The 72,089-nt window shown below is 42.1% G+C and overlaps 1 long non-coding RNA gene across 1 annotated transcript; it reads right to left on the minus strand.

The window, feature by feature from the left end:
- Positions 1-10,222: 10,222 nt before the first annotated feature.
- LOC136794204 (uncharacterized) lies at positions 10,223-42,835 on the minus strand. Its single transcript, XR_010840628.1, has 3 exons — positions 42,783-42,835; positions 19,288-19,376; positions 10,223-10,789 (listed from the first exon to the last, which is right to left on the minus strand). It is a non-coding gene; the product is annotated as an uncharacterized lncRNA (long non-coding RNA).
- Positions 42,836-72,089: the final 29,254 nt, after the last annotated feature.

The raw sequence follows: 72,089 nt of genomic DNA on the forward strand, positions 1-72,089 counted from the left end.
GGAGGTCTCTGGTGGGCCAATGTCCTGAACTCGGCCTTCCCACCTCAGAGGCTCAGGCCTGACACTTGGCTGGAGCACCAAGACCCTGTCAGCCACACGACTCAGAAGAAAAGGGAGTGAAAGAAAGAAAGAAAGAAAGAAAGAAGGAAGGAAGGGAGGGAGGGAGGGAGGGAGGGAGGGGGGAAAGGGAAACAAAACAAAGTAATTAAAATAAAAAATTATTAAAAATATAAAAAATAGAAAGGTAATAAAAAAGAAAGAAAGAAGAGAGTAACCAAACCAAAAAACAGATCCACCAATGATAACAACCACTAATACTATACTTAAAAAGAAAACAACAGAAAAGTGGACAGACAGAACCCTAAGACAAATGGTAAAAGCAAAGCTATACAGACAAAATCACACAAAGAAGCATACACATACACACTAATAAAATGAGGAAAAAGAAAAAATGTATCTGTAAAAAGAAGGAAGAGAGTAATGAAAGCAATAAACAAATCCACCAGTGATAATAAGCTCTAAATACTAAACTAAAATATACATAAAATCAGAAACAAATTAGATGCAGAAAGCAAACCCCAAGTCTACAGTTGCTCCCAAAGTCCACCGCCTCAATTTTGGGATGTTTCATTGTCTATTCAGGTATTCCACAGATGCAGGGTACATCAAGTTGATTTTGGAGATTTCATCCGCTGCTCTTGAGGGTGCTGGGAGAAATTTCCCTTTTGCTTCTTTGTTTGCACAGCTCCTGGGGTTCAGCTTTGGATTTAGCCCTGCCTCTGCATGTCGGTCACCTGAGGGCTTCTGTTCTTCACCCAGACAGGATGGGGTTAAAGCAGCGGCTGATTAGGGGGCTCTGGCTCACTCAGTCTGGGGGGAGGGAAGGGTACAGAATGCATGGTGAGCCTACAGCCACAGAGGCTGATGTGACGTTGCAACAGCCTGAGGCTCACCGTGTGTTCTGAGGAAGTTGTCCCTGGATCACGGGACCCTGGCAGTGGTGGGCTGCAGAGGCTCCCTGGAGGGGAGGTGTGGATAGTGACCTGTGCTTGTACACAGGCTTCTTGGTGGCTGCAGCAGTAGCCTTAGTGTCTCATGCCCATCTCTGGCGTCCATGCTGATAGCCGTGGCTTGTGCCCATCTCTGGAGCTTGTTTAGGTGGTGCTCTGAATCCCCTCTCCTTGTGCACCCCGAAACAATGCTTTCTTGCCTTTTAGACATTTCCAGGCTTTTTCCTGGACTCCCTCCGGGCTAGCTGTGGTGCACTAGCACCCTTCAGTCTGTGTTCACACAGCCAAACCCAGTCCTCTCTCTGGCATCTCCAGTCTTACATTTAGGTCTTTAATCCATTTTGAGTTTATTTTTGTGTATGGTGTTAGGGACAGAGTCCCAATCTTTTTTTTTTAAAAAAAATAATTAATTAATCAATTTTTGGCTGCGTTGGGTCTTTGTTGCTGCGTGCGGGCGTTCTGTAGTTGTGGCGAGCAGGGGCTACTCTTTGTTGTGATGTGCAGGGTTCTCATTGTGGTGGCTTCTATTGTTGCTGAGCCTGGGGTTTAGGCACGTGGGCCTCAGTAGTTGTGGTGCGCAGGCTCAATAGCTGTGCCTTGTGGGCTCTAGAGCGCAGGCTCAGTAGTTGTGCCGCACGGGCTTAGTTGTTACATGACATGTGGTATCTTCCCGGAGCAGGGCTTGAACCCATGTCCCCTGCCTTGGCAGGCAGATTCGTATCCACTGTGCCACCAGGGAAGTCCCTGAGTCCCAATCTTTTGATGCACAGTTTATTATTTGTTCTACTAGCCTAGGCATCCTCTATTTTACAAGTCCTATGCAAGAGTGCTTGATCTTAAAAGCAGTCTTAATGTATTATAAAGTGCAAATGTCATATGTGTGTGTGTTTATTTATTTATTCTTTAATGACTCTTTTAAAACCGAATTGCAATTTCTCAACCAATCTTCTGCCCCTCCAGGTTAGTTCTCTTTTGCTTTCCCATGCTCAGATTTTTTTTTTTTTTTTTTTTTTTTGTATAAGTACAGGTTTTTCCCTGCTTGATTGCTAGGCATCTGGAGACCAAGTTCTGCATCTTATTATTTGCTTTTTATAGCACTTAGCATAATGAGGCAGGCTGATAAGTGCTAATAAGTGGTGTTGGTGATCGCATCATTTCCCTGTGCATAGGGTTAAGTGACCTCAACTACAGCTATTTGTTAACCTGTAGGTCAATGGTAGTGAACTAATTGGATGGTGGTAGGATAAGGGGTGGAGGGAGGTAGGAAGTTTTGCCTTAGGACAAGACATATTACATAAAGGAGTATGGTAGAAAATGATTGGGAACACAGTAGTGAATTTCCTGCTGTATTCAAATACACATTGTGGCAAATTTCTGAAAATTTCTTTCTGTCAAATCTAACTTTGGTGCATTACGACATATCAAGAACACCAAAGACACCTTGAAAGGTAATCAAGTTGGCAAGCAGCAGAGCTTTTTAAAAGCAAATAACTTTAGGTGAAATTTATGGCTGTTTTGGTAAGAAATGGCATTTGTGTTAGATGAAGAGAAGCCAGTGTTCTGAGGATTTAGGAAATGGATTAATGGCATTCCTAGCTTTTTTCCAGAATGATTCTGAGCTAAGTTTACTAAATGCTGTCACATCAAGTTAATTGCTTTTGACTATCTGCCTGAAAGTGTTTGATTAATAATTTTACAATAAGGTGAATGGTGTCGTGAAACATCCCATGTTATATTTTGTCTTATAGGTGATGTTGTAAATACTCATTTTGTTCTTTTCTGAGACTTTTCTTTCCATCTTAGTTTTTTAAAAGTCATAAAATACCTTTTCACACTTAATTCGGACATGTAACGTTAAGGTAAGCTTATGAGCTGTACGAGTATGATAATAATCACCTTTTAAAATTTTATAATGTTTTGAAATATTGTATTAAGAGGTTGCAAGAGGAAAACTGGAACATCAGTGCAACAGTTTATTTTGTAGAGTCATTTGTAGGTCTATGTATGACATTGGCCTTCTTCCCCTGGTTTTTCAACCACCTTTGGTATATTAGTCTTTGGCATAGGTTGTCTGAACATAGCCTTTTCCAATTCAAAATACCTTGCCTCAGTGAATCTTAATCATTTTTTTTTTTTTTTTTTTTTTAGCACGTCCTAGATCTGAATTCTTTGAGGAGCTCATGAAAGCCACACACTTTCCCCAGAAAAGGGCTGCATGTAATTTCAGGAGTTTCCAGGTATGGACAACAAGCTAAAAACCCTGACATATTTCATCTTAAGAACTTAAACTGCCAGCCACACTCTCCTTCTTCCTTCTCCAGAATCCCTTCATTTCTCTCCTAAACCAGCAACCGCATGGACTGGGGAATAAGGACACAGCTGAGAGGAGCATATCATCCCAGAGTGAGGCTGGTTTCCCTTGACTCTGCTCCTAGAACAGTGTGCTAACGAGGGCATGAGCCTAAATTTGACCCAGGCCCAGTTAAATCAAGTATTCATTTAACAAATAGCACTTGCGCACACACTATACACTGGGCTTTGTGACAGATCTGAAAGTGACAGTGGCTAAGACGTGGTCCTTGCCCTCAAGGGACTCAAATGTAGTGGTGGAGACTGGCTTCGAAACAAATGATAATATATCAGGTGTTAGCTCCTTTACAATGTCAGATGACATCTTAAAGCCTGACAAGCCACCTCACAGGTGCATAGTGTTTCTCATTAGGACATGAGTGACAAATTTCCATAAGAAAAGCAACTAAAAATGCACGTCTTATCAACAGTGAATATCTTTGTACAGATTTCTCGATAAGTTTCTGAGAGTGGGAGTATTTCTGTTGAGTAAGTTCCTACAAGTGGACTTGTGAGATCAAAGTACTTGACTATTCAGATATTTAATAGAGAGACCCAATTGCCTTCCAGAAAAGGTTGTGTCCATTTCCTACATCAGGAAAATTCCTGTCATTTATGAAAGATGATACCTGTTTAGTGATGAATTTTGCAAGAAATATTGCGATTCCCTTACATAGACCTCTGTGTAAGTTCTTGTTTCTTTCTGTTGGAGCTTTACTTGTTGTCTCCCCTGGGAGGACCCCACTGTAAGAACGACTTCACCCACAGTTGCCTCTCCAAAGCGTTGTTTTTAGAATTCCACTTGTCCTTGTCCTCCCAGTAGCCAGTCCCCAAAGCCTCTCTCTCATTGGTTGCTCTGGGCCTAGGTCTCCTCTGCTGCCACCTGCTTTGTCCTCCTTCTGTTTTTTTAGCAAACACATCAGGATCCTTGGGGCTGAAATCTAAAATGGCTTTTGCTCCAACCCCCTGCAACAAAGTGCATTCGGGTCTTTTCCCTTGCAAGCAGGGGCATGGATCTGACTAAACATGGACCAGATTCTGAGTTGGGGAGGAGAAGATGGCTAGGAAGGGAGGAGTGAGACAGCAAATTTTTCTTTTAGTGATGGAAGCAAGCCTTCCAGTTTTATTTTGTTATCAGATTCTTGTTTCTTTGAATGTGACTTCCTGCTGAGAATGGTTTGACGGTAAGAACTTTGAGGCCTGGTGTGAAAAAGATCTCAGGGGTCAGAGCCACCACTAGCCCACTGCCTTTATGCCAGGCACACGCGGTGCCACCACAGGTGCAAGGTTAGTCAAGGATGGCACCTTTGCACACGTTTAAAAAGAGGTGCCATGGGCTTCCCTGGTGGTGCAGTGGTTGGGGGTCCACCTGCCGATGCAGGGGACACGGGATCGTGCCCCGGTCTGGGAGGATCCCACATGCCGCGGAGCAGGTGGGCCCGTGAGCCATGGACGCTGAGCCTGCGCGTCCGGAGCCTGTGCTCTGCAACGGGAGAGGCCACAACAGTGAGAGGCCCACGTACCGCAAAAAAAAAAAAAAAAAAAAAAAAAAAGGTGCCAGGTGCCTTTCCTCCAGGTGAACTCAGCTCTGAGCCACAATGCCTGATGTAGTCAGAAAAGGGCTGGTTGCATTTCAGTCCCCACTCACAGCCTTGGCCGTGTGCCTTTGTGCATCACCTGCCCACAGCTGTCCTGATGGTGGTTTCCACGCCTAGCTGCTGCTCTAGCGTATCTGTGTCAGCGGTATGCGGTGTGGCTCAGAGAGACACAGACATGGCTCCAGGCTGAGCTGAGGCCTTGGCTCCCACAGACTCCTCTTCCTTCCCACTTCCCTGCCTCTGCCTCCTCCCTATGCTTGCTTGTTGCCCCATGATCTCTCCTGTGTCCTGGACAAAAACAGCCCTACGGAGGGATTTTGCTGTAGCATGTCTTACTTCAGTTAGGGAAACTTTCGTGTTTTGCTTTGGTTGGTGGCTTTGCATTCTGGACACAGCTGTGCTGGCCCCTCAGAACCAAGAGCCCTGGCTCAAGGCATCGTCTCATTGACTTGACCTTATTGGTGATAACGCTGTTATGTTAAGGTGTTAATTCTAGCTGCTCTAACAGAGAAACTCAGAAAGCCCAGCCCCCTAACCCAAGAGATTTTTATTTCTGACTCACAAAGCAGTCCAATGACTATGTTCAATGGGTGAGTTAGGGACCCGCTCTCCTTCTACTCTCCTGTTCTGCCATTTTAACCTTGAGCCAGGAGAAGGGGCAAGAGAGAGTGGAGATGGTCTCAGGTGACCTGTGAATGACCCGGGTCACTTTTGCTCCCCTTCTATTGGTAGGAACTGGTCACGTGAGGCTTAGATGCAGGCTTCCCTGGGAAATATATCCTTGGCTGGGTAGCCATTCCTCCAGACAGCTTTTCCCCATGGAAGAGGAGCGCTGCACTTTGGTGGGCAGTAAGCCACGTGTGCCCAGGGTCAGAGCTGAGAATGGCATCCTCTCCCCTGCCCAGTGGTTACCCTTTTACTCTGTGGGGAGAAGTCCTTGTACTTTACTGAGCAACAGGGGAGGGGGGTTCTACTCAGAGGTGACGTTAATGTTAATGGAGGCTCCAGGTGAGCACAGGTGGGGAGAAAAATACTTAACCTTTCTTTGATTAGATTTACCCTCTGTTCCAGCTCTGCTAAGTTCCCTAGCCTCTCTCTGCTATGCATTTCCTCCTTCTCCAATTTGAAAGCAAAGTCACAGATAGATTTGCCAGGGAACTATTGAGGAGCCCCCTCCATGATTCCCTCTGCTGTTTTTTGTTTTGTTTTGTTTTTCAGATGCTTTTGGCCAGAGGGTGACTAGGGAGACAAAGAACTTTTAATAAAGGCAGTTTCTTCTCTTTTTGTGTTTGCTGAGGTGGGGAGGGGTGGGAGAATAGCTCTTATAGCTCTAGAGAAGCTTGGGGAATGAATAAAATCTGACAAAGCCCAGCACAGCGCTGATCCAGAAGGCGAGGGCTGCTTTCCTGCGGAGGTGTCTTCCCTCGGTGATGTCACAAGCGGCTGCCGTTGCCTTGGCAAATTCACCGGAGAAGCATTGGGCACAAATGCTGATTTCAGGGCTCTCTTCTTGATGACGAGGAGTTAAAAATGAATCTCACTATTCCTCAAAATCCAGTGCTCATGCAAATCGTGGGTGAAAACAGCTCAAGGGAGCGGATAATGTTGGAATAATATGAAGGATACCTGGGGGACCAAAAACTCTTTCTTTTCATACAAAACCTTTATGTTTCAGAAAAAAGGAAACTGTTGATCCGCCCTCTAACACTCCTCTTCACCTCCACCTGCTTCACATGAAAAGTCTCATTGAATCATGTGGTCCATTAGCCAGGGGTCCCACTGTAGGACTGGAGGGTTCTGGAAATATTGCAGAGGTGGACAACATTATGTGCCAGTGTGGTAGAGAAGGGGAAAATGCCCACTCAAAGCCTAAAAGTTCTCAGCTACCCACCTTCCACAAATATATTCTTTTTCTTTCCATTTTCTGAGTGGCTGAGAAGTTTAAATATGCCAGTCACAAGAAGTCGTGAATGAAGGTGAGGCAGAATTTCGAGGTGGCCAAACAGGGGCATTTGCATCACACTGACTCAGTGGCTCTGCCACTTCCTCACTGTGTGATCCGGACCCAATTAGTTGACGTCACTGAGCTTCAGTATCTTTGTCTGTAAAATGATAACAATGGCATTTCAAGGGATAAATAACATAACACATGTAAAGTGCCTAGCACAGTCTCTGGCACATAATAGGTACTCATATAAACGATGGGTATTTCTCCTATTTAGAATATTTCTTAAAACGTTACCAGTCCAGAGCTGACAATAGCACGTATTAAGTCTTTGTACAAAATTTTTAAAAGTGCCTCTGATGGCTGACAGGTTGAAACAAGGTGCTTCCTTTTCCGGCCTGTGGCAGCCCTGTGCAGGCTCAGAGGTTGATGTTTCGGCCAAAGGATGTAACCTTCATATCTGCATCCAGCAGCCCTGGCTCCCACCCACCCACCCTCTCCCCCCTTCTTCCCTGTCTTAGCAAGTTTCCTGGAAGGGATTTTGGAAGGGTCAGGTCTCGTAGAAACGTTAAAAAAAATTCAAAATAAATAAGAGCTAGAGGGGATTGAAGTTCTGACTAATACAACCACAGGAAATCAGGTGTGATACTGATCTGATCTCTGCTCTCACCAGGAGTGAGCTCTCTGCCCACTCACAATGACCCTTCTGTCTGTTATGAGTTGCTTGGTTTTCTTTTTTCCTCCTTGTTATTATTTTTATTATTATTTTAACAGATGGTTTGTTGTAAGCTGGTCCTGGAGGAGCTGTGACCTTCTTGTGGGTGCTACAGGATTTAGGAGCATTTCATGTTGGCTTTGAAGCCCCCTGCTCAGTGCCAGCTGTTTTCTTTTAAGCTATGTTCTCCACTGACATGCAACCGTGATGGGCATTAGAGTCAGTCACTCACTATGTGTTTGCAGAGCACCTATCATACACAACAGCCTGGGATGAGGTCAGGGCTACCACATATAGGACGTAGTCCCTGTTTTCAAGTTGTTTGCATTCTGGTGGGGGAAGCAGAAAGAAACCAAGTGCTTATGGTCTTGTATATTGATCTGTTTTGTAATCTTGAATGCTGGACATCTTATATGAGAAGTTATAAAAGCTCTGGATGATGTTAACTTTCTCTAGAGAGAATCTGTTTTGACTCTGGCAGGCTGTTACACTGGGGGCACATCACCTTAATCATGTTTGGGATTGAGATGATTCAGAGCTGTGTTTCAGTTTTGTGAGGACTGTTTATTTTGTATTTACATTTACTTCTTGGAGATAGCCCTTCGAGGGTGGGTTGGCAAAATAATGCCCCTCCCCACAGAAGATGTCCACTTCCTAGTGCCTGGAACCGGTGAATATATGAGATTACATGACAGAGGGTAATGAAAGTTGCAGGTGGAATTAAAATTGCTAATCAGTTGACCTTCATATAGGATGACTGTCCTCAATTTTCTGGGTGGTCCCAAAGTAATCACAAGGGTCCTTCAAAGTGGAAGGGGGAGGCAGAAGAGGAGGTCAAAGTGACGTTTGATGAGAAGTACTTGACCTGCTATTGCTGGCATTGAAGATGGAGGAAAGGGCCACAAGCCAAGGAATAAGAGCAGCTTCTAGAAGCTGGAAAAAGGAAGGGTACAGATTCTCTCCTAGAGTCTCCAGAAGGAATGCAGCCCTGCTAACACCTTGATTTGAGCCTAGTAAGACCCATATCAGACTTCTAGCCCTCAGAACTATCAGATAATAAATTTGTTGTTTTAAGCCATTATATTTGTGGTAATTTGTTGCAGTAGGAAACTAATACAAAGGGTCCCAGCTAATATCTTGAGTGTTTCCCAGAGCACCTGTTTGGTGGGTCCTGAACTCCACGTTTTGACTTCATAGCACTGTGAGGCTGCTAAAATCTTTACCTTGTATATCAGCCCCTTGCACAATGGTTTCTGTGTATTGCTTACAAATCAGCAGCTCCCTGGAGAGCAAGAGGTCCAGAATTCAGAATCACTTCTCTGCACTTCTTTTCTCTTAAGGATCTGCTCCCCTAGACTTGGGCTGCTTTGGTAGCACTGAACTTGAATTTATGTCTCCCTAGCCTTGTAATACAGGTCAGCTTCGTAGCATTTGGCCCCGTGATGCTTACAGATCAGCAGATATATATGGCAATAAACAAATGGTAGCTACTATGTTGCTGTTATCATGAACTGAGTTTAGAAAACTTGGGTGCTGGTCTCAGCTCAGTCTCATGTCCTTGGGCATGTCATTGCCCTTCTCTGGCTCTCTTTTCCTTCCTCTGTATAATGTGGGTTTCAGATAAGATGATCTCTAGATTCTTTACCACCTCTTGCTGTTTCTAATTCTGGAGTCACCTCTGTGTGTGGGAGAAGCACCGTGCTGGTTGGTTTTGTAGGGGTCAAAGAGGTGGAATCTTTGCCCAGAAGGTGTTTCCAGTGTCATCATCATACTGGTTAAATGAGGTCTACTTATATAGAAAAAAAATTAGAGAACTGAGTATCGTATTATCGTATTAACAAACAAGACAATTCAGAGAGACAAAGAGCAAAGATTGCAATTTGGATCAAATGAAATGACATGGCCCAATGTTATGAGCTCTTGTCTCTAGAGAAATAACTACCTTAAGCCTCAGTACTTTCTTGTCACCATAGTTTGGTGAATTGATCCATGATTAATCAGAAAGGTTAATTGAATTCATAGAACTTAACGAACTAATATCATGATGGATTTAGGATCCCAGTAGAGTTGCAAGCTATCTGACTTGGTTATTTGCACAAACTGTGATTCAGACCTGACAGCTGAGTTTTTTGCAAGCAGTGTGGCAGTTAATGTATGGCAGCGGTGTCTAGATTAAATAGGATGGAATTAGGTGGTATTCTGCAGCCTCTGCAATTTAATTTGTTTTCTGGGAAGGGAGTCAAGAAAAAAACAATAAAACCTCTTGGTTATATAAGCACTGGACCAAAGCTGGGGCTCCCCTGGGAGTTCTTGCTTTTATTCATCTTTGCCTCCCCAGTGCCCTAGCGTAGTGCCTGGTGCATTGTCAATGAGAAACTAACTACCTAGGTAACCAAATGAATAAATAAATGATTCCTCCATCCATCTGTGTAATAGATGTTCAGTAAACTACCCTGCAGTAGGCCCTGTGGCAGGTACTGGGAAATCAGCCACAGTCCTTACCCTGGGAAGGCACCCAGCCTCCTCAGGGTGGCTTTCCCCCAACAAGCAATTACACACAATTTGATGCAGTAAAAGATTAGTGAAAAGACTGGGAAGGGATGGGAGACTCTATCCCAGGGACAGAATAAAGGATCTGAGGGAGTTTGGCAGGATTACCCAGGGGATGTGACATTTGAGCTGGGTCTTCAAATATGAATAGACATTTTCCAGGCAGAAGATGGGGAAAGCCACATTCTGCAGAGGAGGGTGGTGTGCGTGGAGGATGGAGGGGTGAAAGCAGAGAGCCTTTGATGAATGGCCTGTGGCTTCCTGTGGCCGGTGCCTGTGGAAGGGAGATGGAGATGGGACTGGAAGGGTGTATTGGAATAAGGTTGGGAAGAGTCTAGAATGCCAGTTTAGGGAGTCTTGACTCTATTTGGGCCTAACAGGGAGGCTTTGAAGGACTTTCAGTGTATGAGTGACATGGTCAGATTTATGATTTAGGAAGGAATTCTTAGAAGTGGACGGCAGACAGGTGGAGGAGGGAGGGACTCATGGCAGAGATGTTGGTCAGAAGTGGGTGGCAATGGGCATGCGGAGAGGGCAGCAGGGAAGGAGGCCGCAGGCTGGGGATACGAAGGCAAAAGTGCTGGTCAAGTTCATTTCTCTGGACAGCTTCATTTTCTTTTATCTGCAAAATAGGAGCAATAATTTCTGTTTCATGGGGTTATTTTGACGTTTCAATGAGAAATTGCATGCAAACTCTGCAGTATATATTGCCTGGCACATAGTAAGCACTTAGTCGATATGAGTTGTTTATTATTTACCTGGGGAGAGATGACAAGAGCCCTGGCTAAGGCAGCAGCTGTAGGGATGGAGAGGCGTAGGATGAAAATGAGAGACATTTAGGAGGTAGGCTGGAATTCTGAGTCCTGTTGGCTTTTGCCCTGACTCTTGTGGCAGCAGTCTGATCTTCTGGCCTCATTATAAAATCACAGATGAGGCCCTGGAGCGTTTCACCGAGGCTATTCTGGACTGTCAGGCAGAGCCAGCAAAACTAAGAGTTAGTTGCCAGCAAGAGAAGCCCTTCTCTGCTTGAAGGCAGATGCTCTTGATTATCTGCTTTATTGCTCTGATCCCTGCGGGAACACAGGCACGTCCTGTCTCTGCCCTGTAGTGCGTGATGTTCAGCTTCGTGTTCCTGAACAGCAGAGCCTGGGAGCCCTCAGTGTAGAGAAGCGGATGCAGTCAGCATCAGGGAGGAGGCCCAGCTATGGAGAGTAGCTTTGGGGAGCCCCAAGTGGGTGCTACTTACAGGGAGAGATTGAGGGTCCTGTGAAGGACCCCTGCTCACTATTCTTCTCTTGGTCTGAAGCCCCACCATTAGGAACTCCATTGCTTGGTTTTAAAGGCTCTTTATCTCTAACTGAACACAAATATTCCAAGGAAAAGTAGTACCATTAAGGGAAGGGATAATAGTCATACCAGAAAACAACAATAGTAATGGTAACGACCAATATTTACAGAGAACTGTTTAGTGCCAGGCACTGTGATAGGTACCTTTTACTCATTGCCTTATTTAATTGTTCTGATAGTCCTATTAATGGAGTGTTATTACATATGAGTACATGGAAGCTCAGAGAAGTTAAGAAACCTGATTAAAAACACACAGCATACATCTTTGAAATCACTATGACAGAGAGAGAGAGAACAAGGGCGAGAGTGAGGGGAGGTGGTTGTTGGGTATGGGATTTGGTAGGTGTCTTTGGAGGGGAGAGAAGAGGAGGAACGAAAGGGTAGAGAAGAAGCTAAATTTTGGCCAGGATGGGCACTGTTTACCGCTCAATCATTGAATTTATGCCTCTGCCTTTTGTCCCTGGTTCTCTCAGCTCTTATCTTCATTTGGAGGCTCAGAGATGGTCACGGGACTCCTAAGACAGGTTGGGTTAGAGTTAAGGACTCCAGATAGGACTGCTTAAGAGGTTCAGCTTTATCCAAGTTTATTCAGCCATGGTCAGAGTGGGCAAAATAGACCCCTTTATGACCAAGACTGGGGACGAACAGCCTTTGCATTCCCCATGCAAGGCTCCAAGTATGCTACACAGTAGGCACTCAGTAGATGCTCACTGAAAGCATGTTGCCTAAAGAGTCCCCGCTGGAACTCGAGCTTGCTCTCCTCAGAGCACTGCAGATCCCTCTAGCTTCTCTCCCTGTTTCTAGTGATAAAGGAATTATAAGCCTCTGCTTATGAATTCAGGAGGGACCAGCTGAGGATCAAATGCAATTAAGCTTCATTGTTTGTTAATGATTGTTTACCCAGCTCCTCTGGACCATTTAAAATTTTAATCCTAAATTCTAAGTTTCTAATCAGGAAGTGGACAGAGAGGATATAGATGAAAAAACAATATGGCCTGATTTTCAGGGTCATGGTGATACAGGGTTAGAATGGTTTGATGGTCTCCTAGGAGTGTATCATCCAGTGAGCAGTCAGTGCGAAACATAAGGTAAGACAGGCAGCTCCAAAATGGGAGAGGAGAAAGCCCTGGAAGTTAGGAGGTCTTGGTTTTGCCATTAACTGTATGACCTTGGACATCATATTCCTTCTCTGGGCCTTGATTTGCTCATCTGTAAATTGGGATGCTGGGTTAGATGAGTGGTTCCTTAGCTGCATTGAAAAGGTATGAAGAGTTCTCACTCTCCAGCAAGGCTACCTAGTTAGGGATGCTTTGAGGACTTGAGAAACTGGAGAATGTTTGGTCTGAGGCATTGGGTAGAAAGAAGTTGCTTCTAATCAGTAAATTATCTGATGTGGGATGATTGCCTGCATCTATTCCACTTTCCAGTGACCTGAATCCACAACAACTTGGGAGGAGCCCTGGGACCTCTGAGCTTGGCTGAGCTCCCAGTAAAGATACTCTTGAAGAGTCAGATTGTGGACTCTTCTGGAATTAAGTTTCTAAAGGGTCTGAAAACAAGTTTAAGTTTGGAAATATTATGAACAACACATGGCCCCAGTTTTAAGTTTGAGGACTGTTACTTAGTGCCATGTTCTTGCAAAGATGCTTCGAATTAAGAGAAATATTTGAGGGAAGCTATAAATACATTTTGTGGACATGTAGGGCTTTTTGAAGGTTTTTACCTTCAGGTTTCTTAAGAGATGGTACTTGAAAGTGAGGCGTATTCACATTGTTAGAGACTGGGAAAAAATTGACCATGTACAGTGGTTTTGTCAAGATCTATAAATCATGGGTGAGTTTTCAATTTTCTTTATTTTCCGAACGTTATATCATATGGGATATTGTTTTATAATTTAAAAAATTGAGACCTGCTTGCTGGACAATGAGCACTCAAATACCAGTGATTGTATTTGCAGTCTTTGCCTCAGCTCGTGAACCTGCTCCATTCTGGCTTCTGTTCTCCCCACTGCACTGAAACTGAGTCACCAGTGCTCTGCAGAACAAAGGGCACTTTTTAGCCTCTGCAATCTTTAACCGTGTGGACAATTTCCTTTCTGAAATTCTCTTTCCCTTTGACTTCCAAGGTGTCTCTCTTTCCTGGGTCCTTCCTAAGCTTATCTCCTTCATTGAAGCCTCTACACTTGCCCACCTAAATGTCAATGTTTCTCTTCTTTTTTTTTTTTTTTTTTTTTTTTAAAACTTTTTTTTTTTTTGCGGTATGCGGGCCTCTCACTGCTGTGGCCTCTCCCATCGCGGAGCACAGGCTCCGAACGCGCAGGCCCAGTGGCCATGGCTCACGGGCTTAGTTGCTCCGCGGTATGTGGGATCTTCCCGGACCAGGGCACGAACCCGTGTCTCCTGCATCAGCAGGCGGACTCTCAACCGCTGCGCCACCAGGGAAGCCCAATGTTTCTCTTCTTACTCCATACCCTGACGGTGTGTGACCTCATTTAGAGCCAACTTCAACTTCCACTGATGCATATGAGTTATCTCCAGCCAGACTTTCCTCTGACGTTCTAATACCACTGAGTTCTACTGGATAGCTCTACTAGAACGTACAGAGGAATCAGACATTCAATATATTAAATCCCTGGCCAAACATGCACTTTCTCCTACGTTTCTTCTCCCCTTAAGTGGCGTCTTAGGCCTCCCCTTTGTTGTCATCTTCAAGGATGGCTCTTTTTACTTACTTGTACTTCCTTCTATAGTCTTTCTCTCTAACCTCTCCTGTATCCATTACCACATCTCCATCCTCACTGATGTGGCCTTAGATTAGTTTTTCATTGCTTCTTACTTGGGTCACTATAAACATTCTTCCTGCCATCAGTGTTTTCTGTTCTCCAGTACAGCATCATACTGCTGATTGAGTCATGTTTTTAACTTCAGTTTCCAAATTGATCATGTAATTTTCTGGATGAAAACCCTCTAGTGGATTTTTCTGGATGTGCTCTTTAGCAAAGCCATTCAAGGTTTCGCTTTTGCTTACCTCTGTAGTCTCACTTCTCTTCACTTGGCCACATACATCCTTTGCTCTCACAATACTACCTAGCCAAGACCACAGCTTCCAGTGATTTTTTTCACTTTTTTTTTGTCCTGTCTTTGAGCTTTCCCAGATCTGCTTGAGGTCACCATATTTAAAATCCTAATATTTTAAGGGAAGCAAACATATGCCATTTACATTTAATAAAACTTGCATTTTCTGCAGGGAAATGTCCATATAAATTAATCACAAAATGAATGAGAACATACACACAAAAAATGGGAAAATATATTTATCTTATACCTGGAAATTTGTACCTTTTGACTGCTTTCATCTAATTCCTCCTCTCCCAACCTCTGGTAACCACAAATCTGATCTCTTTTTCTATGAGTTTGTTTGTTTGTTTTTGAAGTATAATTGACCTGTAACACTATGTTAATTCCTATTATACAATATGGTGATTTGATATTTCTATATATTTCAAAATGATCACCATGATAAGTCTAGTTATGATATGTCACCAGACAAAGGTATTACATAGTTATTAATGATACTCCCCACACTGTATGTTTCATATCCATTTATTTTGCAATTGGAAGTTTGTACCTCTTATCTCCCTTACCTTTTTTTCTCTCCTTCTACTCCCCTCCCCTCTGGCAGCCACCTGTTTGTTCTCTGTATCTACGACTCTTTTCCTGTTTTGGTATGTTTATTCATTTCTTTTGTTTTTTAAATTCCACATATAAGTGAAATCATATGGTATTTGTCTTTCTCTGTTTGACTGATTTCACTTAGCATAATACCCTCTAAGTCTGTCCATGTTGTGGCAAATGGAAAGATTTCATTTTTTATGGCTGAGCAATATTCCATCATGTATATGTATGGGTGTATATATATACTCACACACATTCATTCATCATTCATTAATCCATTCATCTCATTTATCTATTGATGGGCACTTGGATTGCTTCCATATCTTGGTGGTTGTAAATAACACTGCAGTGGACATGCAATCTACTTTTCAAGTAGATTGTTCAAATACTCTAATATGGCTTCATATCATCATTAGAATTAATGTAATGACTTATTTCTGGAAACATAACAAATAGTTATCACCCTTCCCTCATGGTTGAGGGGATGGGTGGGTATAAAAATCTAAAAGTTTTCTGACTTGATTTGTAAATGATTTTGACATATAACAGTGCTTTTGAAGGTTAAACAGTGAGAATCAATTTTGGCCAAAACAAAATTAGGATGAATACTTCATTGTCATTATTGATCTCATCAGTGGGGAAAAAGGTCATTAAGGATTCAACATAGTTTTATCTCCCTGGTCACTTAGTGTTGATGTTCAGTTAGAATTATTGAATAAAGTAGTCTTGTGCTGAAGTAAAAGTAACGAGCAAATGTGTGGATGTGTTTTTGTTTTATTTTTGTTGTTGTTTTTAATGCTGATATCCAGTTACTATACTAGGTCAATTGCTGTGATTACTTTTATTAGTTGTTGTTGTATGTTCTTAGTCAAATTCCTTAACTTCTTTTGAGCTTTAGTTTCTTCATCTGTAAAAGGAAAACAATCCTGGCAATCATACTACAATCACAGACCCACTGGCGGTATAAATGAGTTTACATATGGAAAGTGCCTGGCACGTGGTAGGTCCTCACTCAGTCCAGCTCCCACTGATGCAAACATGCAGACACATGTATAAAACACGTGGGCTCAGACATGGAAGAAAAAACATGGCTTTCATTTAGACAGTAAAATTGTCCAACAAGTCCTAGAGAAATGAAGCCATACTGAAAAAGAAGAATGGCTAAGGCAGGCATGTAGACTTTTTCACAGAAACCACTTAAGGCAAGACTCACCATTTTTGCAGATCATTAACATGTTTCATTTTATGGGCTTGTTGGTTGCTGGCTAGCCTTGACACATCTTAGAAGAGTTTGGATTAAAATTTCTAATTCTGTTTCTTCCAATTACTCATTCCCTCCTAACCTGGCACTATTTTCAGGAAGAACTGGTAAGGATCTTTTGTGAACTTATTTTTCAGAATCATGTCAAGAAAGCTACAATTTAAAGCATTTTTATTTTATGGTGGGTGAGGCAAGGTTATTTCTTTTTGAAGGGGAAGGGGGGTGGGTAGGGAATGGGCTGAAGCAAGGGGATCAGGACAAGGAAAGAGTGAGGATAAAATTAGTTACAAGTATCTGGCATTACTTTCTAAATTAAGCTATGACATTTGGACTCTTTCTTAGATATTCAGATTTCCTCTGAAATCTTAGATTGCTTTTCTGGGGCGAGGTCCCCGAGGTTCCCCAGCAGGCTCTGTCTAGATTAGCTGACAAGGTGGATCAATGTTTGCCAGCTTGAGGCTTTTCTGGGACAGCTCTGAGGTTTGGTGGGGGCTTAGAGCCAAATTAGGGTGTGGTCAGGGCCCAGGGCCAATCACAGTGGGAGGGCCCTTAGATGCTCTTTTCCAGAGCACATCTGGGCTGGAGTGGGAATACCATCTGAGTGCCAATGTGCAAGTCCCGTGTCTGATTAGTAAAACGACTTCAGGCAAGTCACTTAACCTTTTTTTTTTCTTTTCTCATTTTCTACATCTGAAATGTGGGAATGATGCTATCTGCTCTATAGGATTGTTTTGAGGCTTGAATGATATAACTTATATGAAGATACTTGGGAAATGAGGAAGCACAGTATAAGTGCAAAACACTTCAGGCTAAAATTGACATCCTGGTCTGCTTGAAGGAGAAAAATAGGGCTGAAAATGTCACCAAAAGGGCAAGAGTGACAAGTGGAGAGTTGTGGTAAGCAGAGAGGCAATACTGGATTCCGGCTGAGAACGCAGATCTGGGCTTGAATCGTGATCATATATTGCATGTGTAACTTGGGCATGTTATTTAACCTCTCTTAGTCTGTTTCATCACTTGTAAAATGGGAATTATAAAATATTTCCCATGTGGGTTGTTGTGAGAATGAAACAAAAAGTGCATGTAATGTGCCTGCCACCTTGTAAGCCCTTAGTGATTATTAGTAATATGTAAATAGTCCTGGCAGCTCTATCAGCTTCATGCTATGAGATGACTACATTGTATGTGAGACTTGGATCCTTTTTTCTATAAGATCTTCCTCATGTTCTTTATGCCCTAAATGGTGGAGGTAGAATGGAAAAAACAGAAACTGTGACAATTTCATAATCTGTCATAATGTGGGTGTTATCTTGCCTGTAATGCAGAAGTCTCAAGGGTTTTAGTCCTTTCAGAAGGGGGTTTGGTCATATTGATTGAATTTTTTTTAGGGTGGCCTTATCTGTGAGGTGGTCTAATGAACATTTCTATTCATTCATTCATTCAGCAAACTTTTACTGAGCAATTACTATGTGCAGGATGATGAGCTAGGCTAGGAGATAAAAATGCAGTGGTGAGTAGGAAAAATAAAATTCCTGCCCTAAAGCAGCATACACTCTGGTGGGGAAGGCAAAACAATTACATATTTAGTATGTAGTATGTAGTGACAAATGCTAACAGGAAAAATAAAGTAGGGAAAGGAGAGAGTGATGTCTTTGGGAGGACTTAGCGTGGAGACGGTAGCCACTCTCCCTTGCTCTGAAACCAGGGGTGCAGACAGCAGGGCATAGCTCAGAGGATGTTGCCCCTGACTGCCCTCTGTGGCTTTATTTCATTGTCCAGGGAAGTTTTTGGAGAAATGAAATGAGAATGACCACATACCCACTGTGTCTCTAAGGGAAGACAGTGAGGTCGCGGTTATGATCTCCAGGCTGACTAGGATAAGGCAGTTGACAGTCTCCTCCTGCCTTTGGCCCTGTCCTGGCCCATCACCCTGTGCGTGTGTCTGTGTGAGCATTTGTGTGTGTGTGTGTGTGTGTGAGAGAGAGAGAGAGAGAGAGAGAGGGAGAGAGAGAGAGAGAGAGAGAGAGAGAGAGAGAGAGAGAGAGAGAGAGAGAGAGAGAGAGAGAGAGAGAGAGAGAGAGAGAGAGAGAGAGAGTGGGGGGGGATGGGGTTGGGGCCTGGGGTGGGGTACAGAGGTCGATGATTAAGGACACATAAGGTCTGGCTCAGAATACTTGAAATGCAGACCTTGTTTGACAGGACTTTCTGTGACTCGGGTATATTATCTTCACAGCTCACAGTTTCATGGGACTTTTGTACAGGTGAAATTGATCAGCAGCAGAAGGAAAATAGCTGTCGCCTAGGCAACCAGCTGATGACTCATCCAGGCACTGAAGCAGCAAAAGCCGTGAGACTGCGGAAATTTTCCAGACGCTTAATCTGCCCTCCTCTTTCTCTCTCTCTCTCTGTCTCTCTCTTTCTTTGTTTCCCACTCTCCATCCTTCATTTCCGTCTCTATACCCACTTCCCTGGGTCCTCCCAAAACTGGACACTACACTCTGCAGGCTCTCTGTGGGGTCTGCCTGGGTCCTGAGCTCTCTGGAGCAGTTATGCAGACCCCATCCCTCCAGTAATACATAGGTGGCCTAATCTGCCACTGCATCCAGGAGGTGCCCAGGCTGCAACAGTCTGATGCCACAGAACCCCCAAGATGTGGCTTGCTGTCCTTGATCAGAAAAACCTCAAGGGAGTCCAGCACTTTTTCTTCTAATCTAAGCTAACCTGAGCTCATCCATTTATCTCAGAGATCTGCAGTGTGTTCTTTTGAGGAGGGGCAGCTATACCTTGGACCTCCCGAGCAAAATTGTGAAAATGATGTTTAAAGGTGACCAGGCTCACCTTTGGCAGCTTCTCTCTCTGATGATTTTCCTGTCCTCTTATCCTTCCTTTTTCCACTCATCATCTCATGTCTGATGTTTCAGGTCCTTCTAAAATGCCAAATGATAGAAGCGGAAATCATTCCCTGTCCAAAAGCATTTTTCTTTTAATAAAGGTTTTCAGAATCAAAATATTTCAAGACCCAGAGGAAGAAAACCTGTTAGCCTTTCAGATACAGATATAGGCACTAGGGCTTGGGTAGTGGGCTATGCCTGTAAGAGGGTCTTTCTCTGCACATCATATGTGTAACACCTATGTTGCTGCTGATTCTGACTTAAAACATTTGCTATGCTGCAAACAAGTTGGTGCCTCAATTCTGTATTCCCATCCCCATCCATACATATGCACTCCATTTACACACGTGCGCACAAAACACACACACCACCTTGAGCGACGGCAACAGCTGATGAGGAAACAACAACAAACCCTCAGTGATGAAGGTTGATCTACTCACTTTTATGTATTGGATGTATGTTAAGCATCTACCACGCAAAACATGGTAGTGGGCAGTGCAATTGCGGGCGTCCATATTCTTGCAAAATAGCTTATAGTCAGCAGGGAATAAAGTCAAGGAGACAAATGTGTGGAGTTTACCCTCTGAGTCACTTTACTGCTCTGTGCCTTTTATTTACTTTTATTTTTATTTAAAAAATTTTTTATTGAGGTATAGTTGATTTACAGTGTTGTGTTAGTTTCAGGTGTACAGCAAAGTGAATCTGTTATACGTATACATATATCCACTCTTTTTTATCAATAGATTATTTTCCCATATAGGCCAGTACAGAGTAAAGAGTTCCCTGTGCTATATACAGTGGGTCTTATTAGTTATCTATTTAATATATAGTAGTGTGTCTGTGCCTTTTAAATTAATTCAATTGACTCAGGTCTATGAGATCTTTCTCACCGGTATTCCCTCCATCCCATCACACTGTCACCCCACCTTGCAGGTGACTAGAGTGAAAAGCCACCAGGGGCACAGACAGATGCTCATTCCCTCCATCTTGTTTTGGAGAAAGCTCTCCTCTGGTCTCAGGCACACACTGGGCCCGTGTGTCTTGGGCACTCTCATGGTCTGAGAGGAAGCTGCATAGCATGTCCTCCCAGCTCTCAGGACACTTAAATACAGAGAAACATGAGCTTTCTGAGATGGATGAGAAGGTACAGACTCCAACCATCTATCTAGTGCAGGCATCACTTCTAAAGCATCTCTGATGGCAGTCATCCCACTGGGCTTGAATGCACAAGGATGGGAGGTGCTTTCCTCACAAGGCAGCCCATCTCATATTTGGACAGATGGTGCTATTCATTTATTTATTCATTTACTGAGCAGTTACTTTATTCAACACAGATTAATTGACTGCCTATGGTATGTTAGACACTGGAGATGCAACGGTGAGCAAAACAGATAGTCCTGCCGGCATGGGGTTTATAGTCTATTGGGGAGGCAGAATCAGTGGTACAATCAAACAGCACTATGATTACCATCAGGGAAGAGAGCTGTGAGACCATAGCATAAAGGACTCTGGGCCAGCAGGGGTGGCAGGCAGGGCCAGGGAAGTACAGGTATGGTTTCCTTGGGAAAATGATGGAAGGGCCAGAGTCAAGTTAGCTGGCTATAGGGTGGTGGTCGGGAGACGGAAGAGCATTTGAGACAGAGAGAATAGACTGCATAAGGAAGCACTCTGAGGTGAGAGGGACCAGGGCAGGTTTGAGAAAAGGAAAAGAGTCCAGTGTGTTTTGAGAATTCAGTGAAGGAGAAGTGGCTGGCAGGGCTGACAGCAGATGTAGCATGGTGGCTTCCAGGACGTTGTAGTGGAGGTGCAAGTTGACTTGCAGTGCATCCCAGGTGGGAGGCAATGATGGTTCTTGTTTTCTTCTTCCTTTTCCCCTTCCTCTACCTCTTCTCCTCCTTACATCACCTGTCATCTTCTCTTTCTTTTTACCCTCTCCCTTCTCCACCCCCTCCTCCTCCTCCTTCTTTTTCTTTGTGGGGGGATCATTATCTAATTTTGTCTTTCTCAGAAACTCCATCTGCTGAGAAGCAAAGATTTCAGTTCCAAAGCTTAGTGTGACATAGAAATATAAATTGTCCTTTTTGAGTAAACATACTTAGACTCAGGTGCCCTTACCTGCAACTCTTCAAGATGGCTGCTAAGAGTATGGAGGTGGGTTTTGGCTTTACTTGGTACTCGTATTAGTGTTACAAAAGGGACCTTGGAACCCTGTCGTGACCTGGAACATCTTCTGACTCTTTTGGTCTCTGCAGCAGTGTCCCTTGTCTTCCTGGCCACTGTTTGCTCTGCTGATCTTTGTAGCTGCAGTCTGCTGCCTGTTCACCTTGTAGCTGGGCCATTCCCTGATTCTCTCTTTCTCTCTCTCTGTCTCTTTCTCCCTCCCTCCCTCCTCAAAGTGGTCAGAGCCCAGCAATTGTCTCCCGGATAACTCAGCCTCACCCCAACTCTTGTTGTATTTCTGTTTTGTCCTCCAAATGGTCTTTGCAAGGGGAGCCTTCTCTGTACTGTGGAGAACCCTGTGGTCTGGGAAGCCAGTCTTGATTCTGGATTAAGCCAAAAGAGAGGATAAAGGAATTAAGAAAATCTTCCCTTGCATGGCTATTGGCTTGCAGCAAAACCTCATTTTGAAAGTCAAAATCTGGTTACTAACCCCTTTCTCCCCCTTGGCATTCTTCCTTTATAGTCCTAATCTTTCCCTAGCAGATAGATGTTCTGGCCATCTAAGGAGAAGTTGATTTTTTTGGGGAAGACAAAAGATAAAAGTGTGTAGGTGTGTGTGTGTGTTTCAAAATAGGATTTCTGTTACTACACTATTTTAAGGATTTTGGATTCTTTTTCCTAAGATCATTAAGAAATCGCTGAACCATTTTTAGCAAGGAAGTGGTAGGTTCAGATTTGCATTTTTTTTTTTTTTTTTTTTTTTAGCTGTACGCGGGCCTCTCATTGTTGTGGCCTCTCCCGTTGTGGAGCACAGGCTCCGGACGCGCAGGCTCAGCAGCCATGGCTCATGGGCCTAGCCATTTCGTGACATGTGGGATCTTCCTTGACCGGGGCACGAACCCGCATCCCCTGCATTGGCAGGTGGACTCTCAACCATTGCACCACCAGGGAAGCCCCAGATTTGCATTTTTGTAAAGATCCTGGTGGCTGCTGTAGAGTATGGATTGGGTGGGTAAGTTACATGCAGGCAGATCAGCCAGTGGTTATTGGCTGGTAGCAAAAGAAGATAACTAGAGGCAGACTTGAGAGATGTTTAGGGGAGATAGGAAATGAAAATTAATTAGATGTGGGGTTGAGGAAAGGTAGGCATGAGTAAAGAGCCTCAATTTCTGCTTTAGGTGACTGGAGAGATTTTTGGGATCATTTACTGAAAAGGGGAATAAATAGTAGGAGACCCAGATTTGGAGAGTTGGGAAGATAGTAATAAATCCAGTAGGGCATTTGGAGTTTAAAATGTCTTTGAGAAATGCAAATATAAGTGACCAGTAAGTGGATATTTGAATCTGGAGTTCAGGGGAGAGTCATTCGTGTGTGTATAAGTGAGCATTGGTGCAGTGGAAGCAGATAGCCCAGGAAGGGAGCAGAGAGGGAAAAGAGAAGTGGGCCTTGAGGAATTCAGGCAACGAAAGAAAGAACAGAGATGTGGTGGTAGATAAAGGGGATTTATAGCAAGACGGTTTCTTCTAATTGAAGATGGCAAAGACTTGAGCACATCTAAACATTCAATCCTGAGACTGACAAAGTAACAAAGGGTATGAAGAGGAGGGAGTGGATGGATTTAGAGCATAGCTATAGGGTTCACCCCAGAGGGGGCAGGAGTACCTCTTCCCCTGTGGCATAAAGAAGGGCAGCCAGGGTGGGCCTAGAGCAGATACATTTGTAGGCTGGATCCAAGGAGTTGAGGGGGTTTCCATCGATGGCATCTATTTTTGTTGTCGCAAAAGAGACAAGGTCCTCTTGAGAGTAGATAGGGTATTGGTTGGGCAGGGGGCTGTAAGGGATGGTTAAGGTGGTGCTGCTGAAGAGCTGGGAGACAGACAGTCTGGAACAAATTGAGGGAGCAATAGCATTTTGTTGTGTCATCTCCAGCCTCAATTTTATGTAACATTCTTCCTCTGGTCTTTTTTCCCTCTGACCCCTCCCATCCACAGGTGCCCAGGATATACTGGCTTTCTTCTTGGTTGACTTCCTCCATTTCTCCTTGCCCACCCCTTCCCTGACTTGTCTCCACCCCCCGGAAAAAAATTACTGTCCAGAATTTGAGAAAGTGACCCACCCCAGTGGGTTAACAAATCAGTGGATCACTCCTTAGAGACATGCCATTTGTTATTTAAATAGAACATTAAAAACAAAAAAATGAAAAACCCATTTCCATCAATTCTCTGTAGCAAATTGCAGCCTTCCCCTTTAATTCCCCTTTTCCTTCTCTCTAAACTAGGCATGCTAAGGTTTCCTTTGAGTTGCCCTTCTGCTAAGAGATTAAGACCCTCAGAAGGGAGAATGAGGTTATGAGCATGGCAAGGCTTCAGGGAATCTGAGACATCCAGCTAAGACCATTATAAGCTTTGCTAGCATTAGAGAGAGAAGTTAATTGTATGAAAAGAATAAATATTTGAAAAGTACAGTAATTTCAAAGCATCTAAAGCAATTACCTTGTTTTGGTCTGGGAGAAAAACATTAAAGTGAAAAACTGCAGATTAAAAAAATGAAAATAGCTAATTCTAATAATGGCAATCTTTATAATAAGAAAACACTAAAAACAGTATGTGTGAGTACCCACATAACCATTATATTTTTGTGGACTTTTTCAAGTTCATTGAGAATATGTCACTCATTTCTTAGAGTGTAGCAGGATGGTGTGGGCCATAGAGTATGATTTTTCCTTTTAGAATTGTGATTAAAGTTCAAACCTGAGCACAAAAGGCATTAAGCCCATATATTCTAAGTTCAAGGGCCATATATTTTAAGTTCAGAAGATCATGGTGAATTACTGAGGCCAGTCATGTCTTCAGAGTAACAATTTCACTTCATGTACACAGAGAAGAGGACTGAGGAGAGGGGATGAGGCCTCTTTTTAGAGGAGTGCAGTGTTTATGATAAGAAACAAGTCCCTTTCCTCTTCTTCTCCTTCTCTCCCGTGGGAAGATGTTTTCTATCTTCCCCAAATCGTGGGAGGATGTCCCAAGGGAACTACCTATAATATTGAGAAAGGCCAAGACAGGTCCCTTTTAATGTAAGTATCAAAGCCATTGGGCTATCTGATTTCTGGTGACTGTTGGAGTAGACAGAAAGTGTCAGGAAGAAATACTGGAGAGAGAGTGAGAGAGAATATAATCAGTGAACTAGAATATGCTTTAGAATAGGAATAGTGTGCTAGAACAGTGGTGTGATAAGAATACTGTTTTTGGAATTAAGATTTCGTTGCAAGTGACAGAAAACTTAAAGTTATAGAGTAAAAATTTAGATGCTTGTCTTTCTCTCATATAAATAAAGTTTATAAATCTGGACAACTTAAAGGACTTCTAGTTCTTGTAATCATAGACTAGGCAATATGGACCAGCCACCACTACTAAAGGTAACTAAATAAGGTGGGAAAAAAACTCTCCTTAAAATCATCTAAGAGCTAACAAGATAGTGAATGAACTCGGCTATGACCCAGAGAGGTGAATGAGGAATACCAGATCACTTTTACCCTGAGGTTACTTTTCAGCTCAAAGGAGAGTAGAGGGACTGAGTTGTACTTTCGGTGGCTTCTAAAAGTGAGAGAAAAAGAGGTGATCTATGTACACTGGTGGATCACTGCTGGTTTATGCTTGGGCCCCAAAGGCTAAACCCTAGGGATAGAGATAAGCCAGAAACTTATTTCCTTGCACAAAAATTAATGCAGTGTTTTGGGTTGTACAATGTCTCAGAATTTCAAAAGCCTTCAACCTAGATTAGAGCAGTCTTCTAATATCTCTGGTGATAGGCAGAGGCAAACAAAAATGCTCTAAGAAGATGACATGCTGTTCTCAAAAATTTTGGCAAATAATTTTTTTTCAAATAAAATTTCTAGCACACAAGCAAAGATAATGTAGCATAGGAGAAAAGTAAGAAACCATGAACAAGAATCAACAAAAATAAAAGACACCTAGATGGACACATAAGTGATATAGATATTGAAATTACCAGACATAGAGTGTAAAACAACTATTTACTCTGGAAACATAAGGAAGTTATTCCAAGGAAGTCATAATGCAGAAAATTTAGCAAGAACCCTGGAAATTCTAAAAAGGGACATAATAGAGTTGAAAAGAGTACCAAGTAAAAATCCTAGAACTAAAAAAATACGCTAAGCAAAATAAAGAACTCAGATGAAATTAACAGACAATTAGATGAGTTGAAAAGAGATTTAGTAAATTGAAGATTATTAGAGGAATCTTTCAGAATGAAATATGGAGAGATGAAAAGTTGAAAACATTGAAGAGAGGGTAAGAGACATAGAGAGTACAGTGAGAAGGTCAGACAATCATATTGAGTCTTGGAAAGAGGGCAGGGAAATATTGCATTTATCATATTTTTCTGATGGAACTGAGGTGACATTTGAAGACATAATGGCTGAGAATTTTTCAAAACTGATGGAAGGCATCAAACCACCCTTTAAAGAAGCCCAATACATCCCAAACAGAATATGTAAAAAGAAATCCATATGCAGACATATCATAGTAAGAAAGACCAAGGTTATACCTTGGATTACCTTGAAACAAGCAAGTTAGGCCAACAGCTAACTTCCCAACTGTAACAGTGGGAGCCCCAATACAGAGCAATATCTCCAAAAAGCAGAAAGATGAAAACTACCAACATACCCAGGGAGAAGGAAGACATTTTCAGACAACATAAAACAGAATTTGTCATCAGCAGATTAGCAGTAAAAGAAATACAAAGGAGTAAACCTCAGGCAGAAGGAATATGATGGCAGATGAAAGGTTGGAAATGAAGGAAGAATTTAAGATGAACAAAAATGTTAATATGTGGGTATATGGTACTGAATATTGATATATAAGGCAATCATCATGTGGGGCGCGGCAAAGCGTTGCCGCAAAGCAGGGTAGAAAAAGCTGAGTCATCCATCCTGTAGCCAGTGCGCATGCGTTGAGATATGCTAACAAGGTTTTAGAGCAGTAACCAGTCCGAAGGCGACGTGTAATTATGCCTTCGATATGAACCAATCAGAGACTTGCACAGTATCCCGAATCTTATATAGGCAGCTGCCGTTACGGCTGCGGGGTCTTCCTTCCATCTTTCCTTAACCAAGCTGTACTCCAATAAAGTGTGATACGAGAAGAATCTAGCGTGTGGCGACTGTTATTCTGCTGGTCAGACGCAGCTCGCCATAAGTGGTGCCGAAACCCGGGAATCGTTGCACCTCGCATGGAGGACCGATTCAGAACTCGACACACGGAGTGAACCGTCGGAGTGAACCGTCGGTGAGTAGTCCAGTCAGGATCAGGACCCGATTTGGGTGCCGTCAAGATTGACACGGAGCGTGGAAGAGAAACTCGAAAGGGATGCCGAATGTCGCACGGATGATGCAACAATGGATGATCATGCACTCAATAAAAGCAGAGTGATCGGAAGATTCCTAGCGGGAAATTGGTCCCGAGAGGCGGAACGGATGATACTGAAACGGAAGATTCAAATATTGCGGCTTAATGCTACCAAACTGGAGCCAGTTACTTTCGGGGACTTTACCTCTTGGCTCTCCTCTGCTTTCTCCTTTTTCAAAGAGTGGGTGGGAGTAGCTACGTTTGCAGCCTGCTGCCTGTTTGGGATTGTGCTATGTCTCTGGTTGGTCTGTCGAATTCGTGTCCGAGCGCGTCGAGATAAGGTTCTGCTCACTCAGGCGCTTTTGGCTATCGGTGAAGGTGATTCCCCTGCTGCCTGGCTCTCTGCCCTGAATAATCCCAGATGACTGCCCTTGCACGGAGAGGCCTTGCTGCCATTGCACCTCCATAGGGAGCTCTGTTTTAGGTCTCGACAGCCCTTGCACCCTGCCGCCCTATGATGGCATTGCATGCAGGAGGGTGTCGTAGATGTGCCATCGACAGCCCTTGCACCCTGCCGCCCTATGATGGCATTGCACGCAGGAGGGTGTCATGGATGTGCCAGTGGAAAACTGCCGTTGAACCGTGAGCACACCATGGTGTGAGCATGTGTACCGGCAAAACTTCACTGTGCTATAGTAAATAAATAAGGGGGAGATGTGGGGCGCGGCAAAGCGTTGCCGCAAAGCAGGGTAGAAAAAGCTGAGTCATCCATCCTGTAGCCAGTGCGCATGCGTTGAGATATGCTAACAAGGTTTTAGAGCAGTAACCAGTCCGAAGGCGACGTGTAATTATGCCTTCGATATGAACCAATCAGAGACTTGCACAGTATCCCGAATCTTATATAGGCAGCTGCCGTTACGGCTGCGGGGTCTTCCTTCCATCTTTCCTTAACCAAGCTGTACTCCAATAAAGTGTGATACGAGAAGAATCTAGCGTGTGGCGACTGTTATTCTGCTGGTCAGACGCAGCTCGCCATATCATCATCATTATATCTTTCGGAATTTAAAAATATCAACAAGATTAAACACAAGGCAGCAGAAGTATACAAGTAGGTGTAAGATAAGGGATAGAGAACAGAATTAAAATGTTTCAAGGTCTTTGCATTGTCTAGGATGAAGGTCAGGGTATTAGTTAACACCAAACTTTGGTTAGCCATAAATACATACTATAATTTCAAGGGTAATTATTGAAAGAATCAAAAAACAGTGTATAGCTTACAAACTAGTGGAGGGGAAAAACGTGAATGAATGTAATTGATTCAAATGTGGCAAGAAAAAAGAATGTAGAGCAGGCGGGACAAATAGCATATAATAAATACTAATATGTCAGTAATTATGTTGAGTATAAATAAATATGCTAATTAAAGTTAGCAAACTGTATTAAAAAGAAACTGTATGCTCTGTACAAGAGAAACAAGTAAAATATAAAGGTTCAGAAAGACTAAAATCATAGAAAAAGATAAACCCTACAAGCTAAAACCAAAACCAAACATTGAACTAGCTATATTAATATCAGATAAAATGGACTGAAAAAGAAAGAAAAGCGTTATTAGAAATAAACATATCTCTAGATAATGACAAAAGGAAAATTCCTCAGGTATATAGAACATTTCTAAATTTATTTACTCCAAGTAACATAATCTTACTATATATAAGGTAAAAATTATCAAAACTTCTGGGATAAGTAGGCAAATTCACAACCATAGTGGATAATTTTACTACACATCTATGAATACATTGATAGAGCAATCAGACAACAATCAATAAGAATTTAAAAGAGTTGAATAACACATTGAACAAACCTTAGTCAGAGGTCACTTATAGAACAATTTTTTAGAAAGTCAGAATAGAGTTATTTTTAAGCACATACAGAATATTTACAAAAATTCACCCTCTAATGGATGGAAGAGGAAAGCCAACACTGTCAAGGAATTGTATTTATACAAAATCTTCCATGATACAATTTTGCTACAAATAAAAACAAGAAAAAATTTCCCTATATATTTGGAAACTAAAAAATACACTTCTAAATAACCCACAAGACAACTGTGAATTGGAGTTTAGAAAATAGATTGAATGATAAGAAAAACATGACATATGATTATTTGTGAGATGTAGCTAAAGTAGTATATAGAGAAAGATTTATATTCCTACATTCAAGAATGTAGAAAAAATAGCTAAGTAACTTCCCTCACCCTATAGAAGAAAATAAATTATAATGGTAATAGAAAATATATCAATAGGAATCAGCAACAAAGCTAAAATTTGATTCTTTGAAGACTAATAAAATTGATATAACTTTGGCAAGACTGATGAAGAAAATAAAGAACACACAAATAATCAGCAACAAGAATAAAAAAGAAAACATCACTACAGATCCTACAGATATTTTAAAGACAATAAGAGAATATTATGAATAACTGCAAATGAATTTTAAAATTTAGATGAAATAGATAAATTTCTAGAAAAAATATATAGATATAGGTAGTCAGTACAGGTGGCCCAGAATAATCAAGGATTTGGGCTCCTTCTACCATACTGATTTAAATATTTGGCATGAGGTTTCTACCTCATGGTCTAGCATATCTCTTCAACCTCTTGCCACTACATTCACATTCTGGCCATAAAAAAGGAGAAAGAAATAAAGAATAGTGTTTTCCTCTAATTTAAGCACATTTCCTGAAATTTTTATATGAGACTTCTGCTTACATCCCATTGGCTGGAACTTACTGATATAGCCTTCGTTAGCTGCAGGGGAGGTTAGTAAGTATAATCTTCCTCTCTGTTGGTCACTTTCTCAAATAAAACTATTATTAAGAAAGAAAATGCATCTTTGCCACTGATGCCTACATTTCTTATAGATCCAATGGCTATCATGAAAGGTGGCTGGTTTTGAGATATATTGCCAGCATTTCACCCAAGGGAGTCCCTTGCTGAGTGATGGGATTCCAGCAGCAAGTGGCTATACAGTGGTCCATGTGTAATGATGTCTAAGGTGTTAAAAAGGGACAATTAGCCTCAAACAGAATTCCCGCACCAGGAAGTTATTTCTTAATTTATTCATTCATTCAACAAATAATTACTGTGTCTCTAAGAATGTTCCAGAAACTGTTCTAGGTGTTACAGTAGAAAAAATAGAAAAATCTTGGTTCTCAATAAATTTAGAGTTAAGAAAAATAAAGCAAAAACGTGGTTATGGAGTGCTGAGGTTGGAAATGGTTTGCAGTTTTTAATGGGGTGGCAAGGGAAGACCTTACTGAGCAACGGTGGTGGGAAAGGGCATTCCAGGGAGCGTGAATAGAAAGGATATTCCTAATACCGTATCTCAGCTCTCTTCAATTCTTAAATACAAAGAGTGAAAAGAATTAAGAGGGAGTGGGAGTGGCAAAGTGGAGGGAACAGACCTTGAAAAAGAAACCCAGAGGCAGAAATAAGATTTTGGACTTTGTCTTAGTAAAATTCTAGACTCAGTCTTGGCTCGGTGGAAGAATCAAGTCAGTAATGGTGAATTTTTATTTTACACTTATTTATCCATTTTTGATTTTATAGTAATTTATAAATTAGAGAAAATTTCAAAACCACACACACATCTTTAATCTCATCACAGAATTATTTTTATTAATTTTTTTTCTTTCCAGTCTTTATCTATATGCACACCTCTTTTTTTTTCAATTCATAAAAGCCTTTATTGAGCCCAGCTATGAAGGCAACATCTCCCTAAATCCCTCTGAGACAGAACCTGAAGGCAACAAGGTGATGATTTCCACAGAACTGTGATGAGTGATTCTGGAGGGCATTCTCCTGCATAAGGTGGTTGGTAGCTCATGAGGGTATGAGGGGAAGTAGAGATTCAGAGCAGTATAGTCAGAAATTGGGGTTCTCAAAGCAGGAAGGACTGGGATAAAAGCACCATGAATGAACCTGGTTTTCATCCTCCATACCCTGTTTGATAGCCATTGAGAAGCTTGATAGGAGGACATAAACAGTAGAATAAAAGGGAAAAATGTACCAAAGAAATCTTTACCAATAAGAAATAAATTTTTATCCAACCACTCTGAGAGAACCCTTAGCAAAATTAGAACTCTTCAGCAGAAGCTTATTCCAAAAGACTAACCAAAATTTCATACAAATTTATGTTTTCCTTTGCAGGTATGGGTAGGTTATAGAATTCAGAATCATTTTGGAAAGTGATGAAGTCCCGTGATAGGAGCCTTGGGCGGATGAGAACTTCCTTCTCTTCAGAGCTGTGCTTTGCTGCTTTCTCCAGAAATCCTGGAGTCTTTTGAAATCAAGTAGATGAGTTTCCTATGGCTCTTCAAAGGAAGTAGTATTACTTTAACTCTTGATCCTCCATTGCCAGTTTTTACCCAGCTTCCTATGGCCCTGGTATATTTTTCTGTTGTAAAGCTTTCTGCCAGAATGGTATTGAATTTCATTCTTAACTTTCCTGTAGACTCCTCAATGACAGAAGCAGTGGATGAAGTGTTTCTCATTTTCTTATCCATAATATATGACAGATCATTAGGGGCCCTTTGATAGGAAATCCTGTTATCAGAATGCTGGGTGTATTGTCTGTGTCTTCTATGTGTAAGAGATCGAAGTAGCTCCCTTTTAGGTAAGTGAGGAACCACCATACAGGACTGGCCTGGAGAAACAGTAAAGCTGTCTCAAAGAAAATGGAAGCCGCCTCCTAACTCAGGCCATGAAATACAAGAGGGCTGTATCAGTTTTCTAGGGCTTCCATAACAAAGTACCACAGCTTGGGTGACTTACAACAGAAATATATTTCTCACAGTTCTGGAAGCTAAAAGTCTGATATCAAGGTGTCAGTGAGTTGTTTTCTTCTGAGGTCTCTCTCCTTGGCTTGCAGATGGCCACCTTCTCCCTGTGTCCTCACATGATTGTCCCTCTATGCATATCTGTGTCCTAATCTCCAGAGAGGTGTGAATTTTACCCCAGTGGGTGCTAACTGTGCGTTTAACAAAAACAAGTTAAATTCATGTGGGAAAAAAAATTCACACTGTGCAGATCTGACCTCAAAGGACAGAGACAAAAGTAGTTGAAGAATAAAGGGGTTCCAAGCAAGGTAGTTGAAACTTTTATTTTGACTGTGAACAGTACCCTTAGCACAGTTATGTACTGTACTCTCCATCCTTCATTTACCCACCCCCCCCAAGATACTGCTGCAATTCCAAATATTTTATCTTCATTCATAGGTTATAATTCTTTACACTGCCCCCAAAGTTTAGCTTATTTATTTTCCCTTGGGGAGAGGGGTGGGATGGAAAAAAGAGCAAACCAAATATATGGGCTGCTACCCGCAATATTTTTCTGGATCTCTGAGTCAGTGATGACCTGGGATGGTGTTTGGTGGACTGAAGAGACCACTGGACTCTGAGTTGAGAAACCTGAGTCCTGGTCATTGCTTTGCCCCTCAGTTGCTGAGATAGGCAGCAACTTCTCTGCGCTTAATTTCCTCAGTTGCAGAATGAGAGACTAGGCAACATAATCTCCAATTTTCTTCAAAAGGTTGACATTCTATAATGTTCTGTATTTTAATGGCAGGTAAGTACGGGAGAAGCAATGGGCTGGAAATCAAATATCCTCAAGTTTTGCTAAAAGTCTCTTTCTCTTTTTTTTCTACTTCCAATTGCATTTTTAAAGTCTTGAATTGTAATTATTTATTTACATGTCAGCCTCCAGCACTTGACTGAATTTCTGGAGGTCAGGGTTCATCTCTCTCTCATCTGTGTCCCCCCCTCTCAACACCTTACACAATGCCCAACACAACTAGCATGCTGTGAATGTTGGTTGAATTGGTAAAGAAACAGGGACTTAGTGGCTAGATATGGTTGGGAGTGGGGAGGCAATGTGACGGTGTGGAGAAAGCATGGGCTAGACATGCCTGGGTTTGAATCCTACTTGTGCCACTTGCTGGTTATGAGACCTCAGATAACTTACTTTACTCCTTGAGCCTCCATTTTCTAATGTTAGAATGGATATAGAAATTCCTACCTGGCAAGGCTATTGTGAAAACTGAGTGAGTTAATTTGTGTTGTGTTCCTCTCAGAACATCTGGCACATGGTGGGTGCTCCTTTCAAGGCTGTGCCCTGTGGCCACCATGCTACAGCTTAGAAGAAGTAAAGGCTGGGGATTGTAGCAATTTGATTCTTGATTCACAACACAATATCTCAGGATACCTTGGTCTGCATTTTGTAGAAAATATCTTAATTTAACTCCATTTTACCACTGACCTCAAATCTAAATAGTCTTCTAAGTGGCAGTAGTGTCATCTATATCCTGCTGTGACAAATAGGCAACTTTCTGAAGAGCTTTCATTGTCTGTGTGGAAAGGTGCAATGCAGAGTTTTGCTGCAGTGTTTCTGCAGGCTTGCTGAGGAAGACTCCCAGACACCTTGGAGCTGGCTTTATGAGGTTGCTGTTTAGCATCTTAATACACTTGGCAGAGAAAGGGCATCAGGGATGTCATTGTCTTTTTTTTACTTTGAACCTGATTCTGTCAATAAAATCCTGAAGAGGAGGTAAAGCACCTTTTCCTCCTTGGGCCTCTTGAGTACCTTTTAGAAAAGCACCAAGTCAGTGGAGTAGTGGAACCTGCTTCTCTCTGTGGTCTAGCTGGTCTAGATGGCCTGGGACAGGGTGTGGACTGTCTACAGGTAACTGTCACTGTCAGCAGCTTGCTTCTGTCTGCGGGAGAAGAAAAACAAGAAGCAGGCCCCTCTGAAGGAAAATACATTCAGATTTACTACCCTAGGACTTTCTGATTTGAGAAAGTCCATGAACATACCATCTGATGTTGGGGTTTAAATGGGTCAACAAAAAAAATCTCTCTCTAATCTTCAGTAATGTCACTCTGGATGAATTTGTTTTTTTTGTAACTAAAAGTTTCCTCAGGAAGGCATAAAATTGTAATATAGAAATAAAATAAAACTTGTTACCAGTTTTGTTTTCTCAATGCCATGATTAAGTATTACCCTCAATAATTATAATAGTATAATAGTATTACCCTTTACTGAATACTTACTATATGTTAATACCATGCCAAGTGCTTAACATATATAATCTCTTTTTATTTTTAAAACAATCCTGTAGGGAAAGAATTACTTAACCGAATTTTACTGCTGAGGAAACTGAGGCTCAACAAGGAAATAACATGCCTTCAATTTCACTATAGTATCTTTCCTTTAATACTCTGCTTACCTTACACTGACAACTGCTTTCTGAACGCTTGTGTCTATATTTTTAGGCTTTTCATTCTCTTCTCTCATGGTTGTATCAAATACAATCCGGGTGATGAGCTCAGTGTGTGAGTTTTGATGTATGGGCTACAGTTCATCAGTATTGGGTGTTCAGGGAGGTTTTTTTTTTGGCTTGTACTCTAGGTTGATGAGAATGTCAGGACACTGGCTCTCAGAAAGGAGCTGTGGTCCTCTGTTTGTAAACTGGTGGTAAATACATGTGGCTTTATAATTATGGAGGTGATACAGGATCAAGCTATAAATTTTTTTAAAGATAGTGTTTAGATAAATTTATCTATGAAGTTTTACTATGAACATCGGGACTAAGGTTCGCGTGGATGGCACCTCTTCTTTTATCCCTAGGTCCTGCGTCTCCTGGGTACTTTTTCTTCAGTCCCAGTAGATATCCTTAATTCCACCAGACGATGTGTGGTGCTGTTCATTCTGCCATCCTGCTACCCCTTTCTCCCAAGTGTGGATGCAGTGGGTAAGGGAGAGAGCAGAGGCAGCCTGTTGTCTGTGGGCCTGGTTTCTCTCCTTGACTCTACCATGAGCCAGCAGTGAGGCTTTGGGGAAGTCAATTAATCTCTCAAGTTTCCTTGCTTGTAAAAGGATGGCATTGGACCCACAGATCTCCTGAGAGGCCATTCTGACAGAAAACTAGAACGTTTAGAATGGAGAAAACCATCAAGCTCTAGCAAGAAATAAACTACCGGTGCCAGTGACAGACTGTTGGATGAATTGGGCATAGCTGTGAAGCACTGCAGTCATTTCTGTGTTTATATCATCTGAATATTGTTGCCTTCCTCTCAGATGTTGAAATTGTATCTTCATTTTTCAGATGACAGAGCAGAGGCAGATTTGACCATTAGCTGGCCATGGACTATTACTGACTGCTGGTTGCTTCATTTGCTGGGCAGATACACTGCCATGAGTGACAGCTGATGATATGGTACCTGGGAATAGTCACCAGCAAAATGGGGAGGGCTGCCCTCCTTTGCTTTAATAACGTAGGTAGTTGGTTCCTGCAGAGGCTCGTGTCTGGATCCTAATGATTTTTGTTGAGTTGATGTCAAAGGTGGACTGCAGGTTAATTTTAGCATGTTTTTTCCCCTGACATTTCTCATTGAAAAGGTTTTAAAACTCTAAAATGAAAAAAAATTAAAATGTCTGCTTCACTCAAGGGGGAAATTACCTCTTTACAAAAATGCTTTCTAAGGAATATTGACTTATTGATTTGACTGAGAAATTTGTCTAGCATGACTTCCCTCAATGACACTACTTCCCTTTCTTCCTTCCTTCCTTCCTTTCTTCCTCCCTCCTCCCTTCCCTTCCCTTCCCTTCCTTCTTTCATTTCACGAGAAGACAACCTTCCTCCTGAGTACCAATACTTCTACCTATACTCTGAAATTATTTTTCTGATTTTAAAAGTGAGACATATCCTTTGTGGAAAATTTGGAAAATGTGGAGAGGTGAAAGAAGAAAATAAAATAACTCACAATAGACAGCTGCTATTAACATTCTTTATAATTTTTCATTTAGACATACTTTCAAAAAATAACAAAGTTGAGATTCTACTGTACATTAGTTTGAATACTACCTAAAAAAGTTATTATATTGAACATTTTCCATGCCATTCAGTATTTTTGAGAACCTCATTTAAATGACTGCATTATATTTTATTATGTGGTTGTGCTATAATATATGGTCATTCGCCTATTGTCTGGCATTTAAGCTTGTCACCTGTACTCCTGACCTATCCTTTCTTAGCTTACCTGAACTTTTACCCCTTACTCATGCCTCCTCTCTCCCATGATTACTGCTTCTATGTCCATTGGCTCCTTTCCCTGTGCCTTCACACATCTGCAGGTATGCAGGCACATCTTTACTCTTGTCTCTAATGGACAATGTCTAGTGTCCTCTCTAAACTTTGGTATTTCCGTATTTTGGGATTTTCTCCCTTTCAGTCTCTTTCCTTTTATATATCACAGAAAATCCAAAGCAAAGCTCTGAGCATGTCATTTCCCCTGATGATCAGGTCCCAGCCTCATTTGCTCTCCACATGTGCCCATGATCTAATCTAATTGTATTGTAAACAAAGCCATTCTGTTCATGATTTCCCTCCTGGCTTTCCATCCTTGACAAGCATGATAATCATTCATCTAAGCCACTGATGAGAATGTTAAACCTCAGCCCTGTGGCCCAACGCTAGAGACTTACTCAAGAGATGATACCAATCCATTCATCGATATCCTTTAAGCAAAGATTATTTTGCCAGCTGTTTGTGTGGGAAATTGCCTTACATTGTAGCCCATATTATTCCATTCTGCTTCCTGGATATTATGAAAATTGATAGTTTAGCATAGATCAGACGTGCTGCATCTCCACATTTTCCTGATCAAGAGTGTCCCCTCAAAGAAAAAAAAAAAGATGTGAAATTGTCAGGTCCTGATCTTTGTGAACCGATGCTGGTTCTTGGGGATCACGGCTGCCTTTTCCGACAGCTCTTAAGGCTTCTTCAAGGGCCATTCCAAACCTGTGGACTTTTCTTTCTGTCTTTTTGAAAAATTAAAACTATGTGTATTGATTGTTTGCTGATATCCATAAGGAGACAAGTGAAAGGGCCAGGCCATGTGCCTGGGGTGGACTTGAACTGGATATGTGGTCTTTGTAGGCTTTTGCTCTGTGGAAGACCTAGTTATCCAGCTTTCTCTCTCTTCCATGGTCCCTACCCAAGGTCCACTGCCCCTTTAAATGCTGTAGTCACTCACTGACATGGTAAATGTGATAGGGGGAATAATGGCCCCCTAAAATGTGCATGTTCTGTCCCTGGAACTTTTGTTTATGTTACTTTACAGGATAAAAGGACTTTACACATATGATTATGTTAAAAGTTGAGATGGGGAGATTATATTGAATTATTGAGGTGGGCACAATGGAATTACATTGGTCTTTAATAGAGTCAGAGAAAGATATGAAGATACTCTGCTGATGGCAGATAGAAGGAAGATAGAGGAAGAAGAAGATAGAGGAAGGAAGACAGAGGAAGGAATCATGGGTCAACGATGCAGGCAGCATCAAGAAACTGGAAAATATAGGGTACACATTCTGCCCTAGAGCGTCTAGAAGGAACACAACCCTGACGATACCTTGATTTTATTCCAGGGAAATTCATTTCTGACTTCTGATATTCATAACTGTAAGATAATAAATTTATCTTGTTTTAAGCCACCAAGTCTGTGATAATTTGTTATAGCAGCAACAGGAAACTAATACAGTAAATGATCAATAGATATTTTAAATTCTTGAGGTTTGAAAAGGGCCTTAGTGACTGTCTACTCTAGATTCCTAACTTTGAATCCCCTTTTTGTTACCACTGTCAAAGGGGAAGCCTGTGGTGTATGTTTTTGGAAGAGAAGCACAGACAGAAGGAATGAGAAAACATTGTTTATTTAGAATAACTTTTTGGAGATATGATTCATGTAATATATACTTCACCCATTTAAAGAGTACAATTCAATAGTTTTTAGTATATTCACAGAGTTGTGCATCCATCACCACTATTGATTTTAGAGTATTTCGTCACCCCATAAAGAAAACCTGGACTCATTAGCCATCATTTTTCATTCCTCTCTGCCCCCACCTCCTGGCAATCACTAATTTACTTTCTGTCTCTGTGGATCTGCCCATTCTGGCTATTTCATATGAATGAAATCATACAAGATATGACCTATTATGTCTGTCTTCTTTTATGTAGCATAATGTTTTCAAGATTTATCTATGTTGTAGTATGTATTAGTATTTCATTCCTTTTTATTGCAGAATAATATTCTATTGTATGGCTGTACCACATTTTGTTTATTCATTCAGTTGATGGATATTTGGATTGTTTACCCTTTTGGATATTATAAAAACACTGCTATGGACTTTGTGTACAGGTTTCTGTGGACATATGTTTTCATTTCTCTTGGGTAAACACTTAGGAGTGGAATTGCTAAGTCAAATGGTAACTTTATGAGGAACTGCCAGACTGCTTTCCAAAGCAGCTATACCATTTTACATTCCTACCAGCAATGTATTAGAAAGCATCATTAATAGAAATTCTTGCTGACCTCTGAAAGTATAAAGAACACAGAATGCAAAGTGTGGGTGAGAAAGAGCGGCTTGGATATTTCCAGAAGTAAAACAGCATCAGAAGAAACTTGGGTGCCCAGAGAGTTTGCTTGGGAACTCTGGAGTGACATCTGAGTTTGTTTTCTGAGAAACAGTTCATACTGGCAGAATTCCATTGGCAACTGGCTGCAATAAATTCTCTTGATGGCTTTAGCCTGTTTGGTTCCATAAATTCCATTTGATTAACTTTTGAGAAATTCTGATGAATGATCACTCAGAAAAGCTTCTTGGACCACAGCACAATGTGCCCTGTATAAATAAACTTAGACCATTAAATAAAATTAATTCAAGGTACAAGCATTTTGAAGTTTATGTTAGTTTGCTAGGGTTGCCATAAAAATGTACCACAGACTGGGTGGCTTAACCAACAGAAATTTATTTTCTCACAGTTCTGGTGGGTATAAGTCTGAGACCAAGGGATCAGCAGGGTTGGTTTCTTTCTGAGGCCTGTCTCCTTGCTTTGTAGATGCCTGTCTTCTCCTTGCATCTTATTTTTTTTCTTTCCTTTTTTTTTCTTTTTTTTTCCTCTTTGAAGCTTCACACAGTATTCCCTCTGTGTGTACCTGTGCCCTTATCTTCTCTTTTAATATGTGCACAAGCCATTAGAACCCACCAAAATGATCTCATTTAACCTTAATTACTTTTTCAAAGATCTTATCTCCAAATAGAGTAACATTCTGAGTTACTGGGGCTTAGGGCTTCAACATATGAATTTTGAGGTGGACACAATTCAGCCCACAACAAATTTCAATATCATAAAATTATACTTACTACACCAAAGGAGTCTGGGCTAGGGGGGAAAAAGATTTTTAAAATGTGCATAATTACTGTTGTGTGTCTTTGGGTGAAAGCATGAGCCTAAGATCCTTGTCTTATTAAGCTTGGCAAGGTGTTTATTCTTGGTGCAAGATGTCCTTGAATGGTACCATGAGACCTGGAGTAGGATCTTGTTAAGTAGATGCATTCTGAGTTATCCTTCCTGCTTTCCCTCTACCTTTCCATCCATGATAGTCATGCATCAGTAAAGTATCAGCATCTTTTCTTCTTTATTAAATGACCTTTTTAAAATTAATTTTTATTGGAGTATGGTTGCTTTACAATGTTGCGTTAGCCTCTACTGCATAACAAAATGTATCAGCCATACAATACAGATATCCCCTTCCTTATGGACTTCCCTCCCATTTAGATTACCGCAGTGCACTAGGTGAGTTCCCTGTGCTATAGAGCATGTTCCCATCAGTTGTCCATTTTATACATAGTTTTTTTTATTATATACATTTTTTTTTTTTTTTTTGCGGTATGCGGGCCTCTCACTGTTGTGGCCTCTCCCGTTGCGGAGCACAGGCTCCGGACACGCAGGCCTAGCGGCCATGGCTCACGGGCTGAGTTGCTCCGCGGCATGTGGGATCTTCCCGGACCAGGGCACGAACCCGTGTCTCCTGCATCGGCAGGCGGATTCTCAACCACTGCGCCACCAGGGAAGCCCTATATACTTTTAATTTTGTTACATAATTGTTACTCTTTCTGAGATGGAAAGAAAGGGATGGTAAAATGTTCTAATCCAGATTTACAGATATTTCTCCCTAAAATATTATGGGAAATTATATATATATATGAAATATGAGTATCTTATTGCAGTATCTCCTTCTATAAAAACCTGTTCTCAATACCTGAAAATTATTCACAACATACTGTAAATATCTAGTAGCCACTACAAAAGTTTTTCTCTGCTTTATGTTTTATTTTGCCAGAGACTAAAGTTTTAAGCCAAAAGACTCATACTTTAAGAGAATTTTAGGGATCCGTTAGAGGATGCAAAAAGTATTTTCCAAAGTCCTTTATCAGCACTGTGGATATCACCCTACTCAGACAACTGCTAACTCACCCTTTCATAATGTCAGTCCTGATAAGAGCTCTAGATGAAAGATATGCTTAATTAAAACATAAAGTCTACTTCCAGAGACAGATATCTTGCAAAAAATATTCTCTAGCCCTATGTCGACCTACCTGTGTTGCTAAAAATGGTGATATAATCCTTGATGTGAGTCAACATGGGCTGGCTCCTATTTTCAGTTTTCCTAGATTTTTATCTGCCTGCCATATTTTCAGAAGAACTGACTAACATCTCATGAGTATTAATACTATTGGGACTGAGCAATGTTTGAGTTGGCTGGTGAGTGAGGTGAGGCTGGGCAGCTGGGTTTCATGTTGGTTTCCTGCCCACAGAACTGTTATCAGTCATAGTTTGCAAATTCCAATGTGAAAGATGCTCACCAGGTCATTCATTTGTGTGTAGAGCAACACACACTGTGAGTTAATACAAGTGATGATAGCAAAGGATATATTCGGTCCTCATGGTTTCAATGTCTGGAGTAGTGACTGGATTTCTTTGTGCCTCTTCCCTTTCTAGTTGCTGAAAAGATGTTTGACTCAATGGGAAGGTCCTTCAAAATCCACGTTAAAGGATTTGTCAGGGCTTCTTAATTATATACAAAAGGCTTCTTCAACATTGTAGTGAGAAAACAACCAGGATCTTCCTATCATATTCGAGGAACAGTCAGAAGCATAGCAATTCAGGGGAGAAATGGACAAAATACCTTTGGAACCTTCTCATATGACTAAAACTAAATTTAGCTCCAGAAAGTACAGTCAGGCAAAAGGCAGGTTTTGTGTAGAAATAATTTTATCCTCTAGCTCTCGAGATGACTTTAATAGCCAAAGGTTGAGATTAATCTAATTAAAGCCTAAACATCCATCTTCTATTTTAAACAAGAAACAGGTCAATATTCTTTAAATGGGCTAGAGAAGGTGTCTGTCACCTTCTGATAAGACATTCTCTGGGGGTCCCATTATATTTAGCTAAAGATTGAAAAAGTGTAGTTTATGGACCAACTACTGGGAGTTCCCAGTTTAAAGTAGATCAGTGTTTCTCATTGAGAGGCTATTTTGTCCCCCAGGGACATTTGGCAAAATGTCTGAAGCCTTTCTGCATGTCACAGCAGGAGGTTGTTCCTGGCATCTAGTAGATAGTGATGCTGCTAAATGTCCTACAATGCACAGGTCAGCCTCTCACAATATCCAGCCCCAAATGCCAGTAGTGCTGAGGTTGAGAAACCTTGAGTTCGGTGTACGATGGCTCAGGCTCCACTTCTGTCGTTTAGTAGGTGGGATTGACGGTTATTTAGCCTCTATGTGTTGCGTTTCCTGATGGCTTCCTTTTTCAAAAGAATGATCACTTCTTCCTTTGTACCCTATTATGTCCTGCATATATGTCTGCCCTAGCACCCTGGACACTTTATTGTACCCTTTGTCTGACCTTGGGTGATGTATATAACCTCTCCGGACCTCAGTCTTCTCATCTATAAAATGGGAATGCTAACACTACCAACGTCAGATGGTCGTGAATATGAAGTGAGCTAAGACATATGAAGTGCTTGTCACCGTGTTTGTCACACTGGGTGCTCAATAAATGGTAGCGGTAGTTGTTGTTTTTTATGACTTATTTAGCTGTTTGCCCCTGCTAAGTGATAAATAAGTCTTTTGAGAGCAGAAATTGTGTCTAGCATATCATAGATGTTTAATGGTTGGAAGAATGACTAAATGAATCCCTTTAAGCTTCATAATATTCATCTGTAAAATGGAGTTTCACTTGTTACTGTCACATTTCACAAGATAATGTAAGAGAAAGGGTCAATAAAGAGCCTAGAGGATGCGATAGGGAGGGTGGGAGGGAGATGTAAGAGGGAGGGGATATGGGGATATACGTATACGTATAGCTGATTCACTTTATTATACAGCAGAAACTAACACACCGTTGTAAGGCAATTATACTCCAATAAAGAAAAAAAATATTATATAACCTTTCCTTGTCTTGGCACCACAAAAAAACCTTTATTATAAAAATAATTTTGAATCTACAGAAAAATAGAAACAGAAGAGTAAAATAAACGTCTGTATAGCTATTTAACAACTGTTAACATTTAGTCATATTTACTTAATCTCTTTTCAGGTTTTTTCTTTGGCTGAAGAATTCGAAGTAAATTACAAACACAATTTTATTTCATCCCTAAATACTTAGTATGTATATTAAAGAACATGTTCTCCTGTAACTACAGTGCTATTTTAATCTAACAAAATTAATAACTATTTCCCAATATCAGTAAATAATTAATCTGTATTCTTATTTCCCAGTGGTTTCTAAATGTATTTCACAGCTGGTTTATTCAAACAAGATCCAAATAGAAGCTTCTCATTAGAGAACCCTATTTTTTCATTGTTGCTTACTTTAGGGGCTGGCCTGGTTCTGCTGTTTGCCAGTCAGCAGGTTTGAAATTCTTTCAGTACGTCAGGATAGGAACGTATTTTAAGCTAACTCAATATGCGAACTTAAACAGATAAATTATTCACAACAGTTAATGACTCACTTTTTTTCTGGGATCCTCTGAAGACTGTTCAGTTGTAGTCTTCCTCTTGCTGCATTCACAGATGGTATGATGACTAGTGATAATGGGTCTTAGGTAATGCAAAGAAGATGCAAACTAGAGCATCAGAAGACCTGCCAAATGAAATGTACAGAAGAGAAAAAATAGCTCTGGGAAACGCAATGTAAACCAATGAGAAAACTGGATTCAATGCACAGAGTGAAATTTGTACACAACCTCTTCAGGATATGCAGTCATTCCAACAATATTCACAACAGCCCGAAGAACATCTATTGCATAAGCCAGGGTAAGCAAGCATACTGCACTGAGCCATAATACCACAGCAGCCATGCAGGACAGTCTCCTGTTTTCTGTTTTTCATGGGGCTGGGTCAAGAGGTCTTGCTCCTAGACCAAAAGTGAAGCAAGTCAGTTAGGGATGGCCTGGAGTGTCCCTTAAAAACAGTAGTGATCTATCAGAAGTCCTTGAGCAGAGGGCTGAAGTGATGGTGAGGAAGCATTTGAGAAAAGATGAATTTTGCAAAGACTAGCAAAATGGGCTTGGATAGAAGCAGATTTGCACTGGGGACTAAGATGAGCTATCAGCTAAGATGTTACTGGGTTGATTCAGGATGAAGTATATTTGGGAGTAGACTTGTTATAGGGAAACTAATGGAAATATTAATTTTACTCTTCATAATTCTTTTTACTTCCCATTTGACTTGTGCTATTTATGTCTATGTCTTACTGATATCCTCACTGGATTGTATACTATTTGAGGGCAGAGCCCATGTCTTTAACATCTTTGCCTAGTGCTTTGCACATTGTAAGTGCCTAATACAGAAAATGTTTACTTTTATTTAAGATACATCCAGTGCTTCTTTAAAAAGTACTTGCTTATAGATGTAAATCTCATTTACAAAGTCTAATGTTCCTTTTGTGGTATGGTCTGAGAGAAAACTATATGGAGTATGAAAAGGTTCAGATACATGCAAGGATAAAATAGAAAAGCTAGATACATGAAGGGAAGATTAGAAATAGGGACTTAGAGAAATATTGAAAGGCCTATGAATCCTCATTATCTAGAGAGTAGAATGGTGGTTGCCAGAGGCTGGGGGTGTGGGGGAAATGGGGAAATTTTGGCCAAAGGGTACAAACTTCCAGTTATTAGATGAATAAGTTCTGGGGATTCAATGTACAGCAGGATGACTATTATTAACAATAGCAACTTGAAAGTTGCTAAGAGAATAGATCTTAAATGTTCTCACCACACACACAAAAAGTATTATATGAGGGGATAGAGTTTTAAACTAACCCTATTGTGGCAATCATTTCAACAATGTATATGTGTATCAAATCACCACATTGTACACCTTAAACTTACATAGTGTTATACATCATTTATATCTCAATAAGGTTGGGAAGAAGAAAAGAAATAGAATTCTGGTTTGATTTGGGCAGAACATGAAGGTAAGAGAGATCTAAAGTGGGAGTAGGATGGTAAGCTAGAATTAAGGAGCCCATTGGAAGAGACTTTGGATGAGGATAGAATGGAATTAGTAATTAACTTGCATAAATTAATTTACCACCTAACGTCATGACTCAGTGAAAAGGCACAGATCTGGGTTCAGACTCATACCCACTCCTCTAGCTGCATGACCTTGGGCAGATTACCAAACCTTTCAGACCTCTTTTCTTTTCTGTATGGTGCTAATAATTCCATCTGTTTTCTTCATGGACCTGGATTATAGTCTGTGAAGGCAGAGTTACATATAATAACCATACCATGAAGAGTATCTATTATTATTACAGTACTACATATACTTCCTGTGGTGGACAGTGCTCCCACCTCTATTGACGAGTGCATCCCAGAGACAATTATGCTTAGAAATGTTATTACCTAAAGTGAAAGAAATGTAGGTGACAGGAATTGGGTTTTCTGTACTGTTTCAAGCAAAGCCATTCTCCCCTGATATCTATCCATCTCCTAACCCTCTTGGTTTATATAGACATCTTCTGCTACCCAGGTCATGATGTCATCCACGACTGAAGGCTCTTCCTAACTCCTGGTTGCCAAAAGCTTGCAAGGCTTTGTTTCCTGCAGGCCCTGCTTTCCAAGGTCTGTTCTGCATCTAGCCCACTGACCAGAGGTTTTTACAAGGAAGAGCACTCTCCACTCTCAGCTCCCAAGTGAGAACGACTTCCCCTAACCTCCTTGGTGACCAAATTATCTTTATCTAAAGCAAACTGTTCTTAAAGAATTTTGAAAGCAAGACATCTTTGTTTTCCCAGGAGAGAGGGTTTCACTACCGTATTTGGCAGGTTCTTGTCATGGCTTGGGTGTTGTCAAGAGACAAGTGAAAGCTAGTCCAATGTCTTTGCAAATCATGGCTGTCTACTCTCTAGGACCACAGTCCTGTTCTCCGATTTTAGCTTGCATGAGGATCAGCTGGAGTATTTAAAACCTGGATTCCTGGACCCCATCATTAATAGGTCTGGGATAGCCTGTGCTTTGAATGAGCATTCCAGGTGGTGAAAATGCAGGAGACAAAGGCATCATACTTGGAGAAATATGGAAGCAAACCCATTTGCCCAAATGTTGGTCCATGGCATTGGCTCTCTGGGAATTGGTTTTTAACAAGTTGACCAGGAGCTAGGAGACACTTCCCTAAAGCAAACAAGGTCTTTTCAGCTTGGTTTCAGGACTGTAAATCTCCTCAGTCATTTCTTGGCTGTGGGGCCATGGTCTTTGCTAGTAAACCCTCTGTGGTCACCTCATAGCTTGTTTGGCATTTCACAAGAAGCTTTCGGATATATACATACACATATATACGTATTTTTTCTTATTCTTCACTCTGTTTGCTTTAGCTACTTAATTATGGAATGATTTTGATAAAACCTTCTCCAGGTGATCAAGATGGTCTGAGGGTGACATTGTGCTGGAGAATCACTGCAAGCATACTCATATTAACTTTGAAAACTTCTTTTGTTTATTCATTCTTTAAACAAATATTTGTAGGACAAGTGGTTGTGTGACAGGAGCTATGTAGTTGCTAATCAGACAGTAGTGCACAAAGGCACACTACTTTCCAGGAGCTTACAATATTAGTAGAGGCATTTATTCATCAAATCACCACATCAACACATGTAAAATTGCAACAGTGACAAAGTCTCTGGAAGTCCAGTAGTAATAAGGGAATTTGACCTCAACAGAGATGTCAGCACAGCTTCCCTGAGGAAGTGATCGTTGACCCAAGATCCAGGTAACCAGGAGAAGGAGGAAGATTTTTCTAGACAGTGGAATAGCACATGAAAGTCCTGAAGCAGATTGGAGAGTTGAGGGGTATGAGAGATATTTAGCAGGTGAATTGATAAGGTTTGGTGATAGGGTGGCCATGAGAAATAGCAGGGGGAAGATGTCAAGGATGATTTCTAGATTGATGGTTGAAGAATGGTATCATTCAGGAAGTCAGGAAACACTGGAAATAGAGTGTTGTCTTTTTTGTTTCTGTCTTTGTCTGGGAGATTGGGACATGGGAAAGACAATGAGTGGGTTATGATCCTGGTTAATTAGAAGTGCCTTGAGATATCTAACAGGGGCTGGTGGGTATGTGGCTGAGGAGGGATCTGGACTCACTGTAGGAAACTGTGAGTCATGTGAGAATCAGTGGTAATAGAAGCAGTGGGTAAGGGTAAGATTTTCCAGAGACAGAGTAGAGAGAGAATCATGGAAGTCTTAGGACTGAGCAATAACATTAAAAAAAATTATTGCTTAGTTTTTAATTGAAGTATAGTTGATGTACAATATTATATGTTACAAGTGTACAATGTAGTGACTCACAATTTTTAAAGGTTATACTCCATTTATAGTTATTATAAAATATTGGCTATATTACCTGTGTTGTACAATATATCCTTATAGCTTATTTAATACCTAATGGTTTGTACCTCTTACTCTCCTACCCCTGTGTTGCCCTTCCCCCGTCCCTCTCCCCACTGATAACCACTACTTTGTTCTCTATATCTGTGAGTCTGCTTTTTTTTTGTTACATTCACTAGTTTGTTCTGTAAAGTGGTACCACATATAAGTGATATCATACAGTATATGTCTTTCTCTGACTTATTTCACTTAGCATAATACCCTTCAAGTACATCCATGTTGCTGCAAATGGCAAAATTTCATTCTTTTTTATGGCTGAGTAGTATTTCATTGTATATATATATACCACATCTTTTTTATCCATTCATCTCTTGATGGACATTTAGGTTGCTTCCATATCTCGGCAATGTAATAATGCTGCTATGAACATTGGGGCGCATGTATCTTTTCGAATTAGTGTTTTTGTTTTTTTTTGGATCCATACCCAGGAGTGGAGTTGCTGGGTCATACAGTAGTTCCATTTTTAGTTTTTTGAGAAACCTCCGTACTGTTTTTCACAGTGGCTGCACCATTTTACAGGAAATCCTAACATTTAAAGGGCAGGAAGAGGAGGAGGAGCCAGCAAACAGAAGGTTGAGCAAAGTTCATTTTTCTCATGTGAAAAGTTTAGATGTTAAAAGTCAACTGGAAGAAACTAGTTGTTTGAAGGAGGTTGAATGTATACGAGAGAGAAGTTTCAATAATGAAAAAAGCCTAGGAGGGCAGGAAGGGATGGGATCCAGAGTCTTGTGTCTCAAAGAGATTATGGTGACATTGTCACCAAATATCTTGCTGAATTTATGGCAGGAAACAGATATTATCAGGGGTTTCACAGGGCCAGTATGCTTTGGTTTTAGCTTCCAGCTTGACATTTCTTGCCTGGGAGGAGATGTTTCAGTGAATGTGCAAGAGCTGTGCATTTCTGCAGACTCTTTCAGGAACTATGAGTTTCTATGTGAGAAAATTCATCTACGACATTCCCATCATCCAAACCGGTCTTCCAGTGTCCACAATGCTCTTTGCCCTGACTTGGCCTTAAAAGGAAAGACTTGAAGAAGGCAATACTTGTTCTTTTTTTCTTTTCTATTTTCCTCAACAGAACTATTCAGCCATATGGAAATCCTATTTTAAATTCCATGAATCAGCTCTCCCTAGTGAAAGATTTTAGCATTTGGGGGCAGTTTTTGTGGAAACGTTTTGCAGGATGTGAAGTGACAGCTGCCTCTTTTCAGACACCTTGATTCCAGCTGCATCAGTGATTTGGGTTCCAGAAGGTTATCAGACTAGAAGGACTCATGCCATAGACGGAAAGCAACCAATAAATCTGATGTCACTGAAGCTGTACTTAGATCCTATAATATTGTTGGAGAAAGTGTATAATTCTGGAATCGTTGTTGGAAAAGACCGCTAATGGTGATCCTGGAAGGAGACCAGGTTTGACAATCAAATGGGAAGGAAGGTCAGGACTTGGGATGGAAATGGGAAGATCTAGAAAGAGGCACTGGAGTGAGAGCTGGGCCATGTAAGATTATTATTTTTTTTAGAAGCTATAATCATTAAAAGAACAGTCTGTGAGCAAGAGGCATCTCAGGATTGGATTTGGGGACTGAAAGGCCTGGAGAAAAGATGCCAAAGGAACAAGAAAGACCCAGACTGATTAGCTGGTTGCAGCGAGGGAGGTTTCATCTGAGGACTGTCTGTGAGCCTGAGCCCTGGAAAACAAGTGCAATGTTTTATTTATTTCTGATTTTTAAAATGCTCAGAAATGTTAAACAAGAGAGCTCTGATTTAAACTAGGGAAATGGAACGAGTTTCAGAAACCTCATCGATGTGTGAACCAGTACCAAAAGGGCGCTGAGAAATGTGCAATTATGTGCCTTTTGCTTAATCTGCATGTACATCCTGTCCCAAGAGTCTCTCACTCAGTAGGAGGTTTATTTGTGGTGGGTTGAGTCGGTAGTTGGGGAGCAGGCTCTGATTCTAAAAGCAAAGCTTCTGAAAGAGAAATGTTCACTGCCCTAGATCACAGCATTGGAAAGTTATCCAAGTGGTGGCAAACCAGTAGGGACACCTCATCTTGTTTTGCTTGATCTGGGCATACTTTGTCACCATCTTTATTTTATTGTCTTATATATAGCATCTATGTCTTATTGATACCACTCATATACCATCATATATCTATATATCTCTAGATATCTATATATATTTAAAATTTACCATTATATATCCCTAATGCCTATAATACTGCCTGGCACGATGTAAACTCAATCACACCTTCTCTGCAATCATCTATTTCCAATTTTTCTTAGAAACATTCAGCAAATGTTTATTCTGGTGCTCTCAGGTCTGCCCTAGGCATCTCTCCCCAGGATATTAACCCTTCAGGGTACCCTACCCAGAGAGCTCATTTCCAACCATATCTTCCCCAGCAAACAGAGGATTATGTTCCCAGGCAGCTCTGCAATTGCAAATAAAAAAGCTCTAGCCTGGAGTTATTTTTGGAAAGCAAGAGTGACAAAATACATTGCCTTACTACACCAGGAAAATGTAAAGTAGAGAGGGAGGGACACATAGGGAAAAGGCAAAGAACATAAAAATGAATTACAAGCAACCAAATCAGCATGCAAATGGTGAGAGAGAGCCCCTCTGGCATCCTTCATCCTGACAGGTCCTGAAGCACAGCCTGCACCTTCCTGAGGAGTCATTTAAGCCTCCTGGGGAGGAGCTGGCAGCTGCAATCTGACAAAGACAAATGTTTGTCTACAAGCAGGAGAGAGGGCATTGCAGTAAAGCGTCTCTCACCAGGGGGCTTTGACTCTTGCCTGGAACAGGCTCTTCTGTACATCTCCCCATGGGTCTCTGGGCATCCCCCAGGGGCTCAGTGGGCAGAAGTGCACTGAACTCTCTGTTTTTTTCATGCTTGATCGACAGAAGATGCTCAGAAAATGTTAGTCTTGTTCCTCTGGGGCCATGTTTCAGGCCTGGCACCTGCAGAATGTGTCTGTGTGATTTTGAAATGGCTGTCCCACGTAAGGGGGCAAGAGCAACATGCCAAGGGTTTTGTTAGGTGAATGTCAGTGGCGCCCTGCCCAGGGGGACTTTTCACAGCTGTTGTTAGAGTCTTGGGAGCCATCCTCACGTGGCAATCCCTGTCCAGACGATACTAGGCTTTTATAGAATGCCCACCCTATGTCCAGCACTGTGGACAGGGACTGTGAATTAAGTCTACAAAGGTGTTTAGAACATGGCCTCTGCCCTGAAGTGTTTGTAACATGGATAGGGAGAAGGTAATGCTGACAACTGATAGATTATATGTGCTGAGCTCAGAAACAGACATGGTCTGTATTGCAGAGCATAAGATAGGACTCTGCCATCCTGGCATGGAAATGCTATACCTCCATCAGTGCCACAAAAGATGACAGTTTCTCGATGTCAGCAGCATCTCAGGCTGAATTAAAAGAGATTTAGAAAAAACGATAAGGACAAATAAAAGCCCTTAATTTTTCTAGCATTCTTTTGTGCCAAGCACTGTACCAAGCACTTGTTCCTCATTCAGCTTTATTATAACCTGACAAGGATGAGTATTATATTAAAAGCCACAGTTTACAAGTGAAGAGACTGATAACCCAAGGTCACACAGGCGGGGTCAGGATGCAAACCTAGGTCTTTTGGACAATAAAAGCCAATGTTCCTTTTTGGCTGTGCTACGCTGCCTCTCACAGAATGCTCTAAGTATGGAACATTTTCCTTAATAACCTTCTGACATAGCCTTGGAATAGGGACCCAGAGCCTTGGTAGAAAGAGTAAGTGGCAAACTACAGCATCACAGAGTAGAGGGGAGAGTTAACAAGCACCTCTGCCAGTTTGCTGCTCTTTGTTGTCAAGTGAGGCAGCTCTTCCCATGTCTAAAACAACCGACAAACAAACACTGCCCCACCCTCCCTCGCCCAGGGTCACTACTATGTATCTGAGGGGGTGGAGGCTGCTTGGAGGGTGCTGTGACCTCTTAGCCAGTGAGGTCCCCAGAATGATGTACTTCCTTCAAGGAAGGACTGTTGCAGCCAGATGAGACAGGGGGTGAGCTGAAAAGGGCAGGGACTCAGAATTATAGGTCCTGGGTCCAAGTTCCGTTTCTTCCCTTTCCTGCCTAGTCACTGAACCATCTAGGCTGGAATACTGGGTAATTGTACCATCTACTTCCCAGGGTTTTGAAAGATTGAAATAAAGTTCCAGAGCGTGAGAGCTTTGGAAAATGCTGCACGCATGCCTGGTACTATTTGATGTGCAGCACTGCTGTAGGTGATGGGTAGCTTATTTTTTAATGTATAGTTTTAAAAATTCCCACTGAAAATAGACCCCAAATGACACTGTTGGCAGAGTATGAGAGAACGAACTGACTGTTGTCTGTAGAAGCCATGAAACTACACTCAGAAAGCCATTGGCTTCAAGGAGAGCCTCAGACTGAGTGGAGTAGCTGAGAGAATGGCCTCATTGGGTCCCGCGGGTGGAGGGAGGCCTCTGGTCAGAGACAGCAGTTGCCCAGAGCAGTATGGGTGGCTTAGAGAGGGCGCAGGCAGCACTTGACCGCTGGTGCCACGATCACCATCCCCAGCATGGGGCTGCTGATGACGTCCTCTCTTCACTTGACCGGCATCAGCAGGGCTATGTGGAAGCCCAAAGATTGAGCCAACTGGGGTAGCAGAGAAGAGCAGTAAGAAAAGAAAGAAAGAAAAACCCCAGAAAAATGCTATCCTATCATGGATTAGCAGACTCTTTCCCTGGACCCTTGGTTCTCCCTTTCACCATTCTAGAGCAAAATAATGGAATGATTGTGTAGCTGGGACAGACTCCTGGTCTATCAATCTGGAAATGGGGTCTGCTTTCCAACCCAGCCCTGGGTAGAGGGAGGGTGGGAAGGGAGCTCATGGACCATGCTGTTGGGTTGACACTGTCCTTCCTTCAAGGTGGAGTTTCCAACTTGGAGCTGGGTTGCCCTACCTTGGTTAGCCCTGGGGATCTGTAGTTGCATTAGTCTACCTGCTAATGTCAAGAGCATGTTTTGTAAAGATTAGACTCTCTTGCCTTGATCTCTTTGGGAGGGAGGATTGGTGGCCCCATAATGAAAAGATATTTCAGGTTCAGAACTTAAAGTCTAGTGATCAGAGGAGCTCTGGAGATTGCCAAGAGGGCTTAGATGGGTTTTGAGCATCCATTCTAGCACTTAGCCAACCTTAAAAAATTGCTCAGAGTCTGGCCTATTCTAAGAAAGTCAGACTGTGTAATACAAGGGAATATAATCAGAACTCATACCACTACTCTTTCATCAGGGACCTATGGTAGCCATTGTCAATCAATTGTAACACTCTTTGAACTAGAGCCTAGTCTTCCTGGCATTAGAAGTCTTTTCAACAGAGAGCTGTATGAAAATTTACCAATTGTCAGGAGCTGTCACTTGAAATTTATTTATTCATTCATTCATGTGACAAATATTATTGAGTTTTTACTTTATGCCAAGCAATGTAATAGGCATCAGGATACAATGCTGGGAAAAAAATCAGAAAATATTCTTGCTCTTCAGAGTTTAAAATTCAGTGGAGAGCTAGATGTTACACAATAATCATCCCAACAAATGCAAAATTGCAGTGGTGATCAGTGTGTCAAAGGAGAAATAGCTAGTGCTCATAAGCAAAAGATGGCACCCGGCCAGAGAAGTCAGGGAAGAAGTGATGGCTGAGCTGAGACTGAAGGATGGCTAGAGGTTAACCAGGTTGAGGGTAGGGTGTGGAAGAACACTTCAGGCAGGGGGAAGAGCTTGTGGGCAGCCTGCAATGTGAGGGAGCACAGTAAGTGTGAGGGTGAGGCTAGAGAGGCAGGTGGGGCCCAGGTCCTGTTGGGTTTCCTCAGCCAAGTTAATGGGGTTTTGTTTTTATTCTGAGAACAATGAGAGGCAACCAAGGAGTTTTCTGCTGATACAATGTGTGCTTTGACAAGATCACTCTGGATAGAATGAGTGTGGAAAATAGATTGGAGGAACTCATTGGGAATGAGGGTAGACCAATGTCCTGGATCATGATGTTACCGGCATTTTGTATTGAGGGTTGTAGTAAAAAACAATTCTGGAAATCACTGCTCTGAGGCTTCTAAGGAAACAGGTCTATTCTGGGGTTCTGAGCCAATGAGAAAAAACTCAGTACTGAAAGGAGAGGGGCTTGAAGAAGATGCTTAAATAATTCACTCCAATCTTGGGGCCTTGGCCAGGATGGCATAGGGTTTTCTAGGATGGTTCCATATCTCTGGACCCAGAGGCAAAGAAGCATCTCGAGCGCCTAAGTCAGCAGTAGGGCCAGGTTATAAATCCACTCCTCCCAAACCCCATGCATGATACTTGCTGAAAAGGAAGGAGACAAAAGAAAGCAAATTTGCTTTTGAGGGCTCATGACTACCTCCAGGGGTGCATCCTTACAGAACATGTACATCTGCTAAGGCTTCATGGGTTGGCAATGACTATATCAGGTCTAAGGCCTCTTTTTGGCTCCACAAAATCTGCCTCCCAAGTCTTCTCAAACCAGTGAAGAGCTTTCCCATTTCTAAAGATTTCTAGGATAGAAAGATCCCTAATCCTCCCTTTCCTACATTTTCTATGTTGGGTAGAGACTTTAACAGAAGCTTCCATACTGTATCCTTGTACCTGTGGATCAAGCTCAGAATCAAGGGCTTCTGAGAACATCAGAGCTCAGACATTTGAGTTGTTGAGTATGTTGTAGGCACCCTGCATTTAGCAATCTGACGTATGAGCCACGGAGAGCTGGTTCGCTTCGTTGCCACAGAAACCAAATTGAGCTGGATTTAGCATTAAATTACAGGGTACACACAGAGATGGAGTTAAACATTTGTCTACCACTGCTTGTTTCTTTTCTTTTCAAATTGAACCTTCCCAGCAAGTGGTAGCAACACCTGCGAAGTTAAATGGGGCCAGCAGAACATGTTGTGACAAAGGAGTGAGGGTTCTGGAATCTCTGTAAGTGGCAAGGACACAGATTTCCACCAAAGGCAGGGTTACTGCCCAAGCATCTCCCTCCAAGGCTTTAGGTCCCGCCAATTCAGAAGGAATATCTCAGGGAGGATGGGAAAGAGAATTGGATAGAATCTAGAGCTGTGGCTTCTCATACAGTTACCGCACGTGGATTTTGCGCACTTGAGATGTGGCTAGTTCAGATTGAGATGTGTTATAAATGTGAAACACATGTCAGATTTCAAAGGCTTAGTATGATAAAAAGAATGTAAAATGTCTCATAAATTTTTAGTACTTACTACATGTTGAAATGATAATATTTTGGAGCTCTTGGTTTAAATGCGATGTATTACTGAAATTACTTCCACCCCTATCTTTTTAAAATTTTTAACGTTGCTACTAGAAAATTTAAAATCACATATCTGGCTCACATTACATTTCTATTGGACAGTGCTGCTTTAGCGACTGTCATTCTAATGCTCAGTTGATTTGCCATCAACCCAGTTGTTTAATCTTGAGATACTTCAGATTTTTTATCTGCAAATGGAGGTACTAACACCCTCTCTAGCTTCTTCACAGGTTTACTATGAAGATTTAATTTGATGCTAGAGTGGATTCTGTAGTGCACTGTTCAGATTTCCTCTTTAGGTACTTATTTCACCAGCTGCCAGAATATTGGCTGCTGCTGACTCTTAGGCAAGTCCCTCTTCAGGAATTGCTTGCAGCTGTTCTTTCAGATGGGCCTATAAAATGCAAGTGGTTCATCCAGTATCAAGCACAGGCAGGGCCAGAAATCACAAGGAAGCTACATGTGCAAATGGCTCAGACCTCCAAATTACCACTACGATTGCCTCTCCTTCAGCTGACACCCATGCCTGTGGCTGCAGTGGAGCCTCCATTATCTACAGCTCATGGAGGAGAAAAACGTCATGTATGGGTTACACATGGGTTGGCTTTACTTGTGGGTGAAGGCTGAAAGTGGACTGCTGTGAACCACAGTCCCACTTGCTAGTGGTCTCTAAAGAGAGATGAGAGAAAATCCTCTCAATAGGCAGAACTTGGAGAGGTAGTCTTGGTCATCCATTCTGTGTAGAAAGAGAAGGAAACAAAAGTAATAATAGACATAGACTCATTAGAATAGTGAATGGTTTGGCTGTTGGTCATGAGCCTGGAGAGAAAAAGGCTGAAAGATGGAGGGCATAGGGGGCTGGGGAAGAGGCATGTGAGTGGATATCTGGGAGTGGGCATAAAGAGGATCTATGCATAGCATGTTAATACCACCGGAGGGCAGCCATGGTGGGAGAGGCCCTAAATAACTAAGTAGATGAAATGGCTCAGCCAGTCGACATCAGCCAGCCTCTGTCTTCAGGCACCTCAGTATTTGAACAATGGACGGCGGTCCCATGATGGCAGGGATCAAGGAAATCCACATGGTATACAATCTAAATAAACAACCACTATAGGACACTGTGACCCCGAAAGTTAGAATATAGGGATCCAGGAACCAAAGGGTAAAGTATGAGGGGTCCTACTTACTCTCCCTCCCAGTGACCCCCTTGTGGAATCTGTGGTCCCCAGCCCCACAGTTGCAGACTCTGTGGGCCTAAGGGTGCTGGTTCCCAGAGGGGGATGCTTTCATCAGGATGTACGCTAAGAGCTCATTATACTTTAAGTTGTCATTGCCATCGGGTCTCTTCTGGTTTCTTGTACCAAGAGATCAGCAGGCAAGGAAAGAAGTTACCACTCTGGCAGGAGCCACTGACCCTGGTAATCAGGAGGAAGTAAGCTGTTGTTATATAAAGGGGCAGAGAAGAATATGTTTGGCATTCAGTTGCTCCACTGGGACATCTCTTGGTACTTCCCTGTCCAATATGAGGTAAATGGACAAGTGTAACAGTCATGGCAGAGACAGGTGTGGTGACCAGGGGCTTGGTCTCTTCAGGGATGAGGGCCTGTGTCACCCTAGCAGGTAAATTACCTAGAATAGCAAAGGTGTTGGCCAAGGGTGAGAGGAATCCAGAACGGATAATAGAGGAGGGAGATGTGAGAATCAGTTGCAGCCTCAAGATCAGATGTAGGGATGGTGGTTTGTCCCACTAATCTTCCTCTGGTAGTTCCCCCTGGTGAATAGAGCAGCGAGAATAGCACAGAAGTTGCTCCCAGAAGGGGCACACTTCTATGGGAAGTGTGAAGTATGAAGCAAGTGATCTGGGTGGTACAAAAGATGCACTGTATGGGATGCTGTGGTGTGCTGCCCAGAATTCCTATATGGGACCGAAGTGTTGGCTACTAATGACTCACATCAGAGTCCCTCTCTAAGAATCATCCTCATCTGAAGGTAGCCAAAGGTCACACCTCCTCCCTGAGGGAAGCCTACATTCAACGACTGGCTGGTGTGGAATATGGACTGGTTCTTTGTCTTGGTTCAGAATAACTTTGTAGGGAAACCCAGTTCCTGAGCTTCCTATAGGATTCAACTTCTCCCTCTACCTAATTTTGCTTCTCTTACTCCCTTAAAGGGAGAGCACCCCCAGTAAATTTCCTGCATGCAAATATCTGTCTCAGAGTGTGTTTCCCAGATCACCCAACATAGGAGTGATGCCCCCCAGTCTCGGTATGGTACAAACCACACTTTATATGGCCCTGGGAGCTCTGGGTTCTAGTCAGAGCTCTTCATGGGCTGGGTTAGTAACTTCACCTGCCTGGCTGACCCAGGTTCTTTATGTGTAAAATGGTGACAGCAAGGAAGTAGTTTGGACGAGGTGGTCCAAAGTCCCTGTAAACTGTGACTTTCCATATGTGTGAAATGGTTAAGGAGGAGTAAGGGTTACATGAACATCTGGGAGGACCTTTGGAATACTTGAGATGTCTTTTACTTTACAGATGAGAGAGCTCAGAATCAGAGAGGTTAAGTGATTTTCCCATCCCATGGCTGCCTTGCTAGAAAGTAGCAGAATGGGAATTTGGACCCAGGCTTCAGTGTGACACCACGTCTGGAGTTTATCCCCTTCATCATCTCTGGATCTCTGATGGCAGTGACTCTGGCAGAGATGCAGGAGTGGGTAGGAAAGGGGATGTTCAAGGTTGCTTAGGGGCTCCTGGCCAGCCAGCTGCTCCTACTGCATAGCCCTGCATTCTACTTGCCACTGAGAACCTTAACCTCCATTGCCAGGAGGTTATAGCCTTTGTCCTAGGGCAGCGCTTCTTAAACTCCAATGTGCAGATGAGTCGCATGGGCTCTTATTAAAGTTTAAATTCTAATTCGGCAGGTCTGAGGAAGGGCCTGAGGTTCTGCATTTCAAACATGCTTCTAGTTGTTGATACTGCTGGTCCATTGTCCATACTTTGAGTAGGGATGTAGTCCCTTTGAGAGCAGTTCTCAAATTCTAGAGTGCATCAGAAACACCTGGGAACTTATTAAAACTACTCACCCTCATAGATTCAGATTTAGTAGGTATAGGGGTTAATAGGTGGGCAGCTCTGATTTTAACAAATGCTCTTGGTGATTGAGGTAACCACCAATGTGTGAGAATCTGTAGCTGTGACCTTCACAGTTACAATCAACATTTGTGTTCATAATTAAGCTGAACAGGCAGCATGTGACTACTGCGTGAAGGAGAAAGAGGCACAACCATAGCCTGGGCATCTCTGAGGACACAGCTACTGGAGATGCACTGAGTGTTCAACGTGGACTGGGCACAAATAAACACAGAAAGAACCCCTGGGACTTTAAAAATTGGCCTTAGAAAGTTATAGTTTTATTAAAACAATCGAGAAATTGAGATAAAATATATCAGTTTATTTATAAAATGTGGTTATTTATAAAATGTATTTATTATTATTATTATTTTTGCGGTACGCGGGCCTCTCACTATTGTGGCCTCTCCCGTTGCGGAGCACAGGCTCCGGACGCGCAGGCTCAGCGGCCATGGCTCACGGGCCCAGCCGCTCCCCGGCATGTGGGATCCTCCCGGACCGGGGCACGAACCCGCGTCCCCCGCATCGGCAGGCGGACCCCCAACCACTGCGCCACCAGGGAAGCCCCTGTATTTTTTATTGTTAAAAAAATAAATAAAATGTATTTTCATAGTAGTTCTAAATGTTATAATAATTCAAGAGCTTTATCTCTATCTCAAGGTGATGGAAGTTGACGGGGTACTTGTGGGCTGCACATGAGGCCATTTTGTTACAACTCTGGCAAAACTGAGATTAAGATTGTAGACTCGGGCTGTGGGAGCAGAGTTCTGCTTGAGAATGCATTGTTTTGCTCTCGAGCTTCATTCCAGAGTTTGTCCAAGATGCCAGTCAAGATGGCATCAACATTCTGCTGAATGTCTTTCTTAGACTATTAGGGTGTGAACACCCAAATGCATTCTTCAGTGATGTTGTTTGGGCAAAATGGACCTACCTCCCCTCCACTGTCTCCAGATGGTTCACCTGCCAGCCGGCCTGCTTCTCCCAAAGACACCCTCTATTCCCCCCACTGCTCACTACCTGCTGTTTGGCTAATGGATGTCCTCTCTGCCTGACAAAGGAGAAGTTTCTACTGCCTCAGTACAGGGTGGGCTGGGCATGGACAGTGAGTAATGACATGTCCCCGAGAAATCCACCTCCCTGCCAAATGTGCATGCCAACTTACACCTACGGAGAGTCTGGTTGCCTTTGCTTCAGCAGCAGAAGAAAATCAGATTAACCTGGAAGGGGGGCGCTGTTGGCAGGACAAGCAGGACAGGCTGGCTATGGTCCTCCTCTCAGCACCGGGGGCTGGAGACCCCTCACACAGCTGACCAAGGACCTGCCTCAGAAAGCCTCCACCCCTCGGCTGGCTTCACAACCCCCCATAATAGTGCAGGTCAGAATATTGTGGGAGAGGAAGAGTCCTTCAGGATATGGAGCCTGCAACAAGAATGGGAGGCAAGAGGATAGATTAATGGAGTGGGAATTTGGCCAAGAGAGCAGCGCTGGCACCATTCTCTAGTGAGGGAAGTGGCCCAGATGCCCACGGACGAAGCTCCACGGATGGGCCCAAAGGCCTGGGTTTTGCTTATACCCACCTTAAAAAATTTTTATTTTATTTTTTATCTGTATTTTTTCCAGCTTTATTGATATATAATTGATATATAATATAGTGTAAATTTAAGGTAGATACATTTTCAGATCTTACATTTAAGTCTTTAATCCATTTCGAGTTAATTTTTGTTGAGTGGTGTATTATAGGGGTCCAATTTCACTCTTTTGCATGTGGATATTCAGTTTTCCCAGCACCGTGTAATGACGTGACTACCCTTTCCCCACTGAGTATTCTTGACTTATGACCACCTTTTAAAGACATCTTCCCTCCTGGTATTCTCGGGTACTTCCCCCAAATGATTACCTCTTATACTTCAGTTTGGGCCCTTGTCACCTTCCTTGAAGATTTTTGTCCTTTATGTAACTTTTGCCATTAATAATAGGTCTTATGAAATAAACTGCCTAATTAATTAAACAACTATTGACCGTGGACCTAATTTTTGCCATGTACCACACTGAACACTAAGTGAGGAGCGAGATCGACCTGATGACCAAATAGAGTTTGCTGAATGAATGAATGAATGTAGTGATAATTGCTGACGTCCTTTGAGTGCTTACTGGTATGAGGTCTAAGTATCTTTTTATCTCAGTTAATTCTTATGGTTTTCTTAGCAGGAAACACTTCTATTGTGCCCAGTTTACAGATAAGTGAGATATGCAGTGGTTGTGTGAGGCTGTAGAGCTTCCTTTGGTGGAAAATCGTGGTACTTGGTATTTTTCCATCTCTAGGTCGTGAAGCTGCAGTTTTGCTTCCACGGTCCTTTACTGGGGGTGGGATAAGAACAAAGGTAAGTGGGGTTCACAACAGGATCTTTTTTCCTTTATTTCAAGAGATGAACTTTCAGAAAAATTGGCAGGAAACTTTGTCACATGCAAAATCATTGTTTCTTATCTCATTGGTTTGAGTGATAGAAATAAAACCCTTAAAATAATAAGGACTGATGTGATTTTTGGAGAGGCAGTGAATAGGAAAGAAAAGACCTGGAGAGCATGTGTTCTTTTCAGTCAGTCTTGGGGGAATGGGGCCCCCAGGAGACCAGTAGGTGGTAACAGTAAAAATTAAAAAAATTGAGATATAATTGATATATATAACATTGTATAAGTTTTAGTGTATAATGTGTTGATTTGATGTATTTATATATTGCAATATGATTTCTGCTGAAACTTCTAAGAGGCCAGGAGAGTGGATTTGATTTTAGAGGCCCTTGAGAAATCAATGTGGGGAGCTAGTTCCCAGATGGTTAAGTGGCAGGAAGCCCTCCTGGATGCAAAGACTTGGATATTGAATCTCCTTTCATAGGACTTGGACTCTAATAGGGGAGACAGCATTCAAACACAAAGAGCTGCACTACAAAGTATAATGCAGAGGGGAGAGAGACCTATGGCAAGCAGTAGTGAAGAAAATTCTGCTGCAAAATTTCTATTTCAGTCAAAGAGAAAGAAATCTGAACTGCATCAGTTCAATCTAGCCTTTACTCGGTGTGAGAGAAGTCTGTGTTGGAATAAAACGGAGCCACTGTGAGACCTTGGGTAGCCTCTACCATTGGGATCCTCAGCTGAACTAGAAGTCTCTAAAGCTTCTTTCCATTCCGCATCAGAGAGGAGAAACAAACAGTCAGGAAGGAGAAAGACCTGTGCTACAAGGACTCTGCCAAGGTTTTCTGGGACAGGTCACTGGCTCACAGTCTGACATGGGGAATTGGTACCAATTTTACAGGTGGCCTGTTTTCCCTTCACTGTAGGGGATCTGACCCCTTCAGGCACAGAGCTGCTTGGAAATAACAGCACTGTGGTTTTCAAGAAACAGCATTATTGCAGGCAAAGAGAGTTCAGAGCCAGCAGGTGGTGTTCTTTCTCCTGAAACAAATTGAAGTCTGCAGCTTAGCTTGTAGACAGCACAGGGAGGTGCAAGCCGAATAAGATCTCTGCAGTCCGCAAGCATCCAAGGGGCCAGGGCAAAATGGCTTGTCAGGACTGACCCCGCCCCCTGGGTTTACCTATCCCCTCACTTGGATGTGCTCTGGAGCACTGTCCAAAGCGAATGTGCACAGTCCCCTCTCCTGACCTTAGCACTAGCTACTGCATTTGCAGGGGAATCTTCAGTGTCACAAACGACTGCACATTTAGATCATGACAGGGAGGAGTCACACCATTTCTGGGTGTGATAAGCTACTTATCACTTACCATGCGGGCAGGTGAGGGGTCTGGGTCATCCTGCCATGTTGGGTGAGACAATGTCCCATGGGGAACACTTAAAAACTCAGTGAAACCCTCCCCGCAAAATGAAACACTTAGGTATCATCTAAGGGAGGCAGGATTATGGGAATATCCCTTACCTGGAGGACCTGGGCTCTACCTGGGAAATATTACAATTTTTCAGAGAAGAAAAGTCTGAAATTGGGTCTCCTTTCAAGACATATTAAGCAGAAGCAAGCAAACAAAAAAGACACAAAAATAATCTCATAATAGTGTGAAAAGATTGCTGGATGGGAGTTCAGGGAGCTGGTAAGGACACTAACTAGCTGTGCGACTTTAGGTAAATTCTTTTCTCTGGTCCTCAGTCTCACTTTGATCATCAGTAGTACTCAATTGCTGAGGTCTCTTCTAGCCCCACATTTAATAGCATATATTTCCGTGTGTATGTGTGTGGGTGTGTGAGAGAGAGAGAGAGAGAGAGAGAGACAGAGAGAGACAGAGAGAGACAGAGAGACAGAGAGACAGAGACAGAGGGAAAGAGACAGAGACAAAGAGAGAGGCAGGCTCTCAAATAAGGCAGGATAGGAGCATGCATTGTTGGGGACTGAGAAAACCCCTCTTGTTGATTTCTATTTGAATCTCTAAAGTCCATAGTGACCACACCCCGTGGAAAAAGCCATGCCACCCTCACCCATCTGGGAACTGAGGTCCTTCCTTCATAAGCATCGTAACCAACATACACGAGCTTATCCTCTTCATTTAGTTCTAGAACAGCCATGTGCTTCCCATCAAAACCCACATCTTCTGGCTTCTGGGGGGCAACTTTAACATACCAAGTTCCTGTAGGGAGAGAGAGTGAGATCTTCTTTGCTCCTGAGGTGTTGGAAACATTTGGTAGAGGTGAAGAGAGGGCAGACACGGCGGAGGACAGGTTGGGTGGGAGTGGGGAGTGAAACGTTACACCCCTACTTAATAGGCTTGGCAGTTCATTAACCATCATCGGCCATCAGATATTGATTGATTACCTCCTGTGCATAGGCTAGGCTTTGGGGATGCAACTGGAGCCCCGCACAGTCTTTGCTCTCAAGGAGCTCACTGACTTGCCAAGAGGAAATAGAGTCTATGTTTTCCCTTCAGCTCAAACACAAAAATATAGGCCCTAAGATGCTCACAGAGGTGCCCCTCAAAGGGCTCCCTCTCCCCCTGCTTACGGTTTGGCTGGACACAGCCAGTAGTGAAAAGTATATTTTTCAGACTGAGGGACGCAAGCTTTGTATTTGCTTTGCTCCCGGTACCCAGATGGTCACTAGGCTCCACTGTTGAAGATTTTGTTTGGCAGAAACGTGCTCTGATTCCTTAACTCTAAGCTTTGGTGACCAGGTGGCTGAAATGAAGCAACTCTTCTGCACACTCAGCCATGTCAGGCTATGCATGCTCCAAGCCGCCAGGGGGCAGGTATCCCAGACAGAGGCAGGTTCTCAGGGGGCGTGCTGCAGAGTGCGTGCGTGCGTGCGTGTGTGTGTGTGTGTGTGTGTGTGTGTGTGTGTGTGTGTGGCACGGCTCCAGGGGCTGCAGGACACGCTGAGCACAGCTGGCCAAGGCCAAGCCTGAGTGGCCGGCTGCAGGGTGAGCTGCTGACTCATTGCTGCAGCCATGTTGCCTGGAGTAGCTCTGGGGAATTCTTTCTTATTTTAAAGGAAAATGTGATGTAACTTTAGAGACAGCAAAAGAGGGCAACAGCTGATGGTCCAAAACCTGATTCTAAACAGCAGCTGTAACAAAGCTACTTCCATCAGAATTCTTGGGCAGAAATGTTTTTATCAACCCTGGGAGGATGTGGCCACTTTAAGGCAGCTATTCAATCAGTCAATAGGTGTGTATCAAATATCTCTCGTGGGCTCAGCACCTGTTGTGTGCTTAGATAATAAGGAGGAAAACGGGAGGTAAAAGATGGCCCTTGCCCACTTGGGGATTTTTATATGACTGACACTTAGAGAGCTTTCCTCTGTGCCAGGCATAGCATTCTAGATGCACTAACGTATGCAATCTCATGGCAATCCTGTAAAATAGCTGTATTATTTTACCTATTCTACTGTAAGTTGGGGAACCAGAATTTTGAACTTCCATCAGTTCTGGGTCAGAGTTCTTGACCACCACGCCCTCCGTTATCTGGGAGGCAGAACCTGCAGGGGCAAGGGACTACTGGAGGATACTACAGGGCGATACATGGTTGAGTGATAAATTGTGTTTATAATACAAGCATTTATGACGAGTCCAGAATAAATTCCTATCAATCTACAGTCCTGGGCCAGCTGAAGTGTGCAGATATGCTTATGTTTAAGCAAATATTGAGCCTGTGGAGGAACTTTTTGAGAAGGTTGAGTGTCAAGATGAGAAATTGTCAGGTCAGGGAGTTATGTAAGAGGAGTAGCATCAGGTGACCTGTGGGTTTCAGACCATGATGTTCCAGAATGGCCGTGGTTGCTAGGGAAAACACAGAAAGATAACTAAGCATGTTTTTGCCCTTTGGGAATTTAGTCCATGTGAATCGACATGACCAATTTAGGAGATATTAGCAAAATAGGAGGGGAGAGGAATAATAAGAGGGAACGAGGGCCCGCAACTGTCTACCTTTGCCTTAAGGAGGAGTCTATGGGCCATTTTGTCAGGTGATATGGACAAAGACTCAAAAGCTCTTTTATTTTCATTTAGAGGTGCTGGCCATACATTTGTGGTGGGGCTGATCAGAAAGACTTGAGTCCTTCTGGTTTCCAAGTCGGTAGATCCTCTTGGACAGCAGTCAGAGCAGCTTCTCATATGAAACTCATAAAACACCTTTGTCTCTCAGCTGGTAGATAGATGCTTCCAAGGCAAAAATGTGCCAGCTCTCTGACCCAATTCCCAATGTTCCATATACTTTTTAGGCTCTCATTTGGACCCCATGGATTTAGATTCCAGTATCTCTTTTGTCCCTTCCTTAGTATTTAGCTGCATACAGATTGATCCAGTCTACCCATTTCTACTCCTGTTTTGCTCATAGTTATTAACTGTTTGTGACCCATGTCATAACATTTCTATTGCTGGCTGAGATATAATAGGGGTTTTAGGAGCTTGAAAATTGTGAGGAAGACAAGAGACGAATAAGATCAGGTGACGATGTCTGTCTTGGACACAATTCCTTTGGTGGAGTGCTAGAAAAGTAACAAATGAGTCCAGGAAGACTTCTGGGGTAGAGTCAAATAGTGTTCCTGTGACCATAGAGAAAGCAGTGTGAACTACAAACAAGTAGAAAGAAACATATTTCCTGATACTTGAAAAAAATAGTTTTGACCCTGTCCCATGGGAATAGATAACTAAAGGGGAGGGGTAGGATGTGTACAGGTAAGGAGGAAGGGATGAGAATTAATCTGAACTGAGGCTAGTATAAACAGAAATGACCAATGACCACGTAAACCATCCTAAGATAAAGGGAATGCTGGGGGTTTCATTATAACTCTCAAGCAATATTTCTTGTATTTGAAGTTCTCAATTCAGAGAAAAAAGTTGTTTTTAACTTCTAAATACCTGGTTGTTCCTGTCCAGTGCTGAAAGAGACCACGTGAAGCAGGACACTGAAGAAGAATAAGGTGGAAGCCAAGGGCCCAGTGCCTTGCTATCCCAAACTGAAACCACTGTCTCTTGGCATCACATTCTCTCTGTGTGGGTAGGTTAGGTGGGCAGCTTTCTCTTTGGGGGCTCTCCTTGGCCTATTTCCTGGTGCAACTGGCGACAGATGAGATCCACATTCCTTGATAGCTACCACATTTCTTGGTTCTGGGAATGGGCTAGAAATAGATACTTACAAAATTGTTAATTTCTCCACAGCTGGATTGTGTCTCCTTTGTCTCTTCATCCTTAGCATGTAAAACAGTGCCTGACACATCCTAATAAGTCAGTAAATATTTATTGAGCTCTTTTAAACAATCTGGGCTTTGGGGTTGGCCATGTGGAAGATACAAGATTTAAGAAAATGGTGCCCTATCTCCTTTGCATCTGAATTATTTCCTCAGATGATAAAATGTTGGCAGAATCTTTTGCTGTTGCGGAACACAGGCTCCGGACGCGCAGGTTCAGCGGCCATAGCTCACGGGCCCAGCCGCTGCGCAGAGGCATGTGGGACCTTCCCCGACCGGGGCACGAACCCGTGTCCCCTCCATCGGCAGGCGGACTCCCAACCACTGCACCACCAGGGAAGCCCTGCTGGCAGACTCTTGATGATCCTTAAGAAGCCTGAGGAGTAGGGCTGCAAAATACAGAGGATGATAAGTTATCCCAGAAATAGAAGGAAAAGGTCCTTCAAGAGAACTTGTTGAGGTTTTGGTTTCCGCAGGGACTGAGTGGTATAAAGAGATGAGTTGTCCAAATGCTTGAAGGAAATGTTTTCTCAAAGGATGAGGTGTATGTCAGGTGGATGAGGACAGTGTGTGCAGAACAGGTGTGGCCCATCTGGGGAGCTCTAGGGGTGCGGGTGGTGTAGCTGGAGCACAGGGGAAAGCTTGAAAGAAGAGGCTGCAAGGGTTTTAACAGTGGGGTAGTAAAGACTGCATTTTCATTTTAGAAAGATAACCTGGCAGTAGTGTAGCAGGAGAGGAAGAAGGAAGGAGGGAGGTAGTAGGACCAGCCAGGAATCCATGGCAATAACCTAAGTGAGCTGTGGTAAGCACCCAAGAAAGGGCAATGTCAATAAGCACGAAGATGAGTCAGACTGCACAGTAATGAGGAGTTACACGTGACTGAGCTTATAAATTCAACAAAGAGAAGGAGGAGTCTAGGAAGGTGAACATCCAGGGGTTTGAGGTCCTGCTGCAACTGATGAAGTTTTTGAAGTGTTTTTATCTTAATACTCATGCAAATTTGCATAAAGATATACTGATATTTGCATTGTTATAAAAATAATATTTAAAACCACTTAAAAGACATAACCTTCCTTTCCAAAACTTCAGAGGAAACTGACACTTTGGAAAAATTCATCATGATTATTTGTGGTTTCTGATGCTCCCAGCATTTCCTTTGAGAAGGGTGAGCATCCTTTGTGATGTGGCTGCATCCGTCCTTCCACCCTTCCCTTGGCCAACTGGTCTACTCACCTTCAGTCTCTCCCAAGCTCATCATGAATATTCTGATTCTCTGGTTTTGCAAATGATTAAGGTTTCCTCCCCATCTGAGGCCCATCTTCAAGGCCCAGTTCAGATGCTCCCTCCTCCATATGGGCTCCACAACCCTGTCTCACCTCCCTGCATTTTCCTCCTCTAAGATTTTGTAGACTTGTTTGCTCCACTGCTTTTTTTTTTTTTTTTTTGTAATTTAACCATAGATGAAACCATAAATTAAAAAAAAATTTTTTTCGCAAATAAAAATTGCTAAAAAAAATTATGGTGGTTTTTACTATTATGGTATTCAAAGTTGTATGCTTTGTTTTTCCAAGCTGATTGCAAGTCCTATGAGGTCAGGGACTATGTCATTGATATTTTATCTTTTATTTATTTTTTAACATCTTTATTGGCTTATAATTGCTTTACAATGGTGTGTTAGTTTCTGCTTTACAGCAAAGTGAATCAGCTATACATATACATATATCCCCATATCTCTTCCCTCTTGCATCTCCCTCCCTCCAACCCTCCCTATCCCACCCCTCTAGGTGGTCACAAAGAACCAAGCTGATCTCCCTGTGCTATTCGGCTTCTTCCCACTAGCTGTCTATTTTACGTTTGGTAGTGTCTGTGTCCATGCCACTCTCTCACTTTGTCCCAGCTTACCCTTCCCCCTCCCCGTGTCCTCAAGTCCATTCTCTAGTAGGTCTGTGTCTTTATTCCCATCCTGCCCCTAGGTTCTTCATGACCTTTTTTTTTCTTAGATTCCATGTATATGTGTTAGCATCAATCAGCTCAATAACTACTTTTTGAATAGATGCGGTCATTCTGTATATATAAACCAAACATATATTAAAATAGACATTAAATTTATTGTCTATTTGCATTAAATGAAAGCTTTTACTTCTTCAGCAAAACACATTTAAATATCAGAAAGCCAATAGCTTTCCCCCTCCCCTTTATGTCCTTTCTACTTTCCTTTCGTTTAATGGGACAAGTAAAAGGCATGACTAGGGTCATCTCAGGTGAATGTGATTTTGATGTTTTCAAAGTGCAAGCACTTTTCCAGTCCAGCCTGCCTGAACCAGTTCATAGCTGTTTAGTCAGACATTTCTCTGCTTGCAAAATCAAAAGGTGGAAAAGCTAAGAGGTGTGATGGGAAATTACTTTCTAAAGACATAAATACAGACACGTGTCTTTTCCTGAAGCCCTCATCCCTCCCCTGCTCCCTCACTCACTAGGTCAGTGGTCCCCACCAGGTCACACTTTATTGCTAGTGCTTGTTTGTGCCTGAGAATGAAGCTTCCCCAGGGAATGTCTGGGGGATATTCTACACAGCACATTATCATATTCTTAATTAGGTAAAATCTCATCAAAGAGTGTATTGGGTCCATTTCTTGAGAGAACACAGGAAAAGAGAACTGAAAAATGTTCATAAGGAGGGATCATGATGCTTTTTCATCCACTAAATCTCTGAGTCTGGTAAACATGGAATGAAAAAATGGAGAGGGAAAAAAGTGCAGAGAATTTCTGGTGAGGCTGTTGATACAAGTAGAAAGACTGAATGAGGGAAGTCACATAAAAAATCCAGAAAGTAAACATGGAATAAATGGTTGGGGTTAGGCTTTGGAGGAAAGAAAACATGGTCTATCAGTTAAGTAGCTTTAGGGTCAGAGAATAAGTGGAGCCTTTCAGAGTTTACTTCATCTTTTACTTCATCTTGGAACCATTCAAGTTCTATCAGGATGCTAGTTATCTATTGGATCTCTAAATCCTGTGAATTTAACTCTGAATTAGTTTCCTATTGCTCCTGTAACAATTTAACACACACTTAGAAGCTTAAAACAATACAAATGCATTATCTTACAGTTCTGTAGGTTAGAAGTCTGACAGATACCTCACTGGGCTAAAACCAAGGTCTTAATTTCTTTCTGGAGGCTCTGAAAGAGAATTTGTTTCCTTGCCTTTTCCAGCTTCTAAAGGCCACCCTTGGCTCATTGCCCCCGACTTCCATCTTCAAAGTGAACAATGTTCAGCTTGCTTCCACCTCACATTTCTTCCTCTGATCTTCTTATTCTGCCTCCTTCTTCCACTTTCAAGGACTCTTGTGGTTAATGTGGGCCCCCCACAGATAGTCTAGGATGATCTCCTTATTCTGAGGTGAATTAAAAGATTCCACCAGCAACCTTTATATCCCTTTGCCATGTAACTTAATACAGTCACAGGTTCTGGGGATTAGGATATGGGCATCATGGGGGGTGGGTGGGTATTATTCTGCCTACCACAATCCCTGTTGCCATTACCCAAATCCAAGTCACCATTACTCTTACCTGGATTACTGCAAAAGAATGGATTTTGACATCAAACTGCCTGCATTCAAATTCTGACTCTGTTATTTACTAGCCGTGTGATGGATCTTAGGAAGACTCTCTCAGCCTCAGTCTCTTATCTGTAAACCGGGGACACTAATAGTACCTACCCCATAAGTTTGTTGTGAGGATTAAACACATACTTGACGTGTAGCAAACAATGTTAGCTATTATTATCATTAGCTGGTCTCACTGCCCCTACTCTCAACCTTATTTACTTATATCCTCCATACTGAAGTCACCTTTCTTAAACACAAGCTGAGGGTGTTCTTCTTTACCATGCCATGACTGTCATTCACATTATGGTCTTTGCTGTCTAGCCTCTCTCCACAGTTGAGTCATAGTAGATAATTTGAAGTCCCATGAATGCAACAGTTATTTCATGTCTCTGTGCCTTTGCACGTGGTGCTCCTTTTGCCTGGACTTCCATCTTTCACTTGACTACGTGTCCATCTTCACCCATCCTTCAGAGCCAATTCTCTGACATCTTGGGCGGAGCTGATCACCCATTCAACTCTTCTGTACCAGGTGCATGTCCCTGAGTGCACCACCCAGCCTGGCTGCTTTTCAGAGGCAGGGACCACACTTCACCTCTGCCTGGAACCTGGCACATACCAGATACTCAAGAGAAGAGTGTTGAAAGCCTGTGAGATGAGAATTTATTATTTTTTAAAATTTATTAATGTGTTTTCCCTCATGCATTTCTTTACATGTTTCCCCTCCCATGCTGTCTGAGACATCTATTTACTTCAGGGAGTATTAGGGTTTTCACAACAGGAATGCAAGAAAATTATATTAAATATTCAGCTTTTGACACCCAGAGTAAAAACTGTTTTGAAGAACCTTTTAATTTTTTTCTTTTTAGTTAAAAAATTTTTTTTTCAATAAGTTTTGAAAACCAGCCTTCACAAATGAGAAAGGTTGTAAAAACTTAGCTCTTTTAGCACATTAAAAGCCAGTTTGGTTGGATCAGGTCTTAGAGATTCTTCCTTAAAGGTAGGGAGGACACTGTTCTCTGCAGTTAACCTGAGCATGAAGTGTTGTGACCCTGAGAAGAAGAAGGGTAAGTTGTAAGGGAGACAAAATGGAAATCTCCATTTGAATCCTGGTGAATTTTTAGAAGAACGGAAGGTATGGATGTGGTGAAAATCATGTGTCTTGATTGCAAAGGTAGAAGCAAGAGACATTTTCATTTTCCCAGTTTCCTTTTGGGACTTGGAAGAACTCACCTTCATGGATTTTCCCTACATCATATGGAACAGTTATATTAAAGTAAATGATGAGGTATGGTAAGGCAGTGGAAAACCTTGATCCTAGCTTCCCAACCTCTTCCTCTGCTCCCAGGTGGAGCAAGAAGAATCCAGAAATTGCATTGCTCCCTGCCTTGTTGACTAATGTGGAAAGCAGTTGATAGTGCTGTGAGCTAGTGACCCTGTAGTGAAAGCTATATTGTAGACCCCTGGAGTAGGGGTAAAATGGCTATCAGACCCCAGAGGGTTATTCAGTGCTAGTGTGAGCTGATCTTGGGCCAATCAGCAAGGAGGTTCACTAGGCTCAAACCAAATCAAGAGAAGGCAGACTATGAATCTGACCAGCTGCTGACTTTGGTCTTGGGCATTGGCAGGAAGAGTACTGACCAGAGGGACAAGAACCACCATTGCTGCAGGAGACACAGAAGGATGTGAAGAGAGGCACCAGGAGAGATCTGAGGTCTCTCCATCTGCCATTATAATCTCTGTCATATATACAGACACTGTATCTGTATATATGAAAAAATTGGAAGGGGAAGACCTCAGAATTACAGCATATATGTACAGAAAACTTTTACAAAGGAAAGGAGACTTGTTTAAAACAAAATGATTGATAAGTCACTAACTGGGATGTTAAAAATTCTTCTTTTTTTTGTTGACTCTTGCTGGACTAGGGGTGAGGTCAGCATAGGATCAGCTGCACGTGAGGTTTGGGTCACTGAATTCCTTATTGTATAAATCCAGGGTATCTCATAACCTTTCTCTTTAGTCCCTGAAGATAGGAAAGGCTTGACTCTGTGAGCACACCTGTCTTAAAGTGTCATGCTTAGCAAATTTTCTTCTGAATTTCATTCCTAATGGAACTAACAGCTTATCTGGGCCACATATATTCCTCCTTGTTGCTTTTGTTACTGGCATTTTATTTTCTCCTTTGCTGTATAGAGGAAAAATTCATGTCAAAATTAACTTGGGACTCACTAAAAATTTTAAAGGCATCCTTATAGAATATCTCTATAGAATATTTTTTATTTCATGTTTATTGAGAACTGGTAGGAAGAGTACTGCTTAAAAGGGTATGTCTATTTTATTTCAGCATCTACAGCTTACAGAAGGAGGCTAGATCACAGTTAAATGGAGACTCCCTCTTTTCCTTTTCTCATCTAAACAGGCTTTTTCATGAACAAGCTTTTTCATGTTACTTTCTCTTTTTTATGAATGGACAGACCTGCAAGTGACATGGATGAGTAGTGGTGACAGAATCGACTCCTTATGTGCTGAGGGTAACAATGCCTGTACTGTCACCTTGTGATGATTTAAACACTGCTCCCCAGTTTGGGACCTCATCCTTTCTCCCTCATGCAACCTGACTATTTTGCTGCTTATTAGCATTTCTGCAAAGGGATGATCCCAGGGAGGGAGGTGGAAAGCAAATAAGTCCATTTTGCTGCAACTCCGTTGTTCCAAAAAGCATGTAATAAAAGGGAGGGGGAAGTTGAAATAATGGCTGGGATAACAATTTGAGATTATTTATGGCACAGCACTTCCCATTAAATTAAGCTAAATAATTCATTTTCTATTAGCCTAGAGAACCTTGTACATGTATCTATGAGAAAAAGATTCTACTGAAGTGGGACAGAGACGTTACTCTTACTGCAAAGATGATCATGTTCTCACACATGTATCTCCTATCTTTTAATATCATAGCCTCCAAAGTGGGGTAAGCATCCATTCTGCATGATAATCAATCGTGATAAAGGGGTAAAATATTAGAATTTATATTTCTACTTATTTGTATCTAAAATAAGAAAGAAATTGAGCTCTAATAATATTTACTATATGGATTGACAGAGATTTATATATACAATTTATAAATGAATATAAATGTATTTTGGAGGCACATATTCAAAATTTTTTACTCATACTGATGGATGATCAAAAAATTTTGGAGACGATGTAAATGATGATTAGGAGCAAATTCCCTGAGCATGTTGGGAGTCTCTCTGAATTGTATAGTATTCAGAATGAGAAAGATATATTCATTTAGGTAATTATTCCACTACCAACATTTAAAATCACAGCTCAGGGCTTCTAGTCTCAGAAATATTACTGCTTATTACCTGGAAACTCATGTCAAGACAAGGTGTCAAGACAGAAATTTTAACATGTCATGAAAGGGGTAAATAAAACTGCATTAAGTTATGATTTGAATATGGGGAGTGACAGAAGAGTTCCTGAGAAACTCTGGGGAAATTGTAGCAAAATGGTCTATGAGGGAGAGGTCTCAGTCTGATGTGCAGGTGCTAGTAAGGTCCTGTGCGGGAGGTTCTGAGGCATCACGTGTGGTGTGGCACCAGCAGTGATGCCAG

The sequence above is a fragment of the Kogia breviceps genome, chromosome 1, assembly GCF_026419965.1.
Source record: "Kogia breviceps isolate mKogBre1 chromosome 1, mKogBre1 haplotype 1, whole genome shotgun sequence".
Lineage (NCBI taxonomy): Eukaryota > Metazoa > Chordata > Mammalia > Artiodactyla > Physeteridae > Kogia > Kogia breviceps.